Source organism: Miscanthus floridulus, chromosome 10 (genome assembly GCF_019320115.1).
Source record: "Miscanthus floridulus cultivar M001 chromosome 10, ASM1932011v1, whole genome shotgun sequence".
NCBI classification, from domain to species: Eukaryota; Viridiplantae; Streptophyta; class Magnoliopsida; order Poales; family Poaceae; genus Miscanthus; species Miscanthus floridulus.
The window spans coordinates 123,983,567-124,047,557 of NC_089589.1; the positions used below are offsets into that span (position 1 = coordinate 123,983,567).

General features: G+C 45.9%; 2 protein-coding genes across 3 annotated transcripts; both read right to left on the reverse strand.

The window, feature by feature from the left end:
• Positions 1–43,271: 43,271 nt before the first annotated feature.
• Positions 43,272–48,636, reverse strand: LOC136487120 (noroxomaritidine/norcraugsodine reductase-like). 2 transcript variants are annotated; one of them, XM_066484250.1, is made up of 4 exons: positions 48,154–48,632; positions 44,401–44,626; positions 43,719–43,825; positions 43,272–43,564 (listed from the first exon to the last, which is right to left on the reverse strand). In XM_066484250.1, the coding sequence occupies exons 1-4, from the start codon at positions 48,448–48,450 to the stop codon at positions 43,400–43,402; spliced, it is 795 nt and encodes a 264-aa protein (XP_066340347.1). In that variant the 5' UTR covers positions 48,451–48,632; the 3' UTR covers positions 43,272–43,399. The 2 variants fall into 2 exon arrangements, with proteins under 2 accessions (XP_066340347.1, XP_066340348.1); XM_066484251.1 differs by lacking the exon at positions 43,719–43,825 and having other exon boundaries at positions 48,154–48,636.
• Positions 48,637–54,895: 6,259 nt separating this feature from the next.
• LOC136489509 (aluminum-activated malate transporter 10-like) lies at positions 54,896–56,071 on the reverse strand. Its single transcript, XM_066486123.1, has 3 exons — positions 55,726–56,071; positions 55,476–55,613; positions 54,896–54,924 (listed from the first exon to the last, which is right to left on the reverse strand). Exons 1-3 carry the CDS (start codon positions 56,069–56,071, stop codon positions 54,896–54,898), a joined length of 513 nt encoding a protein of 170 aa, XP_066342220.1.
• Between the last annotated feature and the right edge of the window lie 7,920 nt (positions 56,072–63,991).

A 63,991-nucleotide genomic window follows, 5' to 3' on the forward strand; every position in this document is an offset into this window, starting at 1 on the left:
TTTGAGCTCGAAATCACTTGATAGTTTGAATATGAAGTTGAAGGAAGCTTGTAGTAGTTCATCAAAACTAGTATGCACCTTTCATTGCCTCATTTCATGGTCTAGAAATAGAGAATTTTTGGGTTTTCTAGATTGGGAATAATGGTGGATATTTTTTATTTATATGTCGTTTGAGCTCAAAATCACTTGATAGTTTGCATATGTAGATGATGGAATCTTATAGTAGCTCATCAAAACTAGTATGCACCTTTCATTGCCTCATTTCATGCAAGGTTTAGAAATTAAGAAATAAAAGGTTTTTTTAGTATATAGCTCATTTAATTTCACGGTTCACAAAATGAGAAACTTATAGTAGTTGATGAAAATGAGTATAGAGAGTCATAGATGGCGACTGCATCCAGGTCCTCGGCCTCACATGGGGTCCCTAAGAGACTAAGGCCGGACCTCCCTCTCATTGCGTGCGGCAAGTGTGGGTAGAAGATTGTGAGGGAGTACAGGCTGAAGAAGAAGGGTCCCAACCAGGGGCGCATCCTCTATATGTGTTCGGATCACGAAGTGAGTAATTTTTTTTTGTCATGTTTTGCTATGGTTTGTAGCCATTTTTCGTGATGATTTTGATTAAAGTTCTTGATTTGTTATTGTAATTTCAGTGGGATGGCAATGCATCATGTGACGGTTGGTACTGGGTGGGAGAGTATGTTGAGCACGTCCAAAAATCTCTTGCAAAGGAGACTAAGGCGGCTGATGAGAGTGCACCTGTGTAAGATGAGGCATTGAACCAGCAGAAGAATGATCTGTCTATTTTAGTTGGAATTGGTCGCGAAATCCTTATTCTGCTGAAGTGCATTGTAGGTTTAGTTTGTTTAGTGCTATTTGGGATTGTCTACATTGTATCAAGGCTTTAATAAATTAATGTTCGAGAGTACGTGAAACAACTGTGTGGTATAGGATATTAATTAATCATGTTGATTAATGGATATTTTGGATCTTTTAATTAACTACAAACCATGCATGTTGTATAATATGGGTTATTACAAGTTTTTAATATGGTGTACGTCATGTAATGCAGATGAACCGGCAATGGATGTACAACGCTAACCACCGCTCCCCAGAGTTCATGAGGGGCGTGCATGATTTCTTAAATGTGGCCAAGGCAAACACGCGGAATGGTTTCATCTGCCCATGTGTTCTATGTAAGAATAAGGAGAATTATTCTTGCTCAAGGAAAATTCACAAACACCTATTTATGTCGGGTTTCATGCCAAACTATATTTGCTGGACAAAGCACGGAGAAAGAGGTGTTATAATGGAAGAAGATGAAGAAGGGGATGATGACAACATGATTATTAGTGGTTTTGCTGAATATGGTGCCTTTGATGATACTGCAATGGGGGAAGCTGAAGAAGCGGTAGCGGCAGAAGATGAGCCCGATGATGATCTTGGTCAGGGCATCTATGATGCACAGAGAGAATACAAAAGTGATAAGGAGAAGATCAAGTTAGAGGATCACAAGAAATTGCTATACCCGACTGCCGAAGAGGGGCAACAAAAATTGGGTACCACACTGGAATTGCTGCAATGGAAGGCAAATAATGGTGTATCTGATAAGGGATTTGGGGAGTTACTGACTATCACAAAGAAGATGCTTCCAAAGACAAATGAATTGCTTGGCACTATATACGCAACAAAACAAGTCATCTGCCCTCTGGGATTAGAAATCTAGAAGATACATGCATGTCCTAATGACTGCATCCTCTACCGAGGCAAGGAGTACGAGAATATGGATGCATGCCTGGTATGCCATGCATTGCGGTATAAGATCAGACGAGATGACCCTGGTGATGTTGAGGGCGACGGTGAACATCCTAGGAAGAGCATCCATGCCAAGATGATGTGGTATGCTCCTATAATACCATGCTTAAAACTTTTGTTCAGAAACAAAGAGCTTGTAAAGTAGCTACAATGGCACAAAGAAGACCGTAAGGTAGACGATATGTTGAGACATCCCGCTAATGGGTCCTAGTGGAGAGCAATCGACAGAGAATTCCTGAAGTTTGCAGATGACTCAAGAAACTTAAGGTTTGCTTTAAGTACGGATGACATGAATCCTTTCGAGGAGCAGAGCAACAGTCATAGCACTTGGCCTGTTACTCTACGTATCTACAACCTTCCTCCATGGCTGTGCATGAAGCAGAAGTTCATTATGATGCCAGAGCTCATCCAAGACCCAAAGCAACCTGGAAATGACATTGATGTGTACCTAAGGCCATTAGTTGAGGAACTTCTACTTTTGTGGAGTAGCACGGGTATACATGTGTGTGATGAGTACAAACAGGAACACTTTGACCTACGAGCATTGTTGTTCATAACAATCAATGATTGACCTGCTCTTAGTAATCTTTCAGGATAGTCAAACAAGGGATATAATGCATGCACACATTGTTTTCATGACATGGAAGGTATATTTTTTAAAAAAATATCAAAAGGTCGTGTACATAGGCCATCGTCATTTTCTTCCATTAAATCACACCCTAAGAAAGAGAGGCAAGCATTTTAAAGGTAAGGCAGAGCACCAAACAAAGCCTGACAACCGTAGTGCTGAGGATGTATTCAATATGGTCAAGGATGTACAAGTAGTCTTTGGGAAGGGACCTGGCAGCCAACCTATTTCGAATGATGCTAACGGACACACACCCATGTGGAAGAAGACGTTCCATATTTTGGGAGCTACCCTACTAGCAAGTCCTAGACGTCCGTAGCGCGATCAACGTGATGCACCTGACGAAGGATCTTTGTGTGAACCTGCTAGGCTTCATGGGTGTGTTTGGGAAGTCTAAGGACACAGTGGAAGCATGACAGGACCTGCAGTGTATGAAAGAACAAGAGAACCTACATCTAGAGATGGTGGATGATGGACGCCAGTACTTAAGTCCTGCCAGCTACACTCTTAGCAAAGAAGAGAAGGAAAGCATGTTTGAGTGCCTAAACAGCATCAAGGTCCTATCTGTCTTCTCCTCGAATGTAAAAGGGATAATAAATGTGGCAGAGAAGAAATTCCTAAACTTAAAGTCTCATGACTACCATGTGCTTCTTGACGCAATTGCTTCCGGTTGCATTGAGAGGGAGTCTACCTCCAAATGTACGATTAGCCACCATGAAACTATGTGCATTCCTCAACACAATTTCTTAGAAGGCGATCAATCCAGCGCATCTAGCAAATCTACAGAATGACATGGTCCAATGTCTTGTCAGCTTTGAGTTGGTGTTCCTGCCATCCTCCTTTAATATTATGACGCACCTCCTAGTTCACTTGATCAAAGAGATTAGTATTCTCGGTCCTGTGTTCCTACATAACGTGTTCCCCATTGAGAGGTTCATGGGAGTCCTAAAGAAATATGTTCACAACCGTGCTCGGCCAGAAGGAAGCATCGCCAAGGGCTATGAAATAGAGGAGGTCATTGAGATCTACGTTGATTTTATTCCTGACCTCGACCCGATTGGTGTTCCTGAATCTTGATATGAGGGAAGACTAAGTGTAAAGGGAACACTAGAGAAGAAAGCATATATTGGCAAGGAGGATGATTATTTTCGTAAAGCACACTACATAGTTCTACAAACTCCTCCTTGGTGGATCCGTATATCGAGGTACAAAAGGACATTGTATGATCCAAATTCTCGGGGAGGACTGAAGCCTGGATTATGCGTCGGCACATGGAATCTTTCGGTGGTTGGTTGCGAAAACTATGTCAGGGTGACAAGAGTCTTGATGACCAACTGTACTTGTTTTCTAGGGAACCATCTTGGCATATCCTGACATTCAAAGGGTATGAGATAAATGACAATACATATTACATGATAGCCCAAGATAAAAGGAGCACCAACCAAAATAGTGGTGTCCGCATAGATGCCACAGACCCAAATGGGAATAAGAAAACATATTATGGCCGCATAGAGGAGATATGAGAATTAGACTATGGACCTTATTTTAAGGTCCCTTTATTTCGGTGCCAATGGGTGAAGGTGACCGGAGGTGGGGTAACAGTGGACCATCAGTACAGAATGATAACAGTGGGCCTCAACAATCTTGGATATAACGACAAACCATTCGTCTTAGCCAAGGATGTGTATTAGGTTTTCTATGTGAAGGACATATCTACCAAACCAAATATGGGAAAACCAACGACAACGGCTCAGACAATGAGCCAAAGCGAAACATAGTTCTTTCAGGGAAAAGAAACATCATGGGAATCGAGGATAGGTCTAACATGTCAGAAGATTATGAAAAGAATGATGGAATTCTGCCCTTCACAATAAATAGTGACCCAAGCATCCTGCTAAATAATGAGGACACTCCATGGTTACGGCGCGATCATAACCAAGGGACATACGTCAAGAAGAAGTTCATTGCTGTTCCGGCTTGATATGGTGATGTATTAGACCTATTATGTAATAATTGTGACTTTAGATTTTTTTTTTGTGTTTTCATATTTTCTACGGTTTAAATGAATTTTCTGCTTGATGGTGGATTTCCTGTGGAGAATGTGTTATGAAAAATGAAATGATTAACGTTAATAAGATGTGAAAACTAATTTCCTATTGAAAAGCAATAGTTTTAATGATTTTAATCAAGTAGTACATTTTTGCATCATGCAAATTGTGATTATTATTTACACTATGCTAAATATTTATACGATAAAACAAAAGAGTTTTGGTTACATATTTTTGTTGTGTATAATAATCCAAAACCAGGTCCAGGAATGTTTTTGTAATTTTTTGGCTAATATTTTATTTACTATGCAATTAACAACTCCCTGCATATTTATATCAAAGAAATATATAAAAAAGGAAAAACTTCTAGAAACTGGCGGGAAGCCAAACTGCAGCCTACTTTTACTCCCGGGTGGATCAACTAGCTGGGACTAAAGGTGGGCGGCATTTTCGCAGCCGGCCTAAAAACAACTTTAGTGCTGGGCCGTGGCTCCACCCGGGACTAAAGGTCAAACCTTTAGTCTCGGTTCTTACCATCACCCATGACTAAAGATCCTTTAGTCCCAGGTCATGGCTTCACCCGGCACTAAAGGTCCCCAAATATATATCGCCTCGTCTTCTTCTCCCCCTCCATCATCTTCATTCTTCGCTCGAGAGCCACCACACCGCTGCCGCTCCTCATCGCCTCCAGCCACCTCCACACACCTCTACCATCTCTCACCTTCTCTACCAGCGGCCTGGCTCACGCCTCTCCCATACGTGCGTGGCGCCTAGACCTGGATTTGCCGCCATCATCCTCGCCCTCGCCCAGATCTGATTTGGATCCGCCGCGCCCTTGTCGTCGTCATCGATCCTCGTCCTTGTCATCGCCAACTTTGTCCCCAACTCCACGTGCATGTGCGCCTCACCGTGCAGCCGTTGTCCCCTTCACCAGAGTGCTAGTCGTCGTCCCCGTTGCCGCGCACGTGTCGTCCTCGTCATCGAGATCACCTCTGGCCAGCACCGCCTCGAGCTCGTCCTTCTTCTCTGGCGGCTAGCTCTACGCGCACGCGCACCTCATCCCGGCTGGCTCCATGTGGGTACACGCTCGTCATCCTCGATCTCCTCGCCCTGCTCGGGCTCGGGCTCGTCCTCATCGTCGTGCTCATGCTCGTCGTGCTATATGTGAGCAACAGTGTGTGCGTGATGTGTGTGTGTGCATATTGTTTTTTTTTGCATAGAAAAAGTAGATAAATTTTATTTGTAGACAAAATAGATAAAATGTAGTAGTTTACTTAAATATAAAATATATATATATAGAAAAAATTTTGAGTGGTATGAATTGTAGAAAAAATGTAGTAGGGTACTACAATATATAGTTGTAGAAATATATTACAATCTTCGTCACAATTGAAAAGATTGTTTTTATTAGTGCTATGGTTTTTTTGGTATATATATCTAAATTTTGATATATTGACATTAATGTTGATATATATCGTAATATCTTGAGCTTGGCTCCAAACCCTAACCCGGCCGAGCTCCGCTCCAAACCCTAACAAAGGCGTAAATAATAACCCTGAATTCTATAGTTATATATATTTCAATTTGATTCTTCATAATTAGTGTGACACGAATTTTGATATATTTATATACACCAATGTAGATCATGATATATATCCTAATATCTTGAACTCACTCATAACCCTAACCCGGCCGAGCTCCGCTCCAAACCCTTATATATATCCTAATCGAGTTCCGTGCATGCAAACCCTAACTAGAGCTTGGCATAAATAATAACCCTGAATTCCATAGTTATGTAAGTTTGAGCCCTGGCTCTATTCATTAATTAGCATATGCATGACTAGTGTATGGTTTTCATTTATATATAGTTGTGGTAATTAAGATGGTCGAGCCGCAAGACGACTACAACTAGAATGAGGCCATGATTAACATTATCATTGCCGACACTCAATATGGCCCCAACAACCAGAACAAGGCCGACCCGGAGTTCGATGATGGCTCTCAATACTTATTGAATTTTGAAGATGAGCAAGAACCTCTTGTGCAAGAAAATCCTATGCAAGAAAATGTTGGCGAGGTATATTTGTTAATAATCTTGCCTCTCTTATATATATGAAATTAAACATAATTCCATTAATTTGTATATATATATATATATTACTGAATCTTTGTGTTTCTACGTACGTAGCCCTCTGGATCGATGACGTCAACGAAAAGTGTACGAGGCCCAACAAAACCGTTAGAGGGCCACTACAAAATCACAGAAGTCGATCCTAATACCAACAAACCGCTCCTGCCAAAAAACAATGCAAAGAAGTTTATAAACCACTGTGGGGTTCTTGTTAGGGACTGGGTCCCGATTAGCGTCTGTGAATGGAAAAAAGGGGAAGGATGATCCTCTGATCAGTTTTGTCTCCGAGTGAGAAAAGGACATTCTTTGGGATTCAATCACTGCACATTTCACTCTACCAGTAGGTGAAGATTTAAGAAATCTTGTTAAAAGTTGGGCTCTCAAGAAGATGGCCACACAATTCTAGACCTAGAAGTAGAAGTTGTACATTGAATATGTCAAAAAGAATCTAACTCCAGATTTTAGTGAAAATAGCCCGTACAAAAAGTTGATGGACGACTGGCCTGAATTTGTGAGGTATAAGACCTCAGAAGAGGGTGAGGAACGGGTGAGAAGGAACCAATAGAATGCGTGACAGAAGCTACCATCACAAAACAGGATCAGGTGGCTACCTGAGTGCCATTCCAAAGTGGCAAAGAATGGAGGAAGACCTGCTTGCCAAAGGGATAAATCCATTTTCAATCAATTGGCCCGAACGCTCCAACAATTGGTTTTTCGTGCATGGGGGATCACTGGACACAGAGACCGGGGAGCTGGTTGTTGGTGAGCAAATCAGAACAATAGTACAAAGACTTTTCCAAATTATAGATGCCTTTGTGCCCAACTGAGAGAAGGATGAGCTCACATACGCCCTCTAGACTCCTGAACACCCTGGGCGAACATGATGCAAAGGGTTAATTTTGTGGTGGCATGGCTTCCCCGAGGATGCCGCTACCTATAGAAACTGCCAGCGAAGGAAGGATGAGGAGGCAGAGCAGATCCGCAGGTTGGAGGAGGCAGTGCTTCATTTGTAGGAGCGAGAACTAAGCATGGAGGCAAGAATGCAAGAGGAAATCAAATGGTAAGTGGCACTACAGTTGAGTAGCCAAAGGCAGTCATCAACATCAGAGCATGCTATCAACATTAGCCCCACTCAGCTAAGAAGCAGCTGTGCTTCCACTGAGCTCCCAAATCAAGATGAAGCATTGTAGCACTTACACATGGATGACATCACCATGCCTTTGACACCACATGAGCTGCACATTCCCTTGGGGAATACTAGTGCCACAGTCTTGTTGGCGCACGGTATTGTTTCTCCTATGGTCCCCGACAAGACACCAATAATCCATGGGAATCCAATTCCACCTAGCTATTATAGCGTATCGGTGGATAGAGTTATCAAAGACCATAGGGAAGTGCCTCTTGACTTTCCTGATAGTGATGGGGAGAAGATCCTAGGACAAGCAGAGCATTCATTCATTTTACAGCACAAGCGCTATATCATTATTCCAGGTGCGGCGGCTAGGGTACCATCACCTCCTCCTCAACTACCTCATGATAGGTGCGGATGAAAGTGAATGAAACAGTTTTTTAAATAATTAATCATTCTCAATTATTGGCTTCTCGTGTAATAACCATTTACTCCCAATCATTTTTGTACTCACAGGTCTCCCAACCTGAGTCCACTTCCATCCCATGATGATCATCAGAGTGCTCTAGACGATGATACATTCCATGGCATGGCTGCATCTCCATCTCCTCCAAGGAGGTCTCCCCCTCCTCCGCCTCCCACGTTGTAGAGCCAGAAGAGGCCCCTGCCCTCGGTGAAGAAGAAAGCCAACCGTCGTAAAACAAAGCCCCCTCTGGAGAAGCTACATTATGAGAAGTCTGAAGAGGAATCAAAAGCGGTGGCACAAAAATATTTGGATAACTGGTGGAAAAGTTTAGAAGAATCAAAAGCAAGGAGGTTGGAACTTTAGAAAAAACCCACCAAAGCCGCACTACATAGCTCAACGAGAACTAAGCAAAAAATCAAGGAGTGCGAGAAAAAGCAGCGTGATGCACATAAGCCCTCACCATTATCGGACTCTGAACGCTCTCTCGACAAGTCATATAAGGCGTCGCTGAAAGCAAAGAGGGCAGGGAAAGATGTTGCACAGCTCGGGCAGCAATCTAAGCAATCATCGACCCACTAGTTGTTGAGGGTGATTTCATAAATGCACAAGGTGGTCCAATAAAGAAGCAGGCACTTGAAGACTTCATGGCCACCATAGGTCTCACGGCTAAACAACTCATGGGGGGAGCATCGATACCAATAGGCGACTATGATATTTACCAGACCTATGTGTATGGCCAGAGTCTTGTCAAGCCTAAGTACTACTCATCACTGGGTACACAGATGTTCTTGTTGAACAAGTGGTACTTAAAAGTGACCGAGAATGACAAAGTAGCATCGCTTGTTGCCAGAGTGAGACCAGAGCATTACTTGGGCTATGACGTTGTACATATTGAGTTCAACGAATTACACCAACTATTAAACCGAGATGCTCTCGACAAATCTCTCGTTAGTTGTTGGTGTCTGTAAGTGATTCTTTCTACAATTGAATTGAAGTAACTTGCATGTTAGTTCATTGTTCATATATAGTTATCCTCACACTATATATATTGTACTATATATATGCAGATATGAGATGCTAAAACTATAGAAAAAAGCAATGACTGAGGTTGGTTTCATTGATTTGAATCGTGTATTCAAGGACAGGGTTACTCCATATGATAGATGGCGACCTCAAGTAGAGAAGCTTCTGTTCAGGTTCTTAGATAAGAACACTAACAAGACACTGATACTCTTCCCATACGGCTTCAAGTGAGTGTGAATGTCTTGTGCCCATTTTATTTTGCTTACTCCATGTTAACTTTAGTTAATGAGTTATGCCTACGTATAAACATGTAGCTTTCACTCAATACTGCTAGTCATTGATATGACCAGGAATCATGCAAAAATCTTTGACTCAGCGACAAAATCCCAAGCAGATTACCAAGAAATCCTCAATATACTCTAGTGGTAATTTCGGTCTCGCACACTCTATATACTCTCTTATGCCATTTTAATAATATAACTCCATTTATTTATTTTGTTGAGTAGTGCGTGGAAAAAGTTCACCGAGAAACACCATTATGGTAATTGGGAAGTGCCTCTACATATAGTCCAATACCCAGTAAGTACTATCTAGGTCACTGCACCTTTATTTAGTTCAATTCATTATTACCATGCTTCATTGGTTGATGATGAATCTTTTTCTCGTAAAGTGGTGTCTGCAGCAGGGATCGAGGAACAACTTATGTGGATACTATGTCTACGAGTTCCTCATGGAGTACTCAAGGAGAACAAGTGAAGATATCCTCAAAGTACGTAAAAATATACACAATTTATTTATTACCATTGTGTTGATATATATAATCATATATATATATATATATATATATATATATATATATATATTCATACTTTTGCTTTCATTCGAATTAAAGATTGAATGGAGGAAGCAAAAGGTCCTGCGATGTGACCAGATCAAAGCAATTCAAGAGGAATTGTCTGGATTTCTTTTGGAGTAGGTCATAGATCCCAAGGGCGCGTACTACTATGACCCTCAAGAATTCATACCTAGTAGCCAAACGACGAAAAATTAGGGTTGCAAGAAATCTCAAGGACATGAGTACATTTGTGACTTTATTATATATGCACATATTGATACATGCACAACCTCTTGAAATATTTGTATATATCTAGTTTCATACATTTTAGTGTGTTATTTATGTACAATACTCAAACGGAACCTTATACGTATGTATATATGGATGTATATTAGCAGCGTAGAATTCATATACGAAAAGTGTTGGTGTTTCGAGTTACCACCGACGAGTAAATTTCTAGTATTATGTGTCTGGCTCGGATGGTGTGCTTAGAGGACACGAGGTTTATACTGGTTCGGGGAGAAAGTCCCTATGTCCAGTTTGTCACTGCTGCTCGTGTTACCGGCACTAAAAGTTTGTAGTAGGGGTTATAAACGAGCGAGAGAGGGATATGTCCCAAGTCTCTGATGTGTGTGTGCTCCTAAGGTGTGTAAGGGTGTGTGTTTTGATGTCTACAGCCATGTAGAGTGGTGAGCCGACCCCATCCTAGGATGTCTTGCTTCCCCTTTTATAGACGAAGGGGAAGAGCAGGTTACACAGAGAGACAGAGGGAGAAGAGGCAAGGAGAGGAAGGCTTCTAGGAATGTCGGGCCTTTCTTTTCCTTTGTGCGAGTCCCATCGACACTACAGATGGTGATAGGGATGGCTCCACCTCGGGAGCCTATTCACCGCTGATGCCACGCCCTAGCATTGTCAGCGGGTTGTAACGTCTCATTCTGCCCTAGTGGGCGATGCGGTGAACCAGCATGCTAGTTAGCGACTGTATAGGGAGTAGGCAGCATAGTGACCACACGTCCATCACTATTGGTGATGTGAGTTCCCTGGAGTGACATGTCGCAGGCATGGGTCATGTTGAGATGTGCCCGCTCCCAGCATGATGCTAGAAATTTGACCTTGGGTTGTGCTTTCTGGCCCATAGTGGTTGGTGGCGGTATGGGCTTCCGTCAGGAGCCACGCCTGAGGGGTCATGCGAGATGGAGCCCCTGACCTAGAGGCCAGGTGAGGCAGAGCCCTTGACCCAGAGGTCGGGTGAAACAAAGCTCACCCCCTATGGTCGGGCGATGCGGAGCCCATGGCCTCGGGGTCAGGCGAGACAAAGCCTTTGGCCTCAGGGTCGAGCGGGGCAGAGCCCACTCCCCATGGTCGGGTGAGGCGGAGCCTATGCACTTGGGGGTTGGTTGGAGCTATAGTCGTGCTCTTGACTGCTCGGATGAATCAATGTTGATGACCATTAGCTCCTCCTCTTCGGGTACCCTAGTATTGGTCCCCGATAGTAGCCCATGAGCCTGCAGAGGAGTAAAATACTCCTTCAAAGGCTTTTCTGAATGGGAGGACTCCAAGGGCCTTAGCCTTCTTTTGTCGCTCATGGTGTGTCCTGGGGACGGCGATTCCCTTTCGTCGTAATCGGACCCCTTGGGGGTATAGCCGTGAGATTTGGTGGGTCAGAAAAGGTCTTTCCTGATTCCAACCCCTACAGGGGTCTATCATTCTGCGTCTGCGCGTTCGATCTCCTTGTGAGTCCAACTATCCTTGAGCCCCCGCCCGTAGCAGGGTCATCTTTGTGATCGTCTTTGTAATCGTCTTTGTGATCGTCTTTGTGATCGTCTTCCCTCATGTGTTTTTTTTTATAAAAATAGAGCAGCTGAGCCGTGCCATGATTTTCCTCTATGGACGAATCATGGTGCTCATTGGGTGTTAACGGGCAAGTCTGAGTGGGGCCCCAGCATCCTGTTCATGGGGGTTCGACTTCGGTTAGCTGGTGACCGACTCTAGATTCTCAGCAGTCAATCCATATAGTTCTCGGGTCCGTTCGACTGGTCCTGAGGGCTCTCTGCCTTTCTTTGAGGAAAAACCATGGGTCGTATCTAGGCAAGACTCAAACATGGGTTGGGATGCCCACGGCGCTCGTGTGCCTGGGTACTGGCTGCTAGCGGGCTCATCATTTTCCTCCCCTCACTCTAAAGGTGCCCGGAGTAGTTGTCAAACCCGTCGGTGGGCCAACCTTCGAACTCCTAGGCCTAGATGGGCCGTAGGAGCGTCTTCAGCTCTGTATCCCTCTTACTTGTGATGGGTCATGGCCCGTTCGAGGAGGTGAAATGTCCGGCGCATTTTTCGAGGGGACGGCCATAGGTTGCGTGCGCACGCCCCATGATGAGACGTGGTGACAGGTCATGGCAGGCGCCGAGATCTTGGTGGGAGGTTGGTTTCCTCGCACCCATCACCCCTATAAATCCAAAAGGTTAGCCCTCCTTGTGTCATGGTCATGCCTGCATCCTTACCTCCGCAGCCATGTTGCCGCCACCAACACTTAGGTTTCATGCCTCTACATCTCCACCGCCATTGAGCTCGCATCCATCTGCCCCCACCTCTAATGGATCCATGGTGCCATTCTGACATCACCTTCCAGTGCATGGAGGGCCTTGTCTGTCGTGGTCTTCTCCACATGGGGACCTTGGCCGAGGAGTGGTTGCTGCCCGGCGATGAGGATTTGTCATCGCCGCCCTATGGCTATGTGGTGACGTTCACCCATTTCCACGAGTGTGGGCTCACGACCCCCACCCACAAATTCCTCCAGAGGCTACTGCACTTCTACAAGATTGAGCTACAGCATCTCAATCCCAACAAGATCCAGCACATGGCGGTGTTCATCATGCTGTGTGAAGGATTCCTAGGGATCAGCACCCACTTCAACTTGTGGAGGTATTTCTTCACTGTCAACATCTAGAAGAAGAGGGAGAAGGGCAGTAAGTAGGAGCTGCACATGCTGATGGGGTGCGCCAGCATCTAACTTCGGAACAATCTAGTCGGTGAGTATTCGTCCATGTGGCTCTCGACGTCTAACAAGGGGTGGCACTCATAGTGGTTCTACCTCAAGAATGACCCTACCGCCCATCTGTCGGAGTTCACTGGGCGCCTGATTGAAGATGCCCTGGAGCAGTGGAGGAAGTGGAGCGTCCTAGAGAAGGACAAGAAAAAGATCTGAGACCACATCGCCACCATCCACATCCTAAAGGAGAATGGCCTGAAAGGGTCAAGCATCATCGGGACTTACCACGTGAGGAGGGTGGTGCCATTGTTGACGCGCGTGCTCCCACTATATGCGATGGTGCCCGAGGCATTGTTCGACAGAACGGTGCTCGCCAAGGGAACGCTCCCCAACTTTGAGATTACGCAACGCATCAAGGAGGCGATGGAGCCCTTGCAGGATGACGCGGGTGCCACCCTCGACTTTGTCTACCTGATGCCGAGGCATCCTCTGATACAGTCAGAGCTAGGCTTTGTTGTCCTCGTAAGTTTCCCTTTCTCTTGCCTCCTCTTCAATTTATTTCCTGACCCCATGAGGCTAACTTTGAGATGGGCAGGACTAGCCGAGGAACCTCATCCTCATGGATCACCTAGCACCGCTGCCGAGGGATTTGGCCGTGAGGGTGGCAAATCATGCTGAGGGCGAGCAGCTGATGAATTCAAAGGAGGACAAGAAGAGGAAGTAGCAGCGGAAGCTACGGGCGTGGGAACAAGGGGAGGACACTAATGAAGATGATGACAATGACGATGGTGATGATGATGAGGTGATGGAGGAAGAAGAAATGGTAGCCAATGACATTGAGTGGGACAACCTGGAGAATGAGGATGCACTGGCAGGCGTCGGTTTGTAATTGCAGGCGTTGGGACCCTTCTTGTTCCGTGAAGGGACGGGCACGTCTGGGGAGCCAGCGAAGGCGGGCCATTCTGACGATGCCCCTAGGAACCGACGGAGGCAGGACATACCATTGGCTTGCTCCAGGAGCCAATAGAGGCGGGTGGCTCTACCGTCGCGCCTGAGGTGCCAGCGGAGGCGAGCGGCTCCACTGTCGTGCTCTAAGAGCCGAGGGGAGCGGGGTGTTCTGGCAATGTGCCCCAGGAGCTGCTAGGGGTGAGCTCCTTTGCTCAGGAGCAGGGGGCAGGCTTGAAATGGCCTTGTTCCGACGAGGTGGAGAAAAGGTCGAGGGCTTCATCCCCTAAACGCATCTGCCGCCCGACGGCACTGAGGTGAGTTATCAATTCCTCTATTTTTCCTGTTTTAGTTGGATTTCATCGTGACTTATGTTTTTCGTCCATTGTAGCATCGGCAGGCAGTGGAATCCTTTGGCATCGGTGCCAAAGAAGAGCATCGCCCTCCAATCAATGCAGCAGCGGTCGGCTAGTGTCGTGCCCATTTTGGGCGAGAGCACGCCAGTGTAATTGGGTCACCGGTCAGTTAGGCACCACCCACTATGGCGCCTATGCCCTCGGTGGGACCGGTGGACGTAGGTGTTCAAGGGGCGCCTTTGGAGGTCATAGAGCAGCTAGTGATGGCCATGATATCGCTGCCGATGGCAGGACGGATGGGGCTGCCGACCACGCTCGTAACACCGATCATGGCAGGCGCAGCGCAGCCAGTTGGGACCCCACCGATGGAAGTGGAGGTGGCAGCGGCCATGACAGATGGGTCACAGTCGGGCATAACCGCAGCGTCGCCTAAGGCATCAGAGCGACCTATGCCATTGGTGGCCCAAGCGATGGCGCCTAGCATGGTGCTAGGAGAGAGGTTAACATCCGCACCACTAACCCCTTCCATTGCCAGAGGGGGCGTCCCAGTAGGGACATCACGGCGAGAGGGGTCAGCCATGCTTAGGGCCGACGGGGAGTCATCCTTGACCCTAACGTCAGTGGGCAGTGGCTCACCCACGCAGGGTGAGCCCCCTGCTACAGTGGATGGATCTGTAGGATCCGACTTCGATGCTTTTTACCCTTGTCGATGCCGCAGAGAGCATGGAGCGGGAGAGCCTCGACGTAGGGATCACGTTCGTGCTTGAGGCCCTGGACCACGCCACGGGTGCATTGCGTGATGTTGTCGTTCCATTTGGTCGGGTATTGCTTGGTCCTGCTTCTTGTGCTTTTCTTCCTCTATATACTTTTTGTATCCTGACCATCGTCTTTCTACAGTCCTTATAGCTCACAGCTGGGGGAAATCTTGGTTCCTTTGTCAACAGAAGGAAGCTCGGACTGCCTCGTCGAGGAGGCACGGCTACTCAGGGAGGTGATAGCTCATCTTGTTGCCACCCAGTAGAGTGTGGTCGAGCTGACTCCCCTTGCCAAGGTGGCAGCCAATCTTCGGTCATCGATGGCTGAGGCCTGTCGGGACGCTGACGAGGCCAAGAAGGTGTTGGAGGCCCTATCGGTGAGGTCACAGAAGGATGACGAAGAGGCCGCTAGGGTCAGGAAGGAGCGGGATGAGTTGCTCTAGAAGGACGCCAAAACTCGCCAGCGGATCCATGATCTTCTGGGTGAGGTTGAGAAAGAAAGGGATCTGAAGCTAGGAGCCGAGGAGAAGCTCGCGGCCCTAGAGAAAAGGGCAAGCCTAGATGCCACAATGGTCGCTCGGCTGCGCAAGGAACGGGATGAGTTGATCCAAACTACGAAGAGGCTCCGCTCGGAATGTGGTGTGGTTCACGAGGAGCTCGACCAGGCTTTCTGAAAGCATGACCAGGCCTGCCAAGAGCGTGATGACGTACAGCGAAAGGTCGGCTCCCTCCAGGCCAAGCTCGAAAGGGAGACGACCCAAAACCTAGAGGCCGAGAGTGTTGCTACCAGGCTAGCTATGGATACCGCTGAGGAAAGGAGAAATCTTTAGGTGGAGAGTGACGAGCTTGGTATCTTGAGCATCGCCCTCAGAGTGGTATGCGATGACCTTGAGGTGGTGCGATCAAAGGGGACTAGCTCGCTCGCGGCTCGTGCCGTCCAGATCATGGCTCGAGTGTGCCAGTTTGAGAGGAATGCCCTTCACGCTGGGGTCAGTCAGTCCTTCATGATTGTTCATTCTCATTATGGGGACGGGATCGATCTGGAGGCAATGAGCCATGGCTATGCGCCTGGTTATGAAGTCCACGAGCTGGAGGAGATGGAAACGGCGGTGGCTCCCCTTTCGTAGGACCTAGTGGACAAGATAGAAGGCATAGTTCTCCCTCGGAGGGGCTAGTTAGTTAGATAGGTTGGGCAGTCGATCTTGTAATAAGCGGATATGTTCCGACCCTTCTATCTTGTTCAAACAAGCTTGTTATTTTGTTTCATTTGAATAAATTTGTTCTTTCTCCCTTTTATGTGTAAAAAGGGTTTAATGCATTCTGACCCTTCCTATTGTTAAGACCGTAGAGTTTGAGGTATGGGCGACAAACTCTGATCAAACTAGTGAGCAAAAACAACAGAGCCGCTGGGGTGTAGGTTTCTTGCGGTCCGACTAGTTTTACTCAGTGTTCATTTCTGCAAACTCTTGGTTTTAATAGTGAGAAAGGGTCGGGCATAGCGACTGCTTAAGAAAGGGTATATATATATGGCCTTATCAGCCCCCGAGTGAGGCCCGACCCCCTACCATTGCTAGGGTCAGGTGTCACTAAAGATCGAGAAGAGGATAGCAAAACTAGTAGGAGAAAGCGCCTCTTCTTTTAGAAACGTTATTCTTAGTTTTCCCATGTACCCCCTCCCTAGGATCTAAGCCATCATTCTATGACCAGGCATTTAGTCTCCTTGCGAGTCCAACTTTCCTCGAGCCCCCACGCATAGCGAGGGTCTGGTCGAGGGTCGGCTCATCTTTTTGATCGTCACCCCATCCGCAGTTTCCGCAACCGGAGGGGTTGAGCTAACATCACTTGCCTCGATGGCTCGAGTGACGTGCTTGGTGAGCTCGCTAATGGGCATGTCCGAGTGAAATCTGGGTCTGTCATTTATGACGGTGTTGGCATAGCCCTCATGTGACATTCCACTGCTCCTTAACCTGCCTCGCGGTAGATGCCCGAGTTGTTCCAGAGACCGACTCAGGTGGCTCTTTGGCCTCTCCTCGATGGAGATTCTGTGGGCATGCCTCGAGGATAGGATCAAACAAGAAGGTCGAGATGACCCTATCCACTTCTGAGCAGGTCAGGCAAAGGCCGCTAGGGCTCATCTGTGTTTTCTCCCTTGGCTCTGTTTGACGCGAGGCAGCCTCGAGCCCTTCATGGGCCGGCCTTTGAACCTCGATCGGTCGGATTCCCGAGTTGGGGTCGGGCGGCTTGAGCCCCCGAGCCCCATTGGGCTTGGTAGGGGTTGGCCGAGTTTTATGCGCCACTCATATCGAATGAGATGACTACCGCTTTGTGACGTGACGTGAAGCGTTGTGATGCAATAATTGTATATGCAATGCTTGGATGTATGGGATGAATGTATGGATGAATGTATGAAAGCATGCATGGGAATGGATGAATGAATGATCATGCACTGGAAAAGCAGAATAGGGGTTGGTAAAGTTACCTCGATGGCTTGAGTGATGGGTTCAGGGAGCTCTTATCGGATATGTCCGAGTGGAATCCGGGTCCGTTGTTCATGATGGAGTTGGCATAACCTGCATGGGACCTCCCACTGCTCCTTACCCATCTCTTGGCAGTGGCCCGAGCCATCTGATTTACTTGGGTGACCTGCTGGCCTCTCCTCGTTGGAGATTCTGTAGGTGGGCCTCTCCAAACCATTCCTACAAAGGCAAAGGATAAGCTCGGAGTGTAGGCAACTAACTCTGATCACGCTGGTGAGGAAAAACATTGTAGCCACTGGGGCGTATTTTTCTTGCGGTCTGACCAGTTTTACTCAGCATTTGTCTCCGCAAACCTTGCCTCTAGTTTTTTAACGTGAAAAAGGGTCGGGCATGGAGAATGTCTACCGAATAGACATACTCTTACCAACCCTCGAGTGAGGACTGACCCCTAGCCATTGCTGGGGTTGGGCGTCACTTAGAGATAGTGGAGTCGGTAGCGAAACCAATAGGAGAAGACGTGCATAAATTAAGGGTGACCCATCTCTCGGCAGTGGCCCGAGCCGTCCGATCGACTTGGGTGACCCGCTAGCACATGACTTACCTTGATGGCTCTAGTGATGGATTCAGGGAGCTCTTACCAGATATGTTTGAGTGGAATCCGGGTCCATCGTTCATGATGGGGTCATCATAACCCGCATGGGGCATCCTATTGCTCCTTGTTCGTCTCTCAACAGCGGCCCAAGCCATCTGACCGACCTAGGTGACCCGCTGGCACAGGACTTTCCTACAGAGATAGAGGATGAGATCATCCTCCCCAAAAATTTAGTTAGGCAGATAAGCCAGGCGGTGAACTCGTAACAAGTGAACAAGCTCTTAAATTTCATTATGTCCAAACAGATTTTTAGCCCTTGTCCCCTTTTTGTATAAAAAGGTTAATGCATTCCGACCCTTTCTGTCGTTAAGGTTGTAAAGCCCGGGGTGCGGGTGAACAAACTCTGATCACGCTAGTGAGCAAAAACATCATAGCCGCTGGGGCGTAGGTTTCTTGTAGTCCGACCAGTTTTACTCAGCGTTCATTTTCGCAACCCTTATTTCTAGGTCTTAACATGAGATAGGGTTGGGCAGAGAGAATGCTTGCTAGGTGGATATACTCTTAGACGCATACTAACTCTTTCTGTAGTTAAGGCTAGAAAGCTCCGGGTGCGGAAAAAACTCTGATCACACTGGTGAGCAAAAATGCCATAGCCGCTGGGGCATAGGTTTCTTGCAGTCCGACCAGTTTTACTCAGCGTCTATTTCTGCAACCCTAGCTTCTGGGTCTTAACGTGAGAAAGGGTCGGGCATAGAGAATGTCTACTAGATAGATATGCTCATATCAGCCCCTGAGTGAGGCCTGACCCCCTGCCATTGCTGGGGTTGGGTGTCACTAAATATCAGAGTGTTGGTAGCGAAACTGATAAGAGAAAGTGTGCGTATATTAAGGGTAAAAATGACATAGTTGTTCGATGTTCTAGGCATTGACAAAGACTTCATCGTCGATGGTCTTGAGCTTGTAGGTGCCTGGTTAGAGCACCTCCACGACGACGTATGGTCCCACCCATGGCGGAGAGAGCTTGTGGTGGTTCTTGTTGCTCTGGACGAGGCAGACCACCAGGTCCCCGACGTTAAACGCCCAACCCCGCACTCGACGGCTGTGGTACTGGCGTAACTAAAAGTGCATCTAGCCCTTTAGTGGGTTTTAGATGATTGAATGACAACGTGATTAAAGGACTAATCCGTTTGCTAAGTGTGGACAGGTAATAGGTTATCTCATAGGTACTTAATGAAAGCCAAAATAATGTGTTGTTGTGTAAACAATCTAGTTCAAGCACAAAGACAACAATGCAAATGGAATTCATGCAAAGGCTTAATTATTGTGGGATTTCCATGTTCTATGTGAAAGCAAGCTTATAAGAATTAATTAATAAGACATAAGGAATTGCATATGGATTGGTCTCATATTTGAAGCTTGCTAAATTGAAATGAAAAAGATAACAATACATGAATGGATGATTCAACACAAGATGTGACTTGATGGCTTGAGATGGTGAAGATAGCAAGGAAAGGCTTTGAGGTACTAAGCAAGGGTGAAGGGCAAGCGACGGCTTGGCGGCCGAAGAACCTAGCTAGGGTGAAGAAGGAAGTACTTGCATTTAGTTGAGGTACTAATCAAGCTATGATGTTCATGTTTATGTGGAGGATCAAATCACTATTGGAGTGTTTGATGGAAGTGACTTGATACATTTGGGATTATTCAAATTTGATGAATGGAATCAAGTCACATGCTCAAGATGGCTATGCTCAAGTGAAAAGATCAACATCAACATGTTAGCACCCTTACTTGATGAAGATTGGAAGGGACAGCATCAACTCAAAAGAGATCAACTCAAGTGGTATAAATTCATGTTTCCTTTGATCTTGAGTTTAATAGGTATGTCGTACTATTAAGAGGGATGCATCATGTTGATAGATAATTATTCATAAGTGCTTAAGCCAACCCATGTGAGTTTTAAGTATTTGAGAGACAAAAGAGCTAACTGATTTCTTGCTGGTCTGGCAATACCGGGCGTGTCCGGTATTTGTCCAGCAGATGTAAAACTGTTGTTCTCAGGTTGGTTCGTTGGGAGTTTCGATGTAAGTCAGGAGTTCCGACAGTCGGGAGTCCCGGCAAGGGTCGGGAGTTCCGACATCTCGCACTTTAACTAACTTGGAGGGTTCACTGTCCTGGTCATACCGGACATGTCCGGTATTCATACCGGACGTGTCTGGTATGCCTGACCAGAAGCCAATGGCTAGTTTTCAAAAGCCTTGAGGGTCGGGAGTTCTGACGTGAGAGTCGGGAGTTCCGACGGTCGGGAGTTCCGACATACGTCGGGAGTTCCGACACCTCACTAACTTTAACTTAGTTACATGTTTTTCAAATTTGCTGAGGGTTGGGAGTCCCGGCATTCATCGGGAGTTCCAATGCCTCACAACTTCACTGTAACTTAGTTACCGTTGGCGCAGTGTGAGTCACACCGAACGTGTCCGGTATGCAACGGCTAGTTTTTCAAGAGGGCTATAAATACCCCCAAGATTCCACCTTTGGAGGCTACTGATTCTACTGACATACACACACGTTTTTTAGCCTTGCCAACTCTCCTAAACCCTCTCTTAGTGAGTGTGTAATACAAATTGTAAAATCCATTTGTGGGTTAAGAGAGAAATTGAAAAAGAGAGCAAGCCACCACTTGAGCACTTGTGCATATTGTCAATCTTGTGATTCGCATTTGTTACTCTTGGACTCTTCGGTCCTAGACGATTAGGCATCGTCGGAGAGCACCCGAGAGATTGTGGTGTGCCACGGAAAGTTTGTAACGGTCGATTCTGCCATCTCAGAATCATCTAGTGGAAGGAGGAAAAGGAGTTGGAAAAGACTTCGGCTAGAGTGACCTTCATGGTACCCTCTAGGGTTGACCTTTGCTGGGTCGCCCGCAGCCCCCTCAACGGAGAGAAGGACTCGAATGAGTCCGAACTTCGGTAAAACAAATATTGTGTCTCAATTTGCATATCATTCGATACTTGTGTTGCTCTAGCTCTTGTGCAGGTTCACTGTGTTTACTGTCATCTCCAGTACATACCTGCAGTTTGGTTTGAAGATAAAAATAGAAGGGAGCAAGTTTGGGGCTACTCTGTAGAAATCGTGCATAACAGACACGTCCGGTATACCTACCGGACACGTCCGGTATTAGAGCTCAATGCTGAAATTATTTGATCCTTGCACTAATCGTTGTGTTGTAGGATTGTGGCTCCTAGATTTATTTAGTATCTTTTACATACTCTGTGGCTAACTTGTGAGGGGTGGTATTACTCTTATTTGGAGTTTCCATCCTTTACTAATTGTTTCCGCTTTTAAAGGTGTTAATTTTCAGAAACGCCTATTCACCCCCCTCTAGGCGGCATCCTAGGTCCTTTCAATTGGTATCAAAGCGAGGTTCTCACCTAAAGCTTCACCGCCGTGAGAAAAGGATGTCAACGCCTATCGAGTTGGAGCCGGTGCTTCTCCAAAATGATGGTTCAAACTTTCTAACTTGGTCAATACATGTACTCAATGCTTTTAGAGATATTAGTCCTCTTGTTGAGTATATTATGGATGCAAGCATACCTCTTCCTATAGTTGATTGGAGCAACTACAAAAATTTGTCAAAAGAGGAAGAGATATGCGTGCAACTCAATGCTCAAGCTATTAATATTATTTTGAGTACATTGAGTGTAGAGGTTCAAGATGAGGCAATCTTCAATGGACAACCACCTCTGGAGAGTGCTCATCTCATTTGGACTAGACTTTTTGATTTATATGGAAAATCCAAATATGATGATGCACTTGAGATCAAGTCAATGGAAAGTATGTCCATTGTGTCATCATACAGTGAAGAAGCCTCACAAGACCTCAAGAGCGCCGAGCTGGAGCAAGAAGTGTAAGCATCGCATGACCTGTTGTCTGCCTACACATACCAGACGTGTCCGGTATGGCCGAGGCAGCAGACCAGTAAGCAACTGTTTGCAATGATGCTCAAGCCCAGTGGCGACCAAGTGATGAGTCAACCTCAGTATCTCATGATACTCATCACTTGTGTCTCATGGCCAAGAAAAGCAAGAAAAAGAGTAACAAGAAAGATCAAGAAAAGGAGAAAGCACAAGTAGATGATCAAGATAAGAGTGATGTTGAAGTTGAAGACAACTACAACCTTGATCATCTCAACCGCAAAGACAAGTTCATCATCATGAAGATAGTTGAAAAGAATGATGAGCTCGAAGAAGAGATTGAGAAGCAAGAGCAATCACTTCAAAAGCAAGAATTGTTTCTCATCTCTAAGATGGAAGAACTAAAGGCTCTAAGTGAAAGGTATGAAAAATTGTCAATTGAGCATGCTTTAGTTACTAAATCCTCTTCTAGTGTTTCACAACTAGAGAAGGAAAACTTGGAGCTCAAGGCAAGGCTAGATGAACTATCAAGCAAGTATAATGTGCTACAAGCAAATTATGTTCATCTAAAGTGCTCTCATGATGAAGTAGTAGAATCAAGCATCATGCTTGAGGTAGCTCATGAGGTTGTGATCACATCGGTAAAATTCTCTCAACCTCTCACACATTCACTCACTAGTACACCATCTCAATTAAATATTTCTTGTACTAATGAGTGTGCTCCTCAAGCAAGCCAATCTTCGATTGAGCTAAATCTCATAGAAAACATAGAGCTCAAAGAAGAGGTGAAAAGATTAAAGAAAGATGTGATTCGGTTGAAGGGTAAGGAGAAAGCACAACCTTCTCAAGATAACCGTGATAACATGGTGAAGAAGCTTAAGAAGGGTTCAAACCTTGCTTCCTCTAAAGCCCAACAAAAGAATCACATCTCAAGCAAGGCCACCCCAACCAAGAGCAAGAAACATGGAAAAAGGATGTGCTATGGTTGTGGATTGTATGGACATGAGTGGGCTATGTGTCCACACAAGAGTTGGGCCGACAAGGTTGAAGCCACAAATCAAAAGGCTTCTACCAAGAAATGCCCAATGTACAAAGAGGCAAGAAAGGAAGCCCAAGTTGCAACAAGAAGATGCTATGGATGCAATGAGATGGGCCATATGGTTGATAGATGTCCATACAAGCAAAGCAAGCATAGAGCAAACAAAGGCCGCATATGCTATGCTTGTAGAAGAAAGGGGCATCTAAGCTATGAATGCCCAAATGGTAACTCACCTAAGCCAAACACATTTGTTTACAATGATATGCTTAGGAAGACCACAAATGGAGTTAGCATTAGCAAGGTGATGTGTTCACCACAAACTAGTGCTAAAGCCATTTGGGTGCCTAAGCACTTGTTGACTAACTCAAAAGGACCCAACAAGACTTGGGTACCAAAGTGTGCTTAGGTTAAATGATGTAGGTACTTGGTGATGAGATGAAGGCTTTGGGGTGGTTGAGCAAGCAATTTGACAATATTCACTCAATCTATCAACCAATTCTTATCATAATACCTTATATGGTTGACCCAAAGATAATTCAATGAACATATCATATATTTCATCCTCACCATTGGTAACAAGTACCTAAACCTTTTAGGATAGTCACTTTGTTCGTTTAGTGTTCTATAGTTCACAAATAGGTACATTTGTGAGACAATGAAAGTGGCTAATTAGATTCAATTAAAAAGAATTCTACTTTGCCATATGATGTTTTTGATCGCTCTCTAGTAGAGTAATTTATTTGTTGAGATGCTAGTATATAATAAATAATAAAGCTAAACAAAGAATTACAAGCAGTAAATTAATTGGTTTTGTCCTGAACCTATCGGACGTGTCTGGTATGGCCAGGAACAGAAAGTAAGTGTTTCTGTTCTGCGTATTCTGGACGTGTCCGGTATACCTACCGGACATGTCCAGTATTGCAGCAACCATAACACAATTTGAATTACAACTGAGTCTTTGATCCTTATACTTTCATATATATCCTCAATTTACTCAGAAGCTTGTGGTTTACAAAATCTGAGTGGAGTCTGACCATCTCTTATACTCAAATTTACTTATGGCAAATTATTTGATTGTGGTTCAAAATAGAAAATTGACTCCCAAATTCTTAAAAGAATAAAGTGCTTGTTGAAAGACATTCAAATTACTTGTGGTACTTATTTAGGGGGAGCTCAGTTCCTATTTTGCACCATTGTGGACTAACAAATTTATCTAGCATTATTTGTAGTCCTTTGGATGAAAATTGATTTCATATATGGTATGATTATTTGACAAGTGAGGTCAACATGATGTTGTCATGCCATGTATTATCTCAGTGGTGATATTGTGGGCTCAAGGCAAAGGTATGTATTTACATACATGCGTTGTAAGTGCATCTAAGGCCCTTTATATGCTAGTGTGTGCATTTGTGTGATATAGGATAGATGTTTTTCAAAATCCCTAACTAGCATGTGTAGGTGTTGTGAATTTGAAAAACTATTTGAATCTTGGTCTTTGTGACCTAGCCTTGCCATGTGATGATTGTAGCTCTCCTTGATTGTTTGATTGGCTAATCACACATGACATGGCTTTCTTAAGTCCACAATCTACTACGTCTCACTCTATCTCTCTCAAGTAAGCGAAATCTTGTATATGCCAAATATTTGGAAAAGAGAAAATCATTTTATGGCATTGGATAAGAAAAGTGATGATACTCAATTTGGATCAAGATTGTATACCTTTTTGGACTGAGAAATAACAGAAAAGGGGTTTGGAAGAGAGAAAACACATTTTGGAATAACTTGGGCCAGCCTGCGTATACTGGACATGTCCGGTATGCTACCGGACGTGTCCGGTATGAGCGGGACTATAAAACCAAGCATACCCCTTTGGCCTAGACAGCCTTGTCTCCTTCCAACCAACCCAGCCGCTGATTTCTTCCTCGCCTAGGGTGATCGAGGACTTCACCAAGAAAAAGGAGAGAAGGAGATCGCATTGGAGAAGGCTTGCATCAAGATTGAAGGCCCGGGGACTTGGATTTCTCATCACCTTCTTATCTCTCCTCTCAAGGTGCCCTAATCATGGACCTCGTCCGATCTATATGGTCAATGCATGATTTTGAAATTCCTTCGGTAAATATGCTACATTAGTGATATAGAAGCAATGCCCAAAGTTTGGAATTGATCCGTGATGGTTTGAATCAAGGAACCCTAGTTAGGGTTGTTGGTCGCCCATACTGGACATGTCCGGTATGCTACCGGACGTGTCAGGTATGGCCCAGCAGAGCAGGCTCTCTGCTCTCCTTTGATTCAATCCTATCCTAGAATTGTTTGTTAGGCTTAGCTTCTTTTGTATCTATGTTTTGCAAACTTTTTGACAGTTGTATGTCAAGATGATTGTAAAACCATGGATAAAAGATTCTATGTCTAATCGCAATTCAAGAATAAGCTATGGGCATGTATCTAAAATTCTATGAAAATCTTTGGATATAGGACATCAGCCATGAGTGGACGATAGGAGCCGAGGTCCAAGCACAGGCATGATCCAGCACTTGAGAAGTACAAGAAGGCGAGACAGGAGATGCATCCTGGATTCAAGCCAACTAGCAGGAGGTCTACCAGGGCTGCCTCTAGTGCAGTAGCTCAGTATGCAGAGGGATCAGGGAGCTCTTCTTCTGACACTGACACTGATGAGTTCAGAGTGGAGGCTAGAGAAGAAAGAAAGAGGAAGACCACTAATAGAGGATCAGATGGTGATAGCTCAGATGAGGAGCATGAGATTGAGGAGGAGGAGCCAGTTCCTATAGTTCAGCACCAGCCTGGTCAGGGGATGCATTATGGTCTCCTTGAGACACGCCTACCCAATGTGCCCTCTTATGTTCCCAGAGTTGACTACAGGGGAAAGGGTATGACTAGGAGAGCTAGAGACGAGCGAAGGGTTGATCCGAGGGGCTTACCTAAGGTTCAGTACGATCACCGCTTTCAGACAGCTTTTCACCTGGACTTCTACTCTAGTGTGATTCTCACCAGGAACCCAGTGATTGCTTGGCTTCTTAGAGGATGACCTCCAGAGGGATAGGATCCACATCGAGTAGGTGTTACCTCCTGAGCAGCTCGCATATATGTATCCTCCTGGTGGTGAGAGAGGAGCAGTGGGGAAGGTTCTAGGTCTTCACCCTACCTACATATACCTGGATAGGACATTCAGGAAGACTATTGACTGCAAGGGTGGAGACAAGGGCAACATTGCAGATTATTCTAGGAACCTACTCCACAGGATGGCACCTGATGCTCGGCCTTTCAGCGTATTTGACTTCATTTGGTCTGAGGTCAGGAGTGTGGGAGAGAGGCCCCTCAAGGGCTGTGGCTTTGCTCCTTATATCATGCATATGATTGAGCAGGTGACAGGGCACACGTTCGAATATGAGAAGATTCACAAAGCCCTGAAGATTGTTGCGGATCTACCTAAGACAGGGTTACCTCCAGTAGGACCAGGAGGAGCAGCAGCAGCATTAGAGGTAGATGCACCTAGGAGTGGTGCACCAGTAGGAGCTTCACCTCCACCACGTGCTCCTTCATGTTCTACTTCACGCCGTGGCAGTCCTCCCTTGCCTATCCGCAGGCTTTTCAGCTCCATATTTGGGATGTGCCGGGACATCCAGACCCGGCAGCAGAAGGAGAGGGAGGCTAGGAGGAAGGATACTCAGACTTTGAAGCAAATTACTTCTAGGCTTGAGCTTGAGCCTCCTAGGTCTCTAGTATTAGATGAGGTAGCTAGTGAGCCTGAGATTGAGGAGCAGCAGTAGGCCAGATACGACAGAGAGTATGTTGAGTTCATTTAGAGATAGCAGCAGTAGGCACCTGAGCACCCTAACACCCTACCACTTCAGGCTCGTGTGCCTACTCACTCTCAGCCACGTCCCAGTACTACAGACGACCTTGCTTCAGATTGGTGGAGTGACCTGACTGGTGGTGGCGGCTACTACAGATCTGGTGGCTATGACCTGTCTGGTGTGGGTGGTTCTCATCTAGCTAGTGTTGCATGCTCAGATGACGAGGATGCTGGTAGAGATGATGATGCTGATGAGTGATCTCAGCTTTCAGTGACAGCTTGTAGCCCCTTTGTCCTTAGTATATCATTGTTGGACCTTTGTGGTGATAGATGACAAAGGGGGAGAGAGACTGATAAAAGCTTCAGGATAGTTTCATTTGCTTATCTTTGTACCTGAAGATATGTACTGCAGGCTGTAGTTCGTTTTTGGGCTTAATTGATGTATCTTGGATTTGAGATGGATTGTATCATGTGAGAGATGAGACTTACTTATGCTTTATCTATGTATCTCTTGGGTTGTAGTTCGTTTTTGGGCTTAATTGATGTATCTTGGATTTGAGATGGATTGTATCATGTGAGAGATGAGACTTACTTATGCTTTTATCTATGTATCTCTTGAGACAAGATCTTTATTTATATATCAGTGGTTTCTGGACTTAAGAAAATATGTAATGAGTGCTATGTGTGAATTACATGTGTTATATTTTTTTCATAAGGACAATGCATGCTAGAATGAAAATATTTGATGTGATGCCTTTATATTTATTCTTATGTGATATATCTTGTCATCTGCATCACGGTTTCACTTTGTCACACACACATGCACCCCATGGATGCAATGATTTAGGGGGAGTCTCCTATATGTTTTAGTATGTGCAATTGACATTTGAGGTCATTTTGTGAATTCTAATCATATGCACATATTAAGGGGGAGCCTCTCATAAATCATTGAACCCAAAAGCTTAAATGTTTATATCCTTGTGTAAGCTTTAATCAAGTTGTAATCAATCACTAAAAAGGGGGAGATTGAAAGTGCATCTAGCCCTTTAGTGGGTTTTGGATGATTGAATGACAACGTGATTAAAGGACTAACCTGTTTGCTAAGTGTGGACAGGTAACAGGTAATCTCATAGGTACTTAATGAAAGCCAAAATGATGTGTTGTTGTGTAAACAATCTAGTTCAAGCACAAGATAATAATGCAAATGGAATTCATGCAAAGGCTTAATTATTGTGGGATTTCCATGTTCTATGTGAAAGCAAGCTTGTAAGAATTAATTAATAAGACATAAGGAATTGCATATGGATTGGTCTCATATTTGAAGCTTGCTAAATTGAAATGAAAAAGATAACAATACATAAATGGATGATTCAACACAAGATGTGATTTGATGGCTTGAGATGGTGAAGATAGCAAGGAAAGGCTTCGAGGTACTAAGCAAGGGTGAAGGGCAAGCGATGGCTTGGCGGCCGAAGAACCTAGCTAGGGTGAAGAAGGAAGTACTTGCATTTAGTTGAGGTACTAATCAAGCTATGATGTTCATGTTTATGTGGAGGATCAAATCACTATTGGAGTGTTTGATGGAAGTGACTTGATACATTTGGGATTATTCAAATTTGATGAATGGAATCAAGTCACATGCTCAAGATGGCTATGCTCAAGTGAAAAGATCAACATCAACATGTTAGCACCCTTACTTGATGAAGATTGGAAGGGACGGCATCAACTCAAAAGAGATCAACTCAAGTGGTATAAATTCATGTTTCCTTTGATCTTGTGTTTAATAGGTATGACATACTATTAAGAGGGATGCATCATGTTGATAGATAATTATTCATAAGTGCTTAAGCCAACCCTTGTAAGTTTTAAGTATTTGAGAGACAAAAGAGCTAACTGATTTCTTGCTGGTCTGGCAATACCGGACATGTCCGGTATTCATACCGGACGTGTCCAGTATTTGTCCAGCAGCTATAAAACTATTGTTCTCGGGTTGGTTCGTCGGGAGTTTCGATGTAAGTTGGGAGTTCCGACAGTCAGGAGTCCCGGCAAGGGTCGAGAGTTCCAACGTCTCGCACTTTAACTAACTTGGAGGGTTCACTGTCCTAGTCATGCCGGACGTGTCCGGTATGCCTGATCAGAAGCCAATGGCTAGTTTTCAAAAGCCTTGAGGGTCGGGAGTTCCGACATACATCGGGAGTTCTGACACCTCACTAACTTTAACTTAGTTACATGTTTTTCAAATTTGCTGAGGGTCGGAAGTCCCGACGGTCGGGAGTTCCGACGCCTCACAACTTTGATGTAACTTAGTTACCGTTGGCGCAGTGTGAGTCACACCGGACGTGTCTGGTATGGCAACGGCTATAAAACGACTAGTTTTTCAAGAGGGTTGAGCCTTGCCAACTCTCCTAAACCCTCTCTTAGTGAGTGTGTAATACAAATTGCAAAATCCATTCGTGGGTTAAGAGAGAATTTGAAAAAGAGAGCAAGCCACCACTTGAGCACATGTGCATATTGTCAATCTCATGATTCGCATTTGTTACTCTTGGACTCTTCGGTCCTAGACGGTTAGGCGTCACCGGAGAGCACCCGAGAGATTGTGGTGTGCCATGGAAAGTTTGTAACGGTCGATTCCGCCGCCTCGGAATCATCTAGTGGAAGGAGGAAAAGGAGTTGGAAAAGACTTCGGCTAGAGTGACCTTCATGGTACCCTCTAGGGCTGACCTTTGCTGGGTCGCCCGCAGCCCCCTCAACGGAGAGTAGGACTCGAATGAGTCCGAACTTCGGTAAAACAAATATCGTGTCTCAATTTGCATTTCATTCGATATTTGTGTTGCTCTAGCTCTTGTGTAGGTTCTCTGTGTTTACTGTCATCTCCAGTACATACCTGCAGTTTGGTTTGAAGATAGAAATCGAAGGGAGCAAGTTTGGGGCTGCTCTGCAGAAATCGTGCATACCAGACACGTCTGGTATTAGAGCTCAGTGATGAAATTATTTGATCCTTGCGCTAATCGTTGTGTTGCAGGATTGTGGCTCCTAGATTTATTTAGTATCTTTTACATACTCTGTGGCTAACTTGTGAGGGGTGGTATTACTCTTATTTGGAGTTTTCATTTTGGAAACTCCCTTTACTAATTGTTTCCGCTTTTAAAGGTGTTAATTTTCAGAAACGCCTGTTCACCCCCCTCTAGGCGGCATCCTAGGTCCTTTCAGTAATGCTTGCTAGTACTTGGCCAAGCGGAGAAGAGCAACATCATGCACTTCATCTAGCTGGTCCATGGCATCCTCGAGGGATGCCTCGGCTCCCTGTTCGTCGTACGCCCTGATCCTCGGTGCTCCATAATTGAGGTCGGTCGGGAGGATAGCCTCAGAACCGTAGAGCATGAAGAATGGTGTGTAGCCGGTGGCCTGGCTAGGGGTCGTCCTCAGGCTCCAGAGCACCATGGGAAGCTCCACGATCCATTGTCTGCCAAACTTGTTCAACCGGTTGAAGATAATAGGTTTGAGACCTTGTAGGACCATGCCGTTCGTGCGCTCAACCTACCCATTCGTGTGGGGGTGCGCCATGGCGGCCCAAACGACATGAATGTGGTACTCGTCGTAGAATAGGAGGAACTTTTTTGGTGAACTACGTGCCATTGTCCGTGATAATAGAGTTCGGGACTCCAAAGCGATGGATGATGTCAAGGAAAAATAGCATGGCTTGTTTAGACTTGATTGTGGAGATCGGTCGGGCTTCTATCCACTTTGTAAACTTGTCTACGGTGACAAGCAAGTGCGTATAGCCCCCGGTCGACCTCTTGAGACGTCTGACCAGATCGAGCCCCTAGACCGCAAATGGCCACATGATGAGGATTGTTTGGAGTGCTTGGGCCAGTAGGTGGGTCTACCGAGCATAGTACTGACACCCTTCGTAGGTGCACACAAAATGTTCAGCGTCGGCTACCGTGGTCGCCCTGTAGAAGCCTTGCTGAAATGCGTTTCCGACCAGGGCTCTAGGTGCAGCATAGTGACCACAGACCCCACCGTGGATGTCGCTCAGCAACCGCTTCCCTTGTTCGATGGGGATGCAGTGCTGTAGGATCTCAGTGTGGCTTCGCCTATAGAGCTCGCCCTCAATTTGGACAAAGGACTTGATGCGACACGCTAGCCACTGAGCCTCCATTTTGTCCATCGGCAGCGCCTCATGGAGGAGGTAGTTGAGGTAAGGCGTCCTCTAGTAGGTCAGAGGGTTAGGCTCTATCTCTGGATCCTCATCAAGCACCATGACTCTAGGGTCGGATGGAGCCGATGGCTCATTAGCCCTCAAGCCTAGGGTAGGCAGCCTGTCACGGGCTTGTTCTAGCTCCTCGTAGTGGACCGAGGGCTTCTACTGATCGCTGGCGAAGACGTTCGTCGACATCGGCTCTTGGCTGGATAGAATTTTTGCCAGTGTGTCAGCCACCTCATTGAGATGCCTCGAGATGTGATTGAGCTCGAGACCATTGAACTTGTCCTCCAGCTAGCGGACCTCTTGGCAATATGTAGCCATCTTGGCATTTGTGGTAGCTTGATTCCTTCATGACTTGGTCGATGACCAGCTAGGAGTCACCCCGGACGTCAAGCCATTGGATACCTAGCTCGACAGTGATGCGTAGGCTATTGATGAGTGCCTCATACTCAGCCACATTATTGGAGGAGGGGAAATGGATGCGAACCATGTACCTCATGCGTACCCTGAGGGGTGAAATGAAGACTAGCCCCACATTAGCGCCTTTCTTCATCAGCAATCCATCGAAGTACATCGTCCAGTACTCTTGGTCGATGACTACTGGCGGCATTTGGACCTTGGTCCACTCTGCAACAAAATTAGCCAGCACTTGGGACTTGATGGTCATCCAAGGGGCATACGAAATGCCTTGACCCATCAACTCGAGTGCCCACTTCGCAATTCTTCCTGTGGCATCCCGATTCTGGATGACTTCACTTAGTGGGAAGGACGTCACGACCATCACCAGATGCGACTTGAAGTAGTGACATAACTTCCTCTTGGCGATGAGGATGGCATACAGGAGTTTTTGGATTTTGGGGGTAGCGAGTCTTCAAATCAGACAAGACCTCGCTAATGAAATACATGGGACATAGCACTTTGAGGGCGTGTCCCTCTTCTTCTCGCTCCACCACCAAGGCAGCACTGACCACTTGCGTGGTGGCCGCAATGTAGAGCAGAAGCGGTTCCCCATTGGTTGGAGGGACTAGGATCGGGGCCTTCGTTAGAAACTGTTTGACCATGTCAAGTGTCTCCTAGGCCTTGGGCGTCCATTCGAAATAGTCGGCCTTCTTCAAGAGCCGATAGAGGGGAAGACCTCATTCACTGAGGTGTGAGATAAAGCGACTGAGCGCGGCGAGGCACCCTATAACTCGCTGTACCTCCTTTATGTTTTGAATCGGGCCTATCCTCATGATGGCCGAGATCTTCTCTGGGTTGGCTTCGATGCCACGCTCGGAGATGATAAAACCCAGCAGCATACCCCTTGGGACCCCAAAAACGCACTTCTCGAGGTTGAGCTTAATGCTATTTGCTCGGAGTTTCGTGAAGGTCTGCTCTAGGTTGGCTATGACCTATTCAGATCGTTTGGACTTGACCATGATGTCATTGATGTAGGCCTCAACAGTTCGCCCAATGGGGTCCCCAAAACATTTGAGCATACAACGCTAGTATGTACCCCCCATGTTTTCAGACCGAACGACATCATGATGTAGTAGAACGATCTGAATGGGGTGATGAAAGATGTCGCAAGCTGGTTAGACTCTTTGATCATGATTTGATGGTACCCGGAGTATGCATCAAGGAAGCAAAGGGTTTTGCACCCTCAGGTAGAGTTGACTACTTGGTCTATGCATGACAAAGGAAACGGATCCTTTGGACATGCTTTGTTGAGACCCATGTAGTCACCACACATTCTCCATTTCCCACTCTTTTTTCATACTAGAATGGGATTGGCTAACCACTTGGGGTGGTATACTTTCTTGATGAACTCGGCTGCCAAAAGCTTCATAATCTCCTCGCCGATGGCCCTGTGCTTCTCCTCGTCGAAGCGACACAGGCACTGGTTCACCGGTGTGGAGCCTAGCCTGATCTTCAAGGCATGCTCGGCAACTTCTCTCGGAATACCAGGCAGGTCCGAGGGTTTCCATGCAAAGATGTCTCTGTGGGCGTGAAGGAAGTCGACGAGCGTGTTTCCTATTCGGAGGAAAGCGTGGTGCCAATGTGCACCACTTTGCCCTTGGAGCCACTGGGGTCTATGAGGACCTCCATGGCACCCTCTACAGTCTCAAAAGACCCAGCCGACCACTTGGGGTCAGGTGCTTCTTCAGCGACCTCCTTGCTAATGGCCACAAGCTCCTTAGAGGCGACGATTGCCACGGCGTGTTCACAACACTCGACCTCACACTCGTAGGTGCGCTGGAAGGAGGTGCTGATGGTGATGACCCCACATGGTCCCAACATCTTTAGCTTTAGATAAGTGTAGTTGGGGACGGCCATGAACTTCGCATAGCATGGATGTCCCAGGATGGCGTGGTAGGTTTCGTGGAACCCGACCACCTTGAAGGTAAGGGACTCCATCCTATAATTGGTTGGATCCCCAAAGATGATGGGCAGATCGATCTGCCCAAGTGGCACGGCCTACTTTCTAGGCACGATGCCTTGGAAAGGCGCTCTGGTCGGTCGGATGCGTAATTGGTCCATGCCCATGGCATCGAGCATTTCGGCGTACATGATGTTGAGGCCGCTACCTCCATCCATCAATACCTTGGTGAGCCGCTTTGTGCCGATGATCGGGTCAACCATGAGCGGATATGTCCTCGGTTGTGGGATGCTCTCCGGGTGGTCGGTCTGATCAAAGGTTATGGCAGACTCCGGCCATCAGAGGAAGGTAGGCGCGGTCGGCTCGGCCATATAGACCTCACGATGCACGAGCTTCTAGCGGCGCTTGGAATCGTAGGCCACCGACCCTTCGAAGATCTTGAGGCAGCCATCCAGCGTTGGAAACCCACCATCCTTCCCCTTGGCATCATCCGCTGATGGCTTGGGGTCCTTCCTATGCTCCCCCTTGTTGGAGCCTCTGGACAAGAACCACTTCATGAGACCACAGTCCTTGCATAGATGCTTGACGGGGAAAGCATAGTTCATACATGGTCCCTCGAGTAGCTTCTCGAAGTGGTCCGGGGTGACTTTGGCGGGTTTCCAACCCCCCTTGCAGTCGGCGGTGGCCAGGAGCAAGCCCTCGCACCACTGCTTGTTCTTCTTCTTGCTGGAATAGTTGGAGGCTCCTTCGCCTACGTCCTCATCCCGCTTTGCCTTGCCCTTGAGGCGGTCGAAGATCGCCCTAACTGCCTCCTCACCCAAGGCGTGGCTGGTGGCGATGTCGAGGAGCTCCGTGGTGGTTCACAAGCCCTTACGTCCTAGATTGTGAACCAAGGACTCACAGGTGGTCCCAGACAGGAAGGTTCCTATGACATCGGCGTCGGCGACGTTAGGCAGCTCGTTGCACTGTCGGGAGAAGTGCCGGATATACCCACGAAGAGTTTCCCTAGCCTTTTGTTGGTAGTTTTTTAGATCCCATGGGTTCCCAGGACATGTGTATGTGCCCTGGAAGTTTCCCACAAAGATCTCTTTTAGGTCCGCCCAACTTTGCATTCTGTTGGGTAGAAGGTATTCCAACCACGTTCGCGCTGAATCGGCCAGGAACAATGGAAAGTTGCGGATAATGAAATCGTCATTATCCGCTCCACCGGCTTAGCAAGCAAGCTGATAATCCTCGAGCCATAGTCCGGGGTTCGTTTCCTAGGAGTATTTTTGGGATGTTGGTTGGCGGTTGGTACCACGGTGGAAAGGCGGCGTTAAGGATGTGTCAGCCTAAGGCTTGAGGTCCTGGCAAGTCGGGGCTCAGGCTTTGGTCCTTGCCGCTGATGTAGCGTCCGCCACAATGAGGGTGGTAGCCATGGCTGGCCCCCTCCCTCGTGTCACCGCGGGCACATCTACGGGCATCGAGGGTGTTGTGCGCATCACGGTTGCGGCCGAGACGCTCGTGCACCGGGACCGCGGTGCGTGGCCTGCTACCTCATAGCGCCTGGTGGACTGACACATCCATGTTGGGTCGCTCTAAGGGCACGCACTGGCTGGCGTCGAGCTCGCGTCGTCTGGACAGCAAGCTCTCAACCTATTGTGCCGCCGCACGCTTGAGTAGCATGCGAATCTCGCGATGGGCCCAACGATCCTCTGGTGTCGTGGGCCCTAGAAGCCCCCGAAGCAAGGCACTGCAGCAGTGATGTTCTGGCTTGCTCGGGTGAAGTTTGGGAGGGCTTCATCGTCCTCGATGATCCTCTAGTTCACGTCATGGGCCACAGCGCGTGCACGTTCACCGTCCCTATGGCGCTCGATCTCTTGCTCGAGCTCCACGCGTTCCTGCTCGAGCTGGAGTCATGCTTCCTCGAGCTCTTGGTGCCGGGCCTTCAGCTGCTCCACCCATAAGCGAGGTGGGGCCCTTACATCCCTCTCGACCTCATCGTTGAGGTCATTCATTGGGGTAGCCTCTCGCTCGTGGATGCTTTCGACGTGTCCCTCGGGGGTACCTGCCATGAAACATTCACGAGAAGGGTGATGGCTCCCCCACTGGAGTGGAGTCGAAGGGCGATCTTGATTCTCCCACGAGGAGGTCATGGAAAGATTCTATGACATATTCGTTCATCCCCACGAACTCGTCGTTTGTGGGGGATGGAGGCATGTGTTGCGCCATAGGGTGGCCAACGGTCTCTGCGGTGTTGCGGAGACCGGATGGGAGCACTGTCGGGGTGCTCTGGATGAGGTATTCCGATGAGACCGGCTCTCCTCCGGCAAGCTATGTCATGACATTGGCGAACGAGAAGGTGAGGTGGCGCAAGTCCTCCCTAGCCGGTCAGAGTCCCAGGAAGGCGCTGAGCTAGCGCTCTAGCCTCCCATAATCGAAGCCAAAAAGCTAGTCGCTCCCGGGGGTGTGGGCCTCCGGTGCGTGCAGCTGTAGCTCCTCGAGTGCCTCGGCGATCGCATCGAGGCCGGTGAAGTGGAGAGATTGGACGGCAGTGGGAGCCTGCACAAACCCTTTCTCTATCATGACGATGAAGTCTAGGTTCTCGAAGCACACATGCGTGCCCGGGACCCAGCTGACGCCATGAATAGCCATCCGAGGCCTAGTGTGGATGTCGAGACACGCAAAAGGCTTCTACCTGGCGTGCCAACTATCGGTGTTTTGAGTTACCACCGACGAGTAAATTTCTAGTATTGCGAGTCTAGCTCGGATGGTGTGCTTAGAGGACACGAGGTTTATACTGGTTCGGGCATAATGTCCCTACGTCTAGTTTGTCGCTGCTGCTCGTGTTACCGGCACTGAAAGTTTGTAGTAGGGGTTCCAAACGAGCGAGAGAGGGACAGGTCCCAAGTATCTGATGTGCGTGTGCTCCTAAGGCGTGTTAGGGCATGTGTTTTGATGTATACAGCCGTGCAGAGTGGTGAACCGCCCACCTCCTTGGACGTCCTGCTTCCCCTTTATAGACGAAGGGGAAAAGCAGGTTACACAGAGAGAAAGAGAGAGAAGAGGCAAGGAGATGAAGGCTTCTAGGACCGCCGATCCTTTCTTTTCCCTTTTGCGGGTCCCGCCGACACTACAGATGGTGATAGGGACGGCTCCACGCCGGGCGCCTGTTCATCATTGATGCCACGCCCTGGCGTTGTCAGCGGGTCGTAACGTCCCATTATGCCCCGGCGGGCGACGCAACGAACCAGCGTGCTGGTCAGCGCCGTACAGGGAGTAGCCAGCATACTGACCACGCGTCCATCACTGTTGGTGATGTGAGTTCCCTGGAGTGACATGTCACAGGCACATGTCATGTTAAGATGTGCCCGCTCCCTGCACGATGCCAGAAGTTTGACCTTGGTTTGTGCTTTGTGGCCCGTAGTGGTTGGCGACGGTATGGGCTTCCGTCAGGAGCCGCGCCTGAGGGGTCGGACGAGATGGAGCCCCCCGACCCAGAGGTCTGGCGAGGCGAAGGCCGCCCCCACCGGTCGGGCGAGGCGGAGCCCGCGGCCTCGGGTCGGACGAGGCGGAGCCAGTGGCCTCAGGTCGGGCGAGGCGGAGCCCGCCCCCAAGGATCGGGCAAGGCGGAGCCTACGCACCTGGGGGGTCAGTTGGAGCTGTAGTCGCGCTCTTGACTGCTCGTATGAATAATATTGATGACCATTAGCACCTCCTCTTCGGGCACCCTAGTATTGGTCCCCGACAAAAAGCTAATCGAAACCAAAAAAATTGAATTAAAAAGAAATCATAAAATGAAAAGAATGAAATGGAAAAAAAGACCTTTAGTACCGGTTGGAAACACGAACCGGAACTAAACGTGCCAGCCCCGGGGCAATGTCTGGGGGACCATTTAGTCTCGGTTGGTAATAGCAACTGGGACTAATGGTCCACTTTCAGTGCCGGTTTCCAGAGGGGGGACTTTAGTCCCGGATTCGTAATCCCGGTTGGGAAACCGGGACTAAAGGGGGTTTTCCAACCGGAATTGCAACTCAGTCCTGCACTAGTGTAAGGTGAATAACAGAAGATGTTAGTACATAATAATAGATTACATGATCTGATTACACGGTGTGTCTAATACGATCCCAATGCCCTCTTGCATGTGGGATCCCGATCCAAAGTTGAGCATGTGCTCCATGGACCGGTTGACCTTAACCTATCATTGGATTCCTCTTACTGAATCGATAGAGCAACATCGTTCTCCACCAACCAAAAGCAGAAACACCTCCTCAATCTCATCCTCATCGACGACGACTATGAGGTGCTAGCACAATCAGTCGCGGATCGACATGGTACCATAAGATGGCGCGCGGGACGATGCTATAGCGCGCGGTCGTGGAAAGCTTCCAGTTCACTACTCCTGTGTTCCCCTGAGGAGCAGTGGGTTTTGTTGCCCCCATTTTCTTCCGTTTCTGTTCAGAGGCCTGCAATCTTTGTTTGGCATCTTTCTGAAGAACTATATGTACGTAGCTTCGAGGAACAGCTACGTGAGTTTGATTAGTAGTGCTTGAGCACGCAGGCACCAGAGCTAGAGCATTTTTTTCTTTCTTTTTTTCCAAAAGTAGAGGCTTTGTCACGGTTTCAGAGGAAAGTGTCGTGCTCATTCCTTTGTTATACAAACGCTACTATAAACAGTGAAAAACTGTAGGAATAGCATTCCGCCATTTTTCGGGTGTCAAGGGAATACATGTCTTTTTATCTTAGACTTTGCGCGGGAAAAAAAACTTAAATAAATGAAATAAAAACAACAAACTTGGCCCACCTTTAATTTGGCCCAAAAGAACTAACTAAAAGGGAAGGTGTGCGGGCCCTAACTTAGAGGCATTAAAATCCACGCACTTGGAACCTATTCCAGTCGGTGGACTTGGTTCTTAACCCAACTATTTAGCCGCACAGGAGGCTCACCCCTGCCGGTATACTTGGCCATTGGGCCGGCCTGGCTCGGCACGGCCCGGAGGATGTCGGGCCGACACGGCACGCCGTGCCTCCTGTGCCGTGCCACTGCGGGCCTCGTGCCTTGCCATCAGCCCAAGCACGGGCCTGTGGGTCTAAATCCGTGTCGTGCCGGCCTGCTATGCACGGCCAAATCACCAGGCCGTGCCAGCCCGAGGCCCGTAGGGTTCAAAACACATCAAAAAAATTCATCTCAACAAGAAGTATTCAAATTTGAAGAATTTTTTCCAAGAAGAGCTTCAAACCAAAACCAAAACCATACACACAGAGAACAAGAGGAAATTAAAAGGATAACTAAGCTGTGTGCAATGCTGCCTCATTAAAAACCTTTCTAGGTAAAACTCACCCTTGTGAGAAATCCCAGAAAGAGAAAAAGAGTGCATCATAGCTCTAGTTATAAGTCTTACACATGTTCAAAGGTTTACATGATACATCACAGATACAGATCATAATCAAGTCTCAGGCTCTCAGCTCACCTCTCAAGTCTCACACTCTTACTGTCTCAATCTCAACTCTCAACTCAAGAACCACCAGATGCAGAAGCCATAGATGCAGATGTGCTAGCAGAAGGAGCCCTAGAAGTAGATGCATCTTCATCAAGATAGAGATGCTCGAAGGAGTCTACCGGTTCTTGGTTGTCAACATCATGCTGCAGTCTTCTTTCACACAGCTCCCAATCTTTTATGCAAGCAAGCATCTCCACATGTTCAAGCAATAGTCGACAGCGCCACTCCTCAAGTATTATTCCTCTCAAGTTGAAACAAGATTCTGAAGACACTGTTGAAACAGAAACTGACATAATGTCTCTAGCCATGATAGAATGCACTGGATATGTTAGCGTATGGTCACGCCACCAGAGAAGTAGATCAAAGTCATCCTCATATGCAGTGACATTGTCACTGTCCAGATAAGCAGATAGCTCACAAGTAGCAGCAGAAGTAGATAAAGAAGGACTGGAAGCAGAGGCAGGGGAAGGTCCAACAACACCAGATGCTCCAGGGCCTCCAAAAATTCTTCCCCATGCCTGCTTCCTCTTACCTGTGATGCTTGCAGGATGTGCAGCCCTCCTTTGAGACCTAGCTGCACCAAACTTTTCTTCATACTTGTTAAACAACTTGAAAATTTTAGTTTTCACAATACCATAATAAGAACTATAGTCAAAACCAGTTTTTTGTTGCATTATGGTAAGAACATTAAATAAACCTCTCATTTTACCTCTAGAATCAAGAAGGAATGCAAATGAATATAGCAGAGGTATGTCCTTTCAGTATTTTAGGTATTTAAGCTTCATAGGATAGACAATAGAAAACATATTCTAATCCTTTGAACTTTCATGCAAATGAGTTATAATATCTAGTAGATGGTGCAGTATTTTAGGCACCAAACTTTCATGCAAATGAGTTATAATATCTAGCAGATCATGCAAATCCTCAGTGTAAGGTTTGAACCTTTTTAAGCCAGATTTTACTATCAGATTAATAATATGGCAAGCACAACATTGATGCACAAGATGATACTTAACCTTATTAGGATCTAAAGGTGTAGGTGCAGGTTTAGAACCCAGATAACCAGCAAACATAGTTGTCAATGTTTCCATAGCCGTAGCATTGGAAGAAGCATTGTCAAGAGTAACAGAGAACACCTTGTCAAGCAAACCAAATTCTTCAATCACACAAGCAACTTTTTCTGCAATATTCTCACCAGTATGTTTTACCTCAATCAAGCGGAGACCAATTACCTTTTTCTGCAACTCCCAGTCAGCAGTCACATAATGAGCAACAACACTGATATAGTCTTCCTTTGCAGACCAACAGAAGAAGCACCAGACAACACATAGTTCTTAATTATATTACATCGTTCATTAAAAAGTTTGCCAAGATCTCTAGTGGTGGTCTGTCTAGAGACCTTAACAAACCTAGGATTATGAGCTCTAACAATGTATTCTTCCCAAGCATCAGTCTCACCAATTCCTAAAGGCAGATCAAGCTTAGCAATCAAATGACATAATTCAGATCTAGCAACTTCAGGTTTATAATCCCAGTTATAAATAGAACCATCAGGATTGTATGAAAGCCTAGATTGAACCCTAGCACGTTGATCAGTTTTAATCCTACATGATTTTCGGTGCCTTTTTAAGTGATCAGTGCCAGCAGCAGATCTAGCAGACAAGGTAGATTTGCACATCTTACAAACAGCCTTGGTGCTAATTCTAGAACCATTAATAACCTCATAGATCTCCTCAAAATCAGCCCACACAGGCGATTTGCGCTTACTAGTGTTACCTGTACCAGCAACCAAAGGAGCAAATCCATTGGAGTTCACAGTCGCCGTCGCCCGTTCGCCACCGTTCGCGTCCACATCGATCGGAGCAGCAGTGTCGGCTCGAGTGTCGTCGTCGTTCTCGCCCTCTGGGGCTAGGCCAACCAGCAGGAGGCCATCCTCATCGGCCATGGCCGCCTCTCCAGCCACGTTCCTCGATGGTGCGGGTGGCCGCCTTGGTCGCTCTAAGACGCAGCTTGAAGATGATGCATCGGCAACTAACCTGCGAAACAATGGAAGAAGAAGAAATCAGAAGCATACATTGAAAGAAAAAGAAGAAATTAGAACATGGTTAGGGGTTAGGGTTAGGGTTTCACCTGCGCAGCCGGAGCCCGGTGCCGGAGAAGACGACGAGCACCCAGAGTCCAGAGAAGACGACACTTTGTCAGCAACGACGGCGGACGACGGAGGAGGGACAAACAGAGACAACCAACTCACATAATCAACGAGATCTAGAGGGGAGATAGGGAGAGGGAGAAGGGAGAGGCAGGGATAGAGGGGAGGACGCCGGCAGGAGGCGGATCGTGGTCACCGGAGTCGGCGTCGGAGACGGCGAGGCATCACTGGCCACTGCGTTTGAGAGCGGCGCGACGGCTGGTGGTGGTGGGATGCGAATGGACGAATGGGAAATTGGGGATTAGGGTTAGGTTACGAGCGGGAGTGCGGGACTGAGGGGAGGCCGAGATGGGGGCTCCGCATCGGCCGCCTTTTATAGGTGGGGTCTGGGGTGGCGGTGTGGGTGGAGCCGTTGGCGAGCTGGGCCGCCTCCCTCTCGGGCCGCTGCCGGGCCTCCTCCAAAACCCCGTGCCGGGCCGTACCAGCCCGTGGGCTCAACTGCTGGCCCAGGCACAGCCTGGAGCTGCGTGCCGGGCCAGCCTGAGCCCAGTGGTCTGCGGGCCGGGCCGTGCTCGTGTCAGGCCAAAAGGCCGGGCTTCGGGCCGGGCTGCCGGGCCCCGGGCTGCATGGCCAGGTATACCTGCCGGGCTGGTTGTCAAGTCGTTGGTTTCCCTCCACCCCGCGAAAGCATGCAGCGCTGGTGTGGCCCAACACGAGAGGAGGTCCAACACGCGTCTAGCCGCGGATGGTCAGCACCTTGTCAAAATTTCTGGAAAAAGGGTTGTCCACTGCCTGGCCAGTCACCCATATGGTGATCGCGTCAAAGCTCGGGGCCAGGAGTCCTTAGACAAATCTTGCTCATTTATTTTCCTTGAAGTCTCCTCGCATTTATTGCACCCCTCTCATGTCTCAATCCAGTATTGAGTTTTTCTGCGGTTGGATGTACATAATAAATGCTATAATTAATGTGGTACTGGAACAATATTCACCGATCAATGTGCAACTAATGCCCTCCCCTCTAAGACGACCCTGATTGGGCCTTGTGCAGGAAGGGTTAGAATAAGGCGAGGACCGAGCTGGGATGCATGCTCCAACACCGACCATATATAGAGCCATAGAGATATCGAGAGGGAACAGAGAACAAGAGAAAAAGAGGGAGTAAACGGAGGTGATAAGACAAATAAATAAAAGGAAAAACTAGGAATGCGAGCGGTGCAGAATCAAATCCATCTACATCCGTAAGAAAACGGAAGTAAGCTATATGAACAGCGAGTCCTATGAGAATGTGGAGTGTTTACTTGAGAAATAATACTCCTTCCATCGGGAAACGAGAAGCATATATTTAACTAGGGTAAAAGTCGTACAAAGTAGATTTTGACCTTTATTTTTTTATAATATGTAGGTAATTGTTCAAACATCAATCGGCACTTTCATACAAAATCTATTGATGTAAGATTTATGATCTAAACCTTTTTTTCAAGGGATCAGCAGGGGGGAGGCCTCTTAAAATTTTGATTATGTATATATCTGTACAAGTTACAAGGCTTCCAAAAATAAAAAGAAAAGGAGATTACATTTAAGGGATATTTTCTCTCCACAAAGTTGAAGCGGTTTTTACATTTTACTTGGCTTTGATACAAACCAAACCAAGCACTTTCTTGAAGTCTTCTTTGTACATATTTAAAGAGAAATTTGCATTGTCGAAAGTGACTCTGTTTATGGTTGTCCAAATAATCCAGCAGGCTGTTATTATAATTTCTCTGAAAATGTGAGTGCCAAAAACATTTCGGGCTTCAATGACCATGTCTAAAGGTGGTTGTTGTTGCAGGTCCAACAGATACAGATAGACTGCCAACAGTTTGTGCTGAATGGACACTCAAGAAAGAGATGCATGCTTGTCTCTTCGCAGTTACTGTTGCATAGGGCACAATTGCCTAATTGTTGTTCAAATCAGTAAGGTTTGACTTTTTCTCAGGTCAAATATAATTCGTCATTTTTAGATGGAGGAGGTAAGGTTTACCACCGGAGTCATTGGACCGCATGATACAATCATTGATAATGTTCTAAACCTCTCATAACGTATGGGTTAGCGCACTACACATTTAGAAACAATACGAAGTTCGATTCTCAGATAATTTGAAATGCATGACATGACTGCTAAATAAATCTCCAAATTGCAAGTCATCCAAGAAATATAACAAGCTGAATATCTCATTGTAACTCACATCTATATTTAATAATATATATATTAGCTAGAAGCTCATGCACTTATGGTCCGGCCGCCGTCGATGCGAATGACTTGGCCAGTGACATAGGAAGATGCTGGCATACTCAGAAAAGACACCACCGACGCCACCTCCTCTACCTCCCCGCACCTCTGCATCGGAACCCGTGAAATCTCCGGTTCCAGAAATTCTGGTTCTACCTGTCAACTCAAAAGAAAAAAAGAATAAGTAGATAAACTTCATTGTCTATGTACGTACTCTCATTATATATGCATCCATTTAATTTACATGTCAACTAATTTCATGTAGGCAATTATATACACTAATTATGTCTCCATAGGTGAGCATAAGTACCACTTTCGTCATGTCGGTCATGATGAGTCCAGGTGCCACGCAGTTCACACGAATCTTATCGCTGGCCCACTCGGCGGCGAGGCTCCTTGTTAGTTGGTTCATTCCGGCTGGCATGCGCCCAAATAAAACAAATTTACTATCAAGGACATAACATATGGTAAGATAAATGACGTAAATACCCTCTCTAATTACCATATTTAGGTTGGTGATAGACATTAATGAGGTATACATGGGTCTTTTGGGTGCTTGATATAATTTGGTACAAACTTTGAACTCTGTATTCCTTATACTCAGGACGAAGGGAGTATCTCAAACAAGTAAATTTAAACTTACGGGGTGTGTGTGTGTGATTTAAATACTTTCGAATTTTCTAGTTTTTGTGTTGTGCCGTATGCCAAGCAGTTTAACAAGGAAAATGGAATGTCAACAATTCAAAATTCGAACAGAACAATTCCCACTTGTACTTGTCTTGGCAAGTAGTTGGACAATTTTTTTCCATCATCTAGACAAACAACCTTAATTAATTTATTTCTTCTCATACAACACTCTGTCAACCCTTATAAAAACAATAAAAAAGAATAATTATTTACTTTAAAACATTGGACGTTATGCTTAGAATTGTATTCTGAAATCAGAATATCTGAAAAGTCTTGTGAATTTGGAAAATAATAAAGGCCTATACCTTTGGCGGTGCCATAGAGGGTGATGTTGTTGTAGGCCAGCAAACTTCCAATGGAGGAGACATTGACGACGCTTCCGCCGCCAGCGAGGGAAGCATTAAGGAGGAGAGGATGCGCGAGCTGGCAGAGGTGGAAGCACGACTCCAGGTTGGTCGCCATGCAACGTGAGAAGTCCTCCGCCGTGCACTGCGCCACCGGTTTCAGGAACAACTGCGCCGCATTGTTCACCTGTGTACGTGCAAGCATGTATATATCAATACTACAAAAATGATTTTGATAGACAAGATGTTTGATTAACAGAGGTAGACAACAGGTAAGCTAGTCTCTAAGAATAACCAATAATTTTCAGAGGCGGTCGACTCATTTTTGAAGCTAACGCAAGTCAAAAATCCATTAACAGAGGCACTTCTTAAGAGGTTTGTCTCACTAAATGAGCCTGAGGCTCACGAGGCCTAAAACTGAACATGCATATATAAGCACGCACTTAGCTCTCTCTCGCCGTTTCTCTCCCGACTCAACACGGTGGCAACACTACCGGACTCAGTGAATTTGCCGAGTGCCAGGGGCACTCGGCAAAGCCCAATTTGCACTCGGCAAAGGCTTTGCCGAGTGCTGCACTCGGCAAAGAGCACTCGGCAAAAAAAGAGTCGGCAAAGACGTCTTTGCCGAGTGTCTTTTGTCGGGCACTCGGCAAAGTCTTTGCCGAGTGCCGACACTCGGCAAAGTTGGAACCGAAAAAAAAGCCGAAAAAATGGAAATTTTTACCCAAAAAAAATGAAATTTTTTTTTAATTGGTGGAGGCCCCCACCGGTCAGCGCCCATCCATCTCCGGCTTTTTTCGCGTAAATTTCACGGCTACGCGGCCGACGGGATTTGAACCCAAGACCTCCCGCTGCGCACAAACCTCCTCTACCACTACACCACACTGTCACTTGTGTCTAGATTCCGTTTTAGTTCCCAATATATTATACTAAACCGAGTGTAAATTGCTTATTTGAGACCCTAAATGAATTCAAATCAAAAAGTGGTCAACTACAAAGTTTCATAACTTTTTGAGATCTACAATTTTCATTTAGTAAGTTTTTCCATCCGAGGTCGTTTGAAAAATTTGAATTTTAAATTTGAGAGATTCAAACGTAGTTTTGCATGATAAGATGATTTCAAATCAAAAAGTTGTCAACTACATAGTTTCATAACTTTTGGAGATCTACAATTTTCATTTAGGAAGTTTTTTCATCCGAGGTCGTTTGAAAAATTCAAATTTTAAAATTTTCAAATTCAAACGTCGTTTTTGCATGAAAAATGATTTCAAATCAAAATGTTGCCAACTACAAAATTTCATAACTTCTCAAGATCTACAAAGTTTATTTTGGTCATTTGTTCATCCGACATAGTGGTAGTAACATTGTTCACAAATCATATATATCTCTCTTCTATTTTCATGAAATTAATATGAGAGATGTATATTTTATGAACAACGTTATTGTCGCTTTGTCAAATGAAGAAATGACCAAAATAAACTTTGTAGATCTTGAGAAGTTATACAACTTTGTAGTTGAAAAGTTTTTCATTTGAATTCATTTAGGGCCTCAAAAATTGATTCGAAAAACTGATTTGCCGAGGACCAAAAAAATGCACACGGCAAAATACCTCTTTGCCGAGTGCCAAAATATAGGCACTCGGCAAAATACGGCTTTGCCGAGTGCTAGAAAAAAGGCACTCGGCATACTGAGAGTAAATTGCTTGTTTGAGGCCCTAAATGAATTCAAATCAAAAAGTGGTCAACTACAAAGTTTCATAACTTTTTGAGATCTACAATTTTCATTTAGTAAGTTTTTCCATCCGAGGTCGTTTGAAAAATTTGAATTTTAAATTTGAGAGATTCAAACATAGTTTTGCATGATAAGATGATTTCAAATCAAAAAGTTGTCAACTACATAGTTTCATAACTTTTGGAGATCTACAATTTTCATTTAGGAAGTTTTTTCATCCGAGGTCGTTTGAAAAATTCAAATTTTAAAATTTTCAAATTCAAACGTCGTTTTTGCATGACCAGATGATTTCAAATCAAAATGTTGCCAACTACAAAATTTCATAACTTATCAAGATCTATAAAGTTTATTTTGGTCATTTGTTCATCCGACGTAGTGGTAGTAACATTGTTCACAAATCTTATATATGTATCTTCTACTTTCATGAAATTAATATGAGAGATATGAGATATGTAGGTTTTATGAACAACGTTATTATCGCTTTGTCAAATGAAGAAATGACCAAAATAAACTTTGTAGATCTTGAGAAGTTATACAACTTTGTAGTTGAAAAGTTTTTCATTTGAATTCATTTAGGGCCTCAAAAATTGCTTCGAAAAAATGATTTGCCGAGGGCAAAAAAAATGCACACGGCAAAAAGCTTCTTTGCCGAGTGCCAGAAAAAAACACTCGGCAAAGACGTATTTTGCCTTGTGTTTTTGTTTGCCGAGTGTATTTTATTTGGCACTCGGCAAACACGGTATTTGCCGAGTGCCCGATAAAATACACTCGGCAAAGCCTCGGCACTCGGCAAATCGCCGGTTTCCGGTAGTGCAACCCTCTCTCACTCCCAAGCTGCCGAGGGCGCACACGGCGGTAGTTGGCGTAACCCACCCAACACTCTCTTCTCTCACCCTCTCTCTTGGGGGGAGAACCGAGCCACGGGCACAGAGCATAGTGGAGAAACCTGTGTTGGCGGCTCTGGTTCGGCTTTTCTGTCCTCAAGCTTGACGCCATCGATGGCTCCAGTGAGATATGTGGCAGTGTGGCACTGGTCGGCATACGGACTGCAGTTGGGCTCGGTAGTAGGCCTTTAAAAACGCTCAACACCCATCTCTAAAAACCCATTTTTTTGCGCTAGTTTTTTTCCACTCTTCCTACATCTCAGTCGACTGAGATGTGCTGGTTGTTCAGCGGACGGCGCTCGCGCCCCTTCCCCACGGGCATGCGCACGCATCTCCTTCTCTCCCCACGCGGCGGCGGCGGTGCCGGCGAGGTAGGCCCTCCTCCTCCTGGATCTGCGAGTTAGGGTTCCGACGAGCTTCTCCTCTCTCTCCCTCCAACTCCAGCGAGCTTATCTTCTCTCTCTCCCAACTTTGGTGACCTTAGTAAAATGAGGGGCCCTAGGGAGATAGACAGGGACAGCCGTGGGGATGGCGCCCGGACAGTTTGGGGCCCTGACGACAGTGGAGGCGGCCAGCTAGGTAGGGGCTGGGGAGTCCTGGCCGTTCGCCGGAGTTGGAGAAGAAAGCGGTGGCGGGAGCAAGGGAGGAGAAGAGGGAGTCTACCACAGGTGTGGTAGGGTCTCGCCGGAGCTCCGCGGCCGCGGCCACAGCAGCGGAGCTTCGATAAGACCCTACCGCGGCGGGGCGGTGGGCGGCTGCGGAGGTGACTTCTATGGTGGCGGGGTGAGAGCTACCGGAGCCTAGAGGAAGAAGATGAATAGGGGCTAATCTTGACCGTCTGTTTCCGATACAAGGGCTGAGATGCGTCGCCTTAAAAAAATCCAAATCTCAGGTGCCTGGAATATAATATAGCAACATCCTTTTTTTTAGGGAACTGAAGGAGCTAAATCCCCTATAGGAAAGGATGCTTTAAAAAGAACAGGAATGAGAGGAGGTGCATCATGCATGGACGCTCAGTATGACTTAATGACGTGTGATCTGCCGTCGTCGAATGGACATGGATAGGATGTACGGGAGTGGACAGTTGGTTTCACCTTACCAGAATGTCGAGCTTGCCGTCGAAGGTGGCCTTGACAGTCTCCATGAGCCTCTCCCGGTCGGCGCGCACGGCGAGGTCGCAGGCGGTGACCGTGACGTCCAGCCCCATCTCGGACCACCGCCGGCGGCATGCCTCCAGGTCAGCCGCGCTGCGCGAGCACGTGTGCACGCGCACACCGAACGCAGCCAGCTCCTCCACGATGGTGTGCCCGATCCCCTTGCTGCCGCCGGTGACCAGCGCCGTCGCGCCCGCCAGGCTCCACCGCTCGCCCCTGTCAATCACACTGCCATCCGCCATAGCCCTCTCCCTCCGTACTACGTCTCCGTGCGCGTGTCTCACCTACCAGTGTACGCAAGTATGCTAGCTGGCTGCTTCTTCAGTAATTCGGTGTTTTATGAGCACACAGACACCACACGAAAAATCTCGTAGCGAGCTTGTCGCCTACGAGCCTCTGATACAGATACAGTGTCCATTTGTCCGTCTCATCCGATCCGACGCCAGTCGCTACACGTCGTGGAAATTGGGCACGCCAGGACAGTGTACTTTTCGCACTGTTGATTCCAGCCGTTCATTTGATCGAAAATTTCTGGACACACACAAAGCGGAACAACCGCGTGCGTCTCTTCCTTGCAATGAAAAGCTACTAGTAGTGCTGTCGGTAGTCGTAAATACTTTGCAAATATCCAGGAAGACTTTAAAACTTTAATTTGACCGAGAAACAGTGAAAGCTTAAATAAAGATATCCGCACTTTTCATCTTATGTTATTATTACTAACTAGAGACCCTAACAGATGTATCACGGATAATTCTTATTAGACGTGCTAAGAAAAATTAATAAATCCTAGAAAATTTTTCAATGGTTAATTAAAAACCTCTGGCATTTAAGTTGTTTGACTCTAATCATCATCACCGGCAAAAGCCATTGGATTTATTGTTGTTTATATAAAAAAACTACCCAACTCGGTCATTATAAAAAATACATAAAGTAACCACTAATTTGTATCTAAATTACCCACATCTGTCATTACGAAAGATAATTCAAAATAACCACAAACAGAAATGAAACAAAAGCTTATTGATGGGCTGGAGCGCTAGAGCAAGGAGCATGATGGTGACCAAGGTTTTAAATCTCCAACTATAGCCGGGGATAGCTGTTGGAGAAAAAGCAACAGCTAGGAGAAGCAACTTTTAGTGCTAAGCAATCATATGCACTAATAGTGGCATTTAGCCAGACATTGCTGCTAAATGGAGCTTCATTTAGATACCATAGCCGCCGCATGCCCCAACCAGGTCCCTTAGGGCGTGTGGGGTCTTAGGTTTCAAGAGACCTCATAGGCATGTCAGCCAGGTACCTTTTTCCTATTCATTACTCATAGCCATGGAGAGGAGGAAATCAAGGTGCCTACGATCATGTGGCCGGCCCGGTCCTCTCGTCGATTCAAATAAAGTCATGATTGCCAGAAGTCTATAGTAGTTTCTACACTAACACTACGCCAGATTTACACATCACTGTCGGCCTCATCACTGCCGGATTTGTGAGAACCGGCAGTGATATAACTTCACTGTCTGTTATGAGCTTGAAAATGAAAAAAATGATTGGTGCTAGGCTAAAACCGGCAGTGAAGGTCAACATCACTGCCGGTTTTTGGCTTGAACCGGCAGTGTTTTGGCGGGCACTCATCACTGCCGGTTTAAGCCAAGAGCCGACAGTGATTGCGCACTATCACTGTCGATTCTAGCCAAGAACCGACGGTGATAAGCCTACGACACAAAAAGGCTGCAGCCGTCCTCTCCTTCCTCCTCTCTTCCATCCCGAGAACAGAGGCGCGCGTTTGGACCCTTCCCTCCATTGTTGCGGCTGCTCTTCACCATGAAGCTAGTGCTTGGATTTTGAAGAATGGCTTGATCTTTTTGCTTTAAGGTTAGTAACAAACATCCACTCCTTTGATTTTGTTGCTTAATTAGCTTCGTTTTGATGGCTACATTGCTTGATTCTCGTTCTAGTTCTTTCTCCATTCTAGAGAGCACTTTTCCAATTGAACATTTGTGCAAGGCTCAAATTGTGGTGAATCCATCATCCAAAAGGTTGGTGTCTATGAACACATTTAAATTCCTAGCTAATTAATTATTCCATGGTGGTCAAGATCGTTATTGTTAGTATGTGATGCTATAATTAGTTCTTAGAAGTAGAGTAGAATAGTTGTTCTTCAATATTGTGCAATAATTATTTTTACTACGATTTTTAATTTATAGGGCCAGGGCTTTTCAATAATTAGTGTACAATAATGTTTTCCAAAAAATGGTACTTTCGAGCTACAATTGTTGTTCATGAAGCTCGATTTCTTATTAATTCTTTGTAATTACTGTCTCAGTATTTTTTTGTGCAGAGATGGATCGAGAGTGGATGCATCTGTCCCGAATGGACAAGCGGTACATGCATGGCGTCAGCCAGTTTATAACCGATGCCAAAGCCCATGCTAGGAATGGGAACCCTGTCTTTTACCCATGCAAAGATTGCAAGAATCATAGAAACTTTCATCAAATTGAGTCTATACGATCGCACTTGATTACCAGGGGGTTCATGCCAAACTATACGATATGGACTATGCATGGCGAGGTTGGTGTGAATGTTCTACAGGGAAACGATGATGATGTGGACATGCCTGACGTAGCCATCCACGATGATGACGAGGAACCCGGTGTCAACACAGAACCTATGGCCACAGTTAATAATATGTTTAGGAACACGCTAGCTGATGACACCGAGGATAACAATGGCATTTCTCAGCTGCTACGTAATGTAGAGAGCGGATGTCTTAGTGAAAGACAGCTGAGAAAGCTACAGAAAATGAGACAAGATGGCAAAACACCATTGTATAGGAATTGTCCAATGAGCAAACTGGAAGCCGACATCATGCTGTTAGAGTTCAAATCGACAAACAGATTGAGCGATAAAGGCTTCGATCAGTTGTTAGGTATAATAAGGAAAATGCTCCTAGAAAAAATGAGTTGCCAGAAAAGACATACTTGGCCAAGCAAATGATCTGCCCCATCGGCCTTGAGTTTGAAAAAATCCACGCGTGTTTCAATGATTGCATATTGTACCATGGAGAAAAATACAAAGACTTGGACAAGTGCCCCAAGTGTGAAGCTCCATGGTACAAGGAAGGGCCGTCAGATGAGGGTACCAAGACCAGAGGAGGTCCTGTAAAGGTCGTTTGGTATTTCCCTATAGCTCCCCAGGTGCATAGGCTATTTGCATGTGCAAAGTCAGCCAAGCTGTTGCGCTGGCATGGCGAAGAGCGTAAGAAAGATACAATGATGAGGCACTCCGCCGATGGGAATGACTGGAGGATTGTCAATACTATGTTCTATAAGGACATCGGTGGAGAGGTAAGGTACCTTTGGTTTGCTTTGAGCACAGATGGGATGAATCCTTTTGACTAGGTTAGAAGCAATCATAGCACCTGGCCAGTGACGCTCTGTATATACAACCTTCCACCTTGGGTCTGTATAAAGCGGTCGTACATACAGATGCCACTACTGATCCAAGGGCCAAGACAACTTGGAATGACATCGACGTGTTTCTGGAACCAGTGATTGATGAACTAGTGGAGATGTTTGAAAAGGGTGTGCCGGATGTTTGGGACGAGTACAAAAAGGAACATGTCACGATCAAGGGAGTACTTATCGCTACAATCATCGACCTGCCAGGTCGAGGTTCGTTATCCAGAGAGAAGACAAAATGCTATACTGGATGTGTCGAGCGCTTGGACGACACTGATGCGATAAATCTGCTAAATAACTCGAAGATAGTTTATATGGGACACCGCAGGTTCCCACCTAAGGATCACCCTTACCGCAAGAACAGAAAAGATTTCAACGGTACTATTGAGAAACGCTTAGGTCCAAAATATCGAGACGGGCCTACGATACTTCGAGAAGTCAACAAACTGGAGGTTGTCCTTGGGAAGGGGGACAATGCAGTAGCAGCGCCTGATGGGAGCGTTTGGAAGAAAAAATTGGTTTTCTAGAAACTACCTTACTGGCCATTTCTGAGTGTACGCCACTGTCTTGATCCCATGCACATCACTAAAAACGTGTGCGCTAACACTCTTAACACCTTGATGGACACCGGGGGGACATCGAAGGATTCACTAGCCACACGCTTGGACATGCAACACTTGGGAATCAGGAAGGAGCTGCATCCCGTGGAGCTAGAGAATGGCCAGTTCAAACTTCCAGTTGTGTCATGGACATTGAAGAAGGAAGAAAAGCGTGCGCTTATTTCTTTCTTCAATGAACTCAAAGTTCCGATGGGCTACTGTGCGAACCCGAAGAGGCTAGTAAACATGGGAGAACTCAAGTTCAACTATGGCCCTATGAAGGCCCATGACTATCATGTCATTATGACTCAGCTGCTCCCCATTGCCCTGCATGGTATCCTCCCCCCAAAGGTCCGCGCCCCAATCATAAAGCTTTGCTCATTCTTCAACGCAATCTCAAAAAAGATCATTGATGTGTCCACGCTAGAGCAGCTACAGCGGGACATAGCTGAAACTCTCGTTAGGCTTGAGACGCATTTCCCGCTGACTTACTTTGATATCTCATTGCATCTGCTCATTCATCTTGTTAACCAAATTAGAGTCCTTGGCCCAATGTACCTGCAACAGATGTTCCCTTTTGAAAGATTGATGAAAGTTTTCAGGAAGTATGTTAGGAACAGATTCAGGCCAGAAGGGGGCATGGTTGAAGGATGGTTAACGGAGGAGGCTATTGAGTTCTGCACATATTATCTGGACATCAAAAGGGTCGGAGTTCCAGAATCTTGTCATAAGGGAAGACTACGGGGCAAAGGAACGATCGGGGAGAAATCTGTTATAGTAGACGACCCTGTTTCTTTCAGACAGGCATAGTGCGCTGTTCTCCAGCAAGCCAAGGGTGTGATGCCATACATTGATGAGCATAGGCAATCACTGCAAACTCTGTATCCGAGCAGGTCAGCTTGGCTAGATAAAAACATAAGGAGGAATTTGTCAGCTGGTTGCGACGTCGCTTGCTTGGAATAAAGTTGGGTAATCAAATGGATGCCTTAGCCAAGGGACCTTTGAGTACATATCTTAAGTACCAAGGGTATGAGATCAATGGATTCACATTTTACATAAAAAAGCAAGATGGAAAGAGCACATACCAAAATTGTGGTGTTCATTTTGATGCTCACGACAAAAATGGCAACGTGCAGGCGACATACTATGGTTTCATAGAGGAGATATGGGAGCTAGCCTACGGTCCATTGAAGGCAGCTCTTTCTCGCTGCCAGTGGATCCGGCTCGAGTAAATCAACACTGACAGCGAAGGGTTCACTACCGTTGATCTCACTAAGACCGCATACAGAGACGACCCCTTCGTCCTTGCAAGAGATGTTATGCAAGTCTTCTATGCAGGGGACAACAAGACAAAAGGAAGGCTAAAAGTAGTCCTAGAAGGGAAAAGGAAGATTGTCGGTGTCGATGGAGTGACGGACAAAGAAGACTACAGGGGCTATCAGGAAATGACTCCATTCGGGGCGAACGTACCCCTACCTATCCTTCAAGAGGGTGACGAACCTGTTTACGTACGAATTGATCACAATGAGGCCCTCATTGTTGATGCACCTAAAGATAGTTAGATTATTGTTAACTATGTAATCATTATGCAGACGTTGTATCAGTAATTCGCACTGAACATTTAATTTATATTTTGTGCGCATCTCTATAATTTAATTATTGACTATGTAATCAAATATTAAGATGATGTTCACAAACACTATTATTTGATAATTATAGACCATTAATTAATTATCATAGAATTAAATAATCAACACAAATTTTTGTGTTATTTTAGAATATAAACTAACTACATTATTTCTATTAATAAATAAATAGAGGAAAGCAAACTAAGCAAACTCCCTATCCTAGCTCAGCGGTTAAGGCCGCGCACTCTGTACTCTGAGACCCACGCTTGAATCCTAGGCGGGCCAAACTTTTTTGATTTTGCATTTATTATTTAGTAGCGCATTACGACAGGATAAAAAAAAAGAACAACTAATTCTAACGTAATCCCTATTCTAGTGTAGTGGTTAAGGCTCCAAACTAAGAAACCCAACACCTAGGATAGAATCCTAGGCTCGGAATTTTTTTTATATTTTTTATAAAAAGGCTATGAGACTGTGATTTTTTTTATATTTTTTTACTAAAAGACTGCAATGGCGGCAGGGCCCTTCACTACTGGTTTTGGTTTTAAAACCGGCAGTGATAGCGCTGCGATGGCAGGCTCCAAACCTTTTTTTATTGAAAGGCTACGATGGCGGCAGGCACTTCACTACCGGTTTTGGTTTTAAAACCGGCAATGATAGCTTCTATCACAGTCGGTTGCTCAAACCAACACAGAAGGCCCAATTCACTGTCGGTTTTTAAACTAAAACCGACAGTGATGTGTAGATGCTCCTCACATGCCAACAGTACTCCCATGACCACAACAGTTGGAACACTGCTTCCACCTACTCCGACAACTTTAGTTCAGAAATAAAAATGTACCACGACTGCTGGCCCCTATAAAATGGCCCTCGGCCAGGAGCTAGCCTCTCCATGCCTTATCAGCCATGATACAATATTTTTCTCTCACAACAAACCACAGATATCGTTATGCATCGTAGTCCACCAAAATGGTTCACACATTAGGCCACCTTCACTGTTGGTTCTATTTAAAAACCGGCAGTGATGTCCATGCCCCCTATATAAAACAAAGAGTTAAATGCACCACAGGCTCCTGAACTTGTAAGCGTGTGTCACATAGGTCCCTGAACTTGGAAAATGCATTTCTGGCCCCCTAAACTTGTTAAGTGGTACACATAGGCCCCTGAACTTTGAAAATGCATTTCTGGCCCCCTAAACTTGTCGAGTGGTACACCACAGGCCCCTGAACAGTAACTTTTGCTATTTTTTCAAAAAAAATTGAGAAATCCATTTGCAACGCTCCGTACGTATACACAGTCGCAGGTCCACGCATGCATGCATCCACCATGTATGTATGTGTATATCTGGCCACATGGGTGGTACCACATATATACGTCGTGTGTACGTGTTGGCGGCCGTACAAGTTTTGGTTCTTGTGTGCCTGCATGTAAATGTAATATACGTACATTCATTCACATACGTGGCTGCATAAGTGTATATAGGCCGTCCGATCCTCTTCGTCCACACGTCTGGCCATATGGGTGGTACTACATATATACGTTAAGTGATTACTATCACACAAAGCAATGACAAATGCAAAATACGTACCCAGCAAAAAGAGGGAGCCAGTGACGATGACCGGCTCGAGCTCGCCGGATCTGTCCGCCACCCAGTGCACGCCGAGCGCGAGAACACCGGCGCTCGCCGTCGCAACGACCCGGTTGAAACACTTGTACACGCTGCCACCTGCCCATGCAAAGACCAGCTGGTCAAGACAATATCCACGCATGCATGCACGCATATGTATGGCAGCTCATCTGCGTGCACTGACTCTGCCAAGCAAAGCCGGTCGACTCACCGACAGTGTACTCGAAGACAACGATGACCGTCATGATGGCCCACATGGCAGCCCCACCAACGTCGTCGTACAGGGGCTTGGTGTAGTAGAACACGGAGACGAGCGCGAGCGCCAGGCCGACCTTGAGCCCGTGCACCGCCTTCCGGGGATCATCTGCCGCGATCCACCATACCTTCCTCGCGAACCCGGCGACCCTGCTCCACGCCTTGGCCAAGCAGGCCAGCAGCCACGCCCACACCCTCACAGCAGGGCCGCCGGCCTCGTGCTCCATGGTCACCGACGCGCCCTCCGGCACGGTCACTCGCCATTCCAGACCACTCTGCGCTTCCCTCGCGGCGGCGTCCATGCTTACCGGTACACGAGTGCATGCACATTCACTTTTGGTGTCACCGTCGGGATGAACCGCGAGAAGGTGGCTGCAGCCGCTCATGTACTACTATACTGCAGCCGCTCATGTACTGCAGCCGAAGCCGACGTGCATGCATGCATGCGTAGACCTGCGACTATGTATACGTACGGAGCGTTGCAAATGAATTTCTAAAAAAGTTTTAAAAAAATAGCAAAGTTACTGTTTAGGGGCCTGTGGTGTACCACTCGACAAGTTTAGGGGGCCAGAAATGCATTTTCAAAGTTCAGGGGTCTATGTGTACCACTTAACAAGTTTAGAGGGCCAGAAATGCATTTTCCAAGTTCAGGGACCTATGTGACACACGCTTACAAGTTCAGGGGCCTGTGGTGCATTTAACTCTAAAACAAACTGTCGGCCACATACATCGATCCCACCCACCCACGAACTCTCTCAGTCTCATTTCTCATGTTTCACATTCACTTCTCAGGACATCCACTCTCTCTCTACGTGATTTGATCATGGCTCCTGCATTTTTCAATGGTATTGATATGTTGTCTTCTCCAATATTCTATCTATATATATTCATTTGATCTATATTTATATTCATTTTTCTTTGCATTCTACATTTATATATATTCTTATTCCTTGCATTCGATCTATATTTAATTATGTTGCCACATTTTATCGATCAGGTGGTATGAACAACGGACCTCCCCCACCACAAGAACCAGGTTTCCACCCTGGCGATGAGTCATTCGCTCCTAATGTGCCCATTCCACGGTTCCCTATTCCAGCTATTGTATGAAATATTTTCCAACATCTTTTGTTTTTTGATGCTAACAAATGAGTGTAATTAGTTTAATATCATTGTTGCATGCATATATGTCACAGACTATATCCCCAATAGATTGGCTGCGAACAACACTGAGCTAGTTCTTTATCTCGGACATCGTCGAGAATACGGCATCTAATGCAAGTGGTCGGCTATGGATGTGTGAACTCAGTTTTTTCATCCCTATGAGAGGTTCAAATCATCGGAACCATATCCACGGGACAGGAATACAGAGCCCGGACATGATAAGCGCCCAATTAAGTGTCGTGCGCATCTGTTTAGAGGCACTTCGACGTATTTGCTATGATGTGCCTGATTTCTTGCACTTCAAGGCACTTGCTTTGAATGCTGGTGATATCCCCGTCCCGCAAACAAGCGAATGGTTTGCGAGCTACAACCATGCGGATGTGGTAAAATGGTCACTTATACCTGAGTCGTGGTTATTTATTATTTATTATTGTAATAACATTCTCCAATTTTTTTTTCTCTGCATACAGATTGCGCTACAGGATCTTACCTATGCTGCAAGTGGCTTATGGGCTGTTCTAGACCAAGCTACGGAGCAACTCGGGTACGATTGGGACTTCTGCAATGGAAACCTCAGCCAGCTCTATAGATTGACGCCAGTACTGCATAATGATTACTAATAGGGGCAGTGGTCATTCAGTAGGTTACATCTATGACCGACCATTCTTTCGGTATTGTGAGGCATGAGAGAGTGCACTCATATGGGCATTGGACTTCATCGATACAAGCGGATACATAATATGTGACATCAATTATCATATATGGCTACAGAGGCATGTTAGTCTGCGTGGCCCGATCGATCCCGGCAGTGATTCTGATAGTAATTAATGTTTATTTAGCTAGGTTTTCAAGGTCATAGTTTATTTGGGTTCTAATTTTAATATGTACGGCTTTGTGTGTTTAATTATTGTCATGCATGTAATTCATGTAACATTTGCTGGGCAAATAGAAATATACATTCTAGTGTCGTATTGGTCTCAAAATTATTCTCAGGCTTGCATGTCTCATGTGTGAAGGAAACACCAAGTTTGGGATTTTCTGGAGATGGTTTGCTACTTTCCGAGGTTTAATTAAATTTTTGCGCGACGACACCTATTAATTATAGGTTGAACTGAGTCTACCCACGAAAAGATTTGGAATGATGCCAAACTATTACACATGCTCAAATGTGCCCTAGGGATAAGAATTTTGTGGAGGTGGATGAAAAAATGTATAGGGACCAAGATGAAATTCACCCTCTTTTGTCTCATTCAGCACACAGAAAAATATAATAAATAAAAAAATATCAGAAAAACCTAAGATCATGCGTGGGGTCTTAATTTGGGTGTATATGCTTGCCAAAAAAATTTCAAGCCATTTCGACATAGGCGGAGTATACATGCTTCACAGAGGTACATTTGCCTTTTCATCGAACCATGACTATACACATAGGTTATCAAGGTTTATGTGGTTCATACGCATTTCGGTGTCGTATTGGTCTTAAAATTATTTTTCAGAGATGGTTTGCTACTTTTTGTGGTTTAATTGAATTTCCGCGCAACGACACCGATTAATTATAGGTTGAACTGAGTCTACCCATGAAAAGATTGGGAATGGTGCTAAACTTTTACACAGGCTCTAATGTGCCCTAGGGATAATAATTTTATAGAGGTGGATAAAAAAATCTATAGGGACCAAGATGAAATTCACTCTCTTTTGTCTCATTCAGCACACAAAAAAATATAACAAATAAAAAAGATAAAAAACCTAAGATCCTGTGTGGGGTCTTAATTTGGGTGTACATGCTTGCCAAAAAATTTCAATCCATTTCGACATAGGCGGAGTATACATGCTTCACAGAGGTACATTTGCCTTTTCATCGAACCATGACTATACACATAGGTTATCAATGTTTATGTGGTTCATACGTATTCCGGAGTCGTACCGGTCTCAAACTTTTTTTAGGCTTGCACGTGCCACGTGCAAAGGAAACATCAAGTTTGGGATTTTTCGGAGATGGTTTGCTACTTTCTGAGGTTTAATAGAATTTCCGCGCGACGACAAAGATTAATTATAGGTTGAACTGAGTCTACCCACGAAAAGATCCGGAATGGTGCCAAACTTTTACATAAGCTCTAATGTGCCCTAGGGATAAGAATTTTGTGGAGGTGGATGAAAAAAATCTATAGGGACCAAGATGAAATTCACCCTCTTTTGTCTCATTCAGCACACAGAAAAATATAATAAATAAAAAATGATTAGAAAAACCTAAGATCCTTTGTGAGATCTTAATTTGGGCGTACAAGCTTGCTAAAAAAATTTCAGGCCATTTCGACATAGGCGGAGTATACATGCTTCACAGAGGTACATTTGCATTTTCATCAAACCATGACTATACACATAGGTTATCAAGGTTTCTGTGGTTCATACGCATTCCGAAGTCGTATTGGTCTCAAACTTTTTTTTAGGCTTGCACGTGCCACGTGCGAAGGAAACACCAAGTTTGGGATTTTTCGGAGATGGTTTGCTACTTTTTGAGGTTTAATTGAATTTCCGCGCGACGACACCGATTAATTATAGGTTGAACTGAGTCTACCCACGAAAAGATCCAGAATGGTGCCAAACTTTTACATAAGCTTTAATGTGCCCTAGGGATAAGAATTTTGTGGAGGTGGATGAAAAAATCTATAGGGACCAAGATGAAATTCATCCTCTTTTGTCCCATTCAGCACACAGAAAAATATAAAAAATAAAAAAATGATTAGAAAAACCTAAGATCCTTTGTGAGATCTTATTTTGAGTGTACAAGCTTGCTAAAAAAATTTCAAGCCATTTCGACATAGGAATACATATGCTTCTATTTATTCGGTATATAAAAGATTTTTTTAATATATATAAACATCACTGTCGGTTTCAAAAAACCGGCAGTGATGAGAAGAAATCGACAGTGATCCTGGTTATCACTGCTGATTTATTTTGAAAACTGGCAGTGATACACAAAAATGAAAAAAAATTGTGCCAGCCCTCAGGTTTGAGCTCGGGTCTCGGGCTGCAGAGTTCAAAGACTTAACCGCTGCGCTAGTATAGGATGTGTGCAAAGTTTTATTTATTTTTTCTTTTTGACCTTTAGACCGTTTAACAAATTATAAAATTAAACCAAAAAATTGAGCTGCCTGGGATTCGAACATGGTTATCGGGGGCTAAGTTACGGGGTCTTAACCGTTGAGCCAGTAGGAGGTATTCGAAAGAAGTAGAAAATATAACTTATGCTGGACCGCAACACGGCAATCATTGCTGGTTTAAAGAATGGCCCGGCAGTAATATTTATACATCACTGTCGGTTTAGACTTATAACCGGCAGTGATGTACCCCCATCACTGTCGGTTTATAATTAGAACCGGCAGTGATGAGGTCTGGTATAAAAGCCCGGCGCAGGTTGAAATTATCCAAATTTCAACACCGCGCCAACCGTTCCCAGCCCCGCACTCCTCTTCTTCGACACCGACACCCGTGCACCGCCCTACGCCGGAGCACACATCCACCGGCCCCTGCGCCGCCGTTCCCAGCCCCACGCTCCTCTTCTGCGACGCCGACGCCTGTGCACCGCCCCACGCCGGAGCACTCCCCACGCCGAAGCACCGTCGAGGCCTTCAGGAGCACACGGACAGCTGCTTTCCCACCCCCACGGTGAATGTGTGGCTCACTGCCAGCTAAGTGTTTGATGAAATGCCCCACGGTTGTTATCTTCCCAATAGCAGCCGATTCCTATTCGATTGAGTTACATGCTGTTACTCCTTGGTTTAGCTATCCTTGTATGTACATGCTGTTACATAAACCAGTTAGTTTTTCCCTGAAGAGATTATGCTACCTACTAATTTGTTGAGGACCTAGTAATCATGGCCCTAAACTGTTTAAGAACCATTGGTGTTATTTGCATGTTGTCGCAACAAGTTATTCCCTCGAGTCACAGCTAAGTGACCTTTTGCGCTGTGTGCAGTCTAAGTATTTAAACATTGACCATCAACACATCTTGACATAGTTAGATTAAATATGTGACAATGATATGAGCATATCTATCTCGAATAGTAGTTGCATAATGTTATGATATCTGTACTTTGTAATTATTGCAAGCAATGGAAACTAGCAGTCAAAGGTACACGTTAATGACTGTGGACGTCTTATTTGTGATGGTAGGGAGTGTTCTGTTTGTGTAAGAGTTAGATAAGAATTTCTGCTCTTGCTTAAGCAATGATAGATTCTTGTCAAATGTGTACAGGTATAATCGCTATAGGTAGAGTGTCAATTGATTTTGATAGAATGTATAGCATGCTTAAAAAAGGCATCTATAGATGTTTGTTCCAGGAAAAAAGTTAAAAACAACTTTTAAAATTGGCTCGGCAGCAGCAACAAGTATGATTACTAAACCACATTGATCTCCGAATAATAAACAATCCAATTACTGAGATAATTTTTTATCATGTCAAGGATAAAGAACATTAAATAGATTTAGTTTGCCCATATAACTTGAATAATAACTCTTGTTCAGTGAGTTACCATTACCACTTACCACATGCCTAATTTACTTAAATGTATAGGCAACCATGGCATGGTATGTAGTGCATGTTGGTCATATGCTTGGGATTTATCGAACCTGGGAAGATTGCTATGCTCAAGTCAATCGCTGCCCTGGTAATTTGCACAAAAAATACAACACATAAGCTAAAGCTTTGAGGGCCTACTATAGTCATCCGGCCTACCTTGCAAACCATGGGCAACCGGCCTACTATGGTCCAATGAATGCAAACCATGGCCATCCGCTGGCACTAGAGATCAAAGAGAAGGCACCCACCGGAGATGTGAAGATTAGGAGAATTGCTCCTTAGTCTTGAAAAGATGTCATGCTTTTATTTATGGCTATGGTCATCGCTTTTCTTATTTGTAAGTTGATATAGGCTTAGTTTCGTAGAACAGTAGGTGGACTTTGTTGTATGTGGTCAATTAAACAATGAATTTGTTCTAGGTGAACATATGCTATTATTTGACTTTGTTGTATGTGGACTTATTAGTAGACTTTGTATTAAACATATTATATATTTGTGAACATATGCTATTAGTAGTTGTCTACGGCCAAAACTAACCATGATCGTGTCACAGCCACGACTCATTGTCGCCTGTTACCCCATCGCCGAAGAACAGATCGGCAACAAGAAGCGGCTGATATCGCTAGGATGGGAGAGCCGCAAGATCCGACAAACGGTGACGGTGTCAATCAGGTCGGTGAGAACGAGCAGCCATGGACCACGTCCGGCCTGCTCGATCTGGGTCAAAATGACCAAGATGACCAGGTAACTTTGGTATCATGTGACTATGTAGCCACACACGCTAATCAATTGAAAGGGTCATAGCTTACTTGGTGTCTCTAGCAGGAGCCTCCACTGGCCGAGGAGCTAGAGGGTTCGGGCAGCAGGAAGGCTAGATCCAAGCGAGGCGTATCAAAGATTCCTATTGGTAGGAATGCACACTAGCACATTACTGAGTTCGATGAATTCGGGTATCCACTCTCACCACCTATAGCCTTGACCAAATACAAGACTATCCTCGGGTTACTTGTTAGGGACTTCATCCCGATTAAGTACAGGAAGTGGATTGGGAAAGATGATGACTAGTGGAGGGTTCCCGAAAGCGAGAAGGATTACATATGGGATGTCAAGATCCTAGAGTATTTCACTTTCCTAGCCGAGTATGACAGGGAGTTAGTCAAGAAAAAAGCAAAAGAAATCATGGGGACATGCTTCAAAAATTTCAAGGGGACATTGTACAAGAATTTTGTCCTTCAAAATAAAGCACCAAATTTCGATGGTGGACAGTTTAGCAAGCAGAAGGACTTCTTGCAAGATTTCAAGGAATACAGGTTATCCGAGGAGTACTAAGAACTGAGCAGGAAGAATAAGGAGAATTCGCAGAAAGCGACGAATCCTCATCATCTCGGCTCTCGTGGCTACGCCAAAAAGATGCTAGAATTTGAAGCAGAACTTCAAAAGATGGATCGCCTTACTGAGGAAGACGTTGAGGTTGAGACCGCCATTGGGAGCCTAGATCGGTATTATACTATATGGGGAGAAATGTACGGCACGCCGAGGACGGGAGCTTTAGCTCCTCAAATCAACCCATGAGCGAACTCATCCAGAGGATCTCTCAGGTAACTGAGGAGGTGAGCCAAGGGACTCGCACTTCTAATAGGGAGAAAGACGTGCTCACCCAAGCACTCGGAACCAAGGAGCACCCTAGTCGCACTAGAGGAACCGGTGTTGTTCCTTGGAAACTAGTATTCCCCCAAGAATCTAACACTTACCAGAGCCGCTCGAGGGGTAGAGCAGAACAGAGGCAGAGTATTTGAGGAGACTAAAAGAGATGGAAGACAGAATGGAAGCACGGATTGAGGCGACCGTTGAAGCGTGAGTCGAGCAAATTTTGCTGTCCAAGGGGTCAGTAGTACCACAAAACCCTACTCCTACTGCCTTTAGCCCACAGTTTAGGGGTCGCAGCAGCTGCGGATCGACCCCGCTCGACGAAGAAGAGGCGAATGTGCCTCATCTGGTGGACAACATCACTGAACCTGTCAATGTCAGGTTGTACATCCGTCAGGAATTGATAAAGGACAAGGTGGCACTCGGCCAGGCCTGGCCTACGGGAGATGGGACAATTAATGGCCGTCCAATTCCACTGTGGTACGCTCACGTCACCATTGACAGAATACTTGATAAAAAGTTTAACAAGATACCCATTGAGTACCCCATAGCAGAAGACAAGGTGAAACTTGGTCAAAACAAGGGCTCTCAAGTGGCCTAGCTCAAGCGCTTCATTAAGCTTGACCATCAATTGTCCTCTGATGATGAGGACGACTATGAGTCTTCGCCCACCCACGATGATCACTCACATCTCCCAGCAGAGATCACTCCCCTCCTCATCCGGAGCCATCACCCTCGAGAAGACAGAGGTCTCCTTCTATTCCTCCTCGTCCGACTCCATCTTCATCAGCCCCGAGAAAAGAGACTCCTCCTCCTCCTCCATCTTCATCA

Excerpts from the sequence above, each read along its gene's own strand:
- LOC136487120 (XM_066484250.1), bottom strand. The coding sequence starts at position 48,450 with ATGGCGGATGGCAGTGTGATTGACAGGGGCGAGCGGTGGAGCCTGGCG. Across the intron at positions 44,627-48,153 it reads ACGGCAAGCTCGACATTCTG|GTGAACAATGCGGCGCAGTT; the intron begins GTAAGGTGAAAC and ends GCACGTACACAG. Across the intron at positions 43,565-43,718 it reads TGACCGACATGACGAAAGTG|GTAGAACCAGAATTTCTGGA; the intron begins GTACTTATGCTC and ends TTGAGTTGACAG.
- LOC136489509 (XM_066486123.1), bottom strand. The coding sequence starts at position 56,071 with ATGGACGCCGCCGCGAGGGAAGCGCAGAGTGGTCTGGAATGGCGAGTG. Across the intron at positions 55,614-55,725 it reads TGTCTTCGAGTACACTGTCG|GTGGCAGCGTGTACAAGTGT; the intron begins GTGAGTCGACCG and ends TTGCATGGGCAG. Across the intron at positions 54,925-55,475 it reads TGGCTCCCTCTTTTTGCTGG|GGGGCATGGACATCACTGCC; the intron begins GTACGTATTTTG and ends TGTTTTATATAG.